General features: G+C 39.4%; 1 protein-coding gene and 1 long non-coding RNA gene across 2 annotated transcripts; one reads left to right on the top strand and one right to left on the bottom strand.

Annotated features, from left to right (window-relative positions):
* Positions 1 to 13274: 13274 nt before the first annotated feature.
* LOC126283936 (AP-4 complex subunit beta-1-like) lies at positions 13275 to 53243 on the bottom strand. The gene is made up of 7 exons (XM_049982324.1): positions 52726 to 53243; positions 52534 to 52649; positions 52194 to 52457; positions 39522 to 39745; positions 30431 to 30790; positions 21682 to 21999; positions 13275 to 13687 (listed from the first exon to the last, which is right to left on the bottom strand). The coding sequence occupies exons 1-7, from the start codon at positions 52810 to 52812 to the stop codon at positions 13404 to 13406; spliced, it is 1653 nt and encodes a 550-aa protein (XP_049838281.1). The 5' UTR covers positions 52813 to 53243; the 3' UTR covers positions 13275 to 13403.
* A 19-nt stretch (positions 53244 to 53262) lies between these two features.
* LOC126283937 (uncharacterized) lies at positions 53263 to 58617 on the top strand. Its single transcript, XR_007551382.1, has 2 exons — positions 53263 to 53375; positions 57905 to 58617. It is a non-coding gene; the product is annotated as an uncharacterized LOC126283937 (long non-coding RNA).
* Positions 58618 to 67831: the final 9214 nt, after the last annotated feature.

Raw genomic sequence — 67831 nt, 5'->3', positions numbered from 1 at the left:
TTGTGTATTGCCATCACAAACAGACAGTAATTAGATTGTATCAATCTTTGTTCTGTATGCAGAATTAGAATGAATTTAAAAAAGATAATTTTAATGTCTTTCATTAAGTAACAGCCATTCAGATATATGTGCCTTGGAATTCAGCATATCTCGAAGGCAGGCTGGCAATTCAGGGAAATTTTATTCCCATGTCTGAGCAGGAACTTCCTCTTGCAAACTTACTTTGATCACTGTTGCATGTTGAAGATGTAGGTCGTGTCTCGGTATAGCTCGCTACATGCAATTACAAATAACGACCTTGCACAACATATGTACTTTTCACATTCAACATCTTATTTTTATAACCTTCACTTGCAAATAGCATTTTTTGGTAAGATGATGTAGGGATTCACATCACTTTGGTTTGGCAGAAAACTAGCCACCACAGAGGTGAAGTCAAAGTCAGTTGCTAATGTGAGAATAAACTAGACTGTCCCCAGAAGTCAGATTTGTGATCTGCACAAGCCGGCTTTTGTATGCTTCTATTCTAAACAACACACCAATGATTGATGAGTATTCCCAGATAGCTATTAAAGACACTTTTATCACAGCATCACAACAAATCTGAATTCAGCATAATAAAAACTGAAATAATCAATTTTTGAAAATATAATCGCATCTTTTAAGTCTCTCGACCCGCGGTTCTGAGCACCTTTTCTGAACTCTGTTTCCTAAACTTCACTAGCCCTTTTCTTTCACATCTTTTACCTTCCTCTTCAACCCTTCTGTCAAAAGAAGAAGCTACTGGTTCTGAAAGCTTGCATATTTTGGTACCTTTATTTGTGTGTTATCCTACTGCCTCTTGATAAGTTTTTTATCTATCCCACTGCAGAACGACAACTGAGATGATCATCCTTGATCAGGTAAGAGTATCAGAATGGTCACAGTGATCAACTACACAGTCAAAGTTCCACTATAGCAATACCAGTCCAGTCTTGGAGTATCATCCATGGAGACGGGTGGAGGATGTAACTGGAGTCGTGTAGACTCAGAAAGTAATTCCCACAGATGGGTTGTAGGATGTGGCCCACTCTTGGCCTGGAGATGAGTGAAGTGCTCCCTGCTGTGGGTGAGCCGACATTTAAATACATAGCAGACGGAAGAACATTCACAGGGACTTGACAGGCACATGACCCACAGATACAAGATAGTTTCTTAAATTGCAGTGCTGTCATGCGCACTGCCTGTGAGTGACGATGGTGCCCCTGGCGGTGCCTGCTAGCATTTGGCTTGTCATCAGACTGTTTGTAATGAGTAGTGTGTCGACATCATACAATGTATTAGTGAATCCAGTTAACAGTCTCTGCAGCAGAAGCAACTGTGGGCCAAGGGTAGGCTTCCTGCATGGTGTAGATGTTGAGCTAGAAAGTGGTTGGCGATAGCAATATGCTAGACATACAACATTGTAATTTCTGTCCTCTTTTCACCGACTTGCTGTGCTGGTCACCCATTGCATAATTTGTGTGTTATATTACATCAGTATGCTAAAAATGTGTGTGGAAATAACAGTGACAATTTCAGTTTGACATCCCAGTAGTTGCATTTCTGTTCAGAAATTTTTTGTGACAAAAGGTTCTCGAATGGCTGTCCACCTTAGGACTTATGCCATCAATACTGTGTATAAACCCAACCAGATAGTGGTCACTGTCTACTGACCAGGTGCTCCCTTCAATTTGGAGGAAGTCTCATATGTACAGTGCCTACTGATGTAAAGTTATGTACTGTCATCATGTGGGTTTCAACACAGAATGTCTGTAACACGATGAATTGTACATTTAATAGAAGAGTGGACAGAACATTTTATTTTGAATTCTATGACTGAGTTATGTTCTGTAGCTTATCACAAGTGATACAGCAGATATTTAGCTAATCCAGTATAGCCTATTTGTGAAGCCACCTTTTCAAATGGTACAAGAACTGAATAGCTCCTAACAGTGACATAAAATTTTGTACTTAAGGATAAGAAACATAAAGTCAGGAAACATTGAAATATATAAGGTAGTAATAGGATAAAAACATACTTGAAAATGCAAAGTAATAATATAGCTTAAAATGAAAGTTATTTTTTTAAAAAGAAAGAATTTGTACCTGCCTGAGATACTGTGAAGTAATAAAAATTTGATTCATTTCTGACATTGAAACAAACTGTGTACATGCCAGCTTGTGTTGTTATATTTCAGGCCTGTTCTGAAAATTTGCAAACATGGCATGGAAAGGAGACTTAAAATATCCTAATTCAATATTCAATACCAATCAAATTGTGTATTCACAAAAAACTGAAGACTATGATTTCTGTTGCAGAAAAAAGTACTCTTTAAGTACTCGTAAGAACTGTGTAATTCCAAAGTACTTGAACACTATTTTCACTTTCAGATCTATTAAAGAGAAATTTTGCTGATCTGTTCATTCCTGGGTCATTTATTGCACATGACTGCTTCTATTGAACACTGAATCAGGATTACGAGACGAGTTGGAAATTGTTACTAAATTCCATTTTAGTCATTTACAGATTGATCATAATCAAATAAAAAGAAAATGTAAACTTTTTCTGCAGGGAGATTTTAAACAGATTTCAAAATCACAATTTGCTTCAAGACAGCTTTGTTACTTTCTCATTGCCATAATAAGTTATCTAGATCCAATAAATTAAGTTAGCAACTTGGTATAATTTGTATCCTTCCAGTGCAAGCCACTTTGAAGTGCACAACAGACAGTACTTCTAACTGTACCACATATTAGGGTTTTAATATTCATGTTTGAAATGTGGAAGAATGATTACTACAATGCATCTGTGTGCTGTAATGGGTCTAGTCTTGGCGTCACAGTCCCAAAATGAGCGCAATATGTAGAGAGCTGTATTATATTCCTAGTTTCCCACTTAATACTGCTTTATGGAAGTTTAGGTATAATTTCACAGTATGGTTGGCATTTTTCTTCAGTCATCTGCCAGTTCAAGATTTCCATGACGCCTCCCCAACAAACATCTACAGTTTGTCTTTGTTCAATACCTAACATCGGTACTACACACTTGAGCAATATTCTAGGATAACTGGCAAATTCTTACATGTAGATAGCTGTTTGAGTTGAATAGCTTCATTTGTAACTCTGTGATTGTAGTCACAGGATCAGGGCATAGCTAGGCTGGGACAATATACACCCAAAGGAAGTAACAGCAGAAATAAGGAGATATGAAACGGAAAATTCAACATGTAACACCAATCTGTGTCTGTTCTTCAGGTATGAATATCAACAATGTAGGCAAAGATAGATTGCTGCTTACCATAAAGAAGACATGTCATGTTGCAGACAGGCATGATTAAAAGACTCATTTCTAGCTTTTGGCCATGGCATTTACTGATGAAGGCTGTGGCTGAAAGCTATAAGTGAGTGTGTCTTAATCGTACCTGTATGCAGCTTGATGTGTCTTCTTTACAGTAAATAGCAATCTCTCTTTTCCTACATAGTCTCTCTCTCTCTCTCTCTCTCTCTCTCTCTCTCTGTGTGTGTGTGTGTGTGTGTGTGTGTGTGTGTGTGTGTGTGTGACAATGGCAGTGGAATGTGCTTGGCCAGCTGGTACATTCTGGAAGTACATCTTTTAATGCAAGACAAGTGCATTTCAGTCCATCTAGAGTGTATCGATAGCTTACAGACAGCTGATAGGTGCCTGATGGGCTCTCCACTTCATGGAAGGAAAAGGGCAGATCTACATGGATCACCTGACCCAGAAGAAAGAATGACATGACACCACAAGGAATTTCTTGTAAATATATAGGAAAGGCCGAGAAGAATGGTGTGGAAGGATGGAAAAAGTGAAAGGTAAAGTTTCTAGCCAGTTGCAGTCTGTGAGGGAGACTTGAAATAAGTCATTTCATGTGTACAATTAGCTCTTGTCCATGTTATCCAGGATAGGTAATTTGCCTTTTGTTGTTATTCTGCCTCTGATGATTGGTTTGTGGGGCCCTCAACTGTGTGGTTATCAGCATCCGTACAAATTCCCGACCTTTGCTCAGTCCAAACTCGCCACTTTCATGAATGATCATGATGAAATGATGATGACAACACTAACACCGAGTCATCTCTTATTCCGCCTCTGCTGACCACACCCACTCTCCTTTCATCATCAAGATGCATTTGCTTACACGGTACAAGAGCTCCTTTTTGCAGAGCTTTTAAAAATTTGTAAGGTGTGCTACATTTTATACAGCTATGTTAGATTATAAGGAAGTTTCCCATGGTTAAAATTTACTTCAGCCAGTCATTATAACTACATACCATTCTTAAGTACGAAGAAAAACAAAGTGGTTCAAACAAGAATAAATGCAGATCCAGTGACAAGTTCTTCTCCATTATTAACATACTGCAATAAATAAAAAGGAAAGACTCAAGGAGTGATATAATTGCACTTATAGATATGAATTATTTTTAACCCTGTGCTGTTACAAATGTGCATTAAATAGAGAAGAAAACAGCAAAGGACTTCTATCGTATTTAACGGAGTTTATAGATTTCATTTAACTCCCCGTACTATAAGGAGTTACACTAACCCTCAGTAAAAATGTAACTAGAATTGGAAGTTCCTTGTGGTACTTCTTAAATCTGTATTCTGACTTCATATACTGCGTAGATGCATGCTTAGCAATGGTTCTGTGTACTATAGTAGATGTTACACTGTGTTCCAATTCTCTTATTAGGAATTTAATTTCCAATCCCTGTATTAAATTCCAAATATAGCAGAATTATGCAAACAATGACAAATTTAAAAATGGCATTGGAAATGAACAAAAATGTACTCAGCAAGGTCATTGTTTCCAATCTCTCAATTCTCAGAAAAAAACTCTGCATAATAAACTGTCATCCTGCCCACCAGACGAATCAGTTCATTTTCAAGTAAAATAACTACACCACACACTGAAAATTTTTTGTTTTATTATAACAAATCAGAAACTTTTAGCACCTTGGTGTGGTTATTTTTTAGCTGTGCCACACAATTTTAAAAATATTTTTTAGTATGAAATCTAAATCAGTTAGAGAAAAAAACTGAGCAGTAGCAAGTTTTTGTCATGCAGTATCAGTTATTTAATCATTCACCATGAAACTAAATTGTCAGTATGAAATCCAATGTACAATATTACTCGATTCATTTAGATCTCGGCACAAGGATGTAAAGGAACTATGGACCAAGTTTAGATTAGTAGAACATGTCAAACAGATGGGACCCACCAAGAAAATATTAAGAAACAACCACCACTGCCCAACAGGTGTGAAACAAAGCATGGGATCATAGCGGTAACCACAGAGCATGCTGTTTTCAATTTGTAATAAAGTCAGGTGATGAAAGTCATGGGATAACAATATGCACGTATGCAGATAGTGGTAGTATTGTGTACCCAAGGTATTAAAGGGCAGTGCTCTGGCAGAGCTGTCATTTGTTCTCAGGTGATTCATGTGAAGAGGTTTCACCTGTGATTATGACCACACAGTGAGAATCAGCAGATTTCGAGCATGGAATGGTAGTTAGAACTAGGCATATGGGACATTCCATTTCGGAAATCGATAGGAGATTCAATATTCCGTTATCCATGGTGTCAAGAGTGTGCCGAGAATACTAAATTTCAGGTATTCTCTCTTACCACTGACAACGCAGTGGTTGATGACCTTCACTTAATGACCGAAAGTAGCAGTGCTTGCGTAGAGCTGTCAGTGCCAACAGACAAGCAACACTGCGTGAAATAAATGTAAAAATCAATGTGGGCCATGGCACATGACAAACTTATCCATTAGGACAGTGTGGTAAAATTTGGCATTAATGGGCTATGGCGGCATACGACTGACACGAGTACCTTTGCTAAGAGCATGACATCACCTGCTGCACCTCTCCTATGCTCATGACCATATTGACTGGACCATAGATGACTGGAAAACCCTGCACTTATCAGATGAATCGTAAATTCAGTTGGGAAGAGCTGATGGTAGGGTTTGAGTGTGGTGCACACCCCATGGACCCATGTTGTCAACAAGGCACTGTGCAAGCCAGTGGTGTCTCCATGATGGTGTGAGCTGTGTTTACATAGAATGGACTGGGTCCTCTGGTCCAACTGAACTGATTATTGACCGAAAGTTGTATTCAGCTACTTGGAGACCATTTGCAGCCATTTATGGACTTTATGTTCCCAAACAATGAAGGAATTTTTATGGAGAACGGGTGTCACCTGACCATAATTGTTCGTAACAGGTTTTAAGAACATTCTGGACAATTTGAGCAAATTGTTTGGTCACTCAGATTGCTTGAAATGAATCCCATCAAACATTTGAGATGCAATCAAGAGATCAGCCTTTGCACAAAATCATGCACCATCAACACTTTTGAAATTATGTAAGGCTATAGATGCAACATGGCTCAGTATTTCTGCAGGGGACTTCCAACTACGTGTTGGGTCCGTGCCACGTTGAGTTGCTGCACTATGTTGAAAGAGGTCTGATGTGATATTAGGTGTCCCATGACTTTTGTCACATAAATATGTTTAAGAAGGATCCAGCCCTTTACTAGAAGATTGTTTATTTTAACACCTCTTTGTCCCATTAATGCAGTGGAGAATTGTCAGCATAGTAGGACATGTTTGACAACAATGATTGTCCTCTTCACTCTGGATGTAATAATTAAGCATCCATTTCATTTCCTATTTTATTGTCTTTTTGATGGAAAAATTTTGCGCAATTGTCACTCAAAATGTGACCTTGAGTAAGTAACTACAATATATTGAACCCAGCAGAGTTGATACACACACAAGCTACAAATACTCACATCCCCTGTACCTAACTTAGAGCTAACATGTTCGTCTTCTTTATGTTTAAATTTGTCTGGAGAGTTACTGTATTGTGTTACTTTTATTTGAGTTGCACATGTCCAGAGCAAACTTCGGTCATAAGAGCTTAAGAAAATTTGCTCATATTTGTTTATATTATCTCATAGGAGTATTTAAAAATCCTTGCTTTAGGAATACTGAACTAGATAAAAAAAAAGGCCCGGGATTGGTTCGTTCACTTTGTGGTAAGAAGTGTGAAATACCTTTGTGATTTGTGTCACTGTTGTAATTAACATAAACTTCCATTTTAAGCTAGCCATGATGAATATGTAATGCACAGATGTTATAGTAAACTGCTATCACGATGGTTATGCACTTTAATGCTCCTTAAGTTGTGTGCTGCTTGAGCTGTTGTCTCTTGGCTAACTTTTCCACCCTTTTGTTTGTTTTGTGACACAGGCATTTGCAGCCATAAGTTTCTACTCTTGTTTCACACTAGGTAGCTTGAAAAGTAGGCAGTTCTTAAAATACACTCCTGGAAATGGAAAAAAGAACACATTGACACCGGTGTGTTAGACCCACCATACTTGCTCCGGACACTGCGAGAGGGCTGTACAAGCAATGATCACACGCACGGCACAGCGGACACACCAGGAACCGCGGTGTTGGCCGTCGAATGGCGCTAGCTGTGCAGCATTTGTGCACCGCCGCCGTCAGTGTCAGCCAGTTTGCCATGGCATACAGAGCTCCATCGCAGTCTTTAACACTGGCAGCATGCTGCGATAGCGTGGACGTGAACCGTATGTGCAGTTGACGGACTTTGAGCGAGGGCGTATAGTGGGCATGTGGGAGGTCGGGTGGACGTACCGCCGAATTGCTCAACACGTGGGGCGTGAGGTCTCCACAGTACATCGATGTTGTCGCCAGTGATCGGCGGAAGGTGCACGTGCCCGTCGACCTGGGACCGGACCGCAGCGACGCACGGATGCACGTCAAGACCGTAGGATCCTACGCAGTGCCGTAGGGGACCACACCGCCACTTCCCAGCAAATTAGGGACACTGTTCCTCCTCGGGTATCAGCGAGGACCATTCGTAACTGTCTCCATGAAGCTGGGCTACAGTCCCGCACACCGTTAGGCCGTCTTCCGCTCACGCCCCAACATCGTGCAGCCCGCCTCCAGTGGTGTCACGACAGGCGTGAATGGAGGGACGAATGGAGACGTTTCGTCTTCAGCGATGAGAGTCGCTTCTGCCTTGGTGCCAATGATGGTCGTATGCGTGTTTGGCGCCGTGCACGTGAGCGCCACAATCAGGACTGCATACGACCGAGGCACACAGGGCCAACACCCGGCATCATGGTGTGGGGAGCGATCTCCTACACTGGTCGTACACCTCTGGTGATCGTCGAGGGGACACTGAATAGTGCACGGTACACCCAAACCGTCATCGAACCCATCGTTCTACCATTCCTAGACCGGCAAGGGAACTTGCTGTTCCAACAGGACAATGCACGTCCGCATATATCCCGTGCCACCCAATGTACTCTAGAAGGTGTAAGTCAACTACCCTGGCCAGCAAGATCTCCGGATCTGTCCCCCATTAAGCATGTTTGGGACTGGATGAAGCGTCGTCTCACGCAGTCTGCACGTCCAGCACGAACGCTGGTCCAACTGAGGCGCCAGGTGGAAATGGCATGGCAAGCTGTTCCACAGGACTACATCCAGCATCTCTAACGATCGTCTCCATGGGAGAATAGGAGCCTGCATTGCTGCTGCGAAAGGTGGATGTACACTGTACTAGTGCCGACATTGTGCATGCTCTGTTGCCTGTGTCTATGTGCCTGTGGTTCTGTCAGTGTGATCATGTGATGTATCTGACCCCAGGAATGTGTCAATAAAGTTTCCCCTTCCTGGGACAATGAATTCACGGTGTTCTTATTTCAATTTCCAGGAGTGTATGAAGTTGAATTTTTATAATATCACTCTTAATCAGCTCCAAGACTCCATCCAAGGATGCCAAAATTTGATACTGTCTGTCTTTCCATTGAATGTTCTCTGCATAGTATGCCAGTGACAGGAGCATTAGTCAGACCAATTTCATTACCATTTGTGATCTTTATTGCATACAGAGACTTTGATTTTCACATTTTTTCCTGTAACAGCTTGTGACGTGATTCTTTGCTTTTACTGGAGAAACTTACAAGAACCAGGTCTCATATGGTGAAATATGAGACACAAAATGGCTGGCATATACATTTTTTGTGCACACAATTATCCTGAAAACCAGGGTATTTGTTTATGGAGGGAAGACAAAGGAAGTGCTGAATTTTGGAAATAGTAAGCAGTGCCAAAGAGATAATGGCTAGAAATTATCAGTGGGAATGATATTGTACTATCAGAATTTTCTAACAGTGAATAAGAGAGTATTTTACCAATGTGATCCCAGAAGAGCCCTACTGCATCAATTTGAAAATTGCCAGAAAACTACTGATGGTACTCAGCAGTGGGGCAGACCGCGAAAAGTGCGAGACAGTATTTTTGATAAAAAGGATAAATACGTGTGCATCATATCACCTAAACAGCAATACTGATGCCATCATGGGGTAGGTGCATAGTTTGCAAGATGTCGGATGGAGCTCACCATTGAAGTCATTAATCACTAGTACCCACAATAATCACAGCCTAAAGGATTGGAAGAAAAGGATGGACTGCCAATTTGACATTTATCATATGAGGTACTGAGCCATGTAAAAAGCAGAGGGAAAGAAAGAAAACTTCAAGAAGTAAGGAACTGCAATGAGGTAGGTGAGATGTGATCATCCGAAGAAGCCGAAGACCACTTCTGGGTCTAGTCGACAGAGAGAGAGAGAGAGAGAGAGAGAGAGAGAGAGAGAGAGAGAGAGAGAGAGAGAGAGAGAGAGAGAGAGAGAGAGAGTACACACGCTTCAAAATCACTTTGTGAGGTTACAAGGTAATCCCAACTTACATTGCAGCAAGTTCCAGTCTTATAGTAAAGTTTGCGAAGTTGATACCACCCTCTGAACTTGTCCAGATCATTCATTCCATCCAGATTCGCAACTCTGCTACTAGTCACTATCCATCCTGGGAATAAACTAGGCAGATCATGGGCATTAGAAGTTTCAACAGCATCCGGGATCCCCAGCAATGTCGGGGACACCTTAGACTTTGTCCAAGATGCTCCACAATACTTCAGCTGTGCAAAACCTGTGAACTATAACCAACACACCTTCTAGATTTTTTTCTAGACAGTGGCCAATTTTCCTTGCATCCATTCAAAACAAGCACAGCCACTAGTCACTGTCTTACGTACAGCTACAAGATAATATGAAAGAAGGTACAAACATTACCAGAAACTTGCTCAAGAACACAGTGAGATCGGTATAAGACTAACTGCATGTGGTGTTAGACTATATGTGCTGCTAGTCTCCGCTTTACCTATTACCAACATACACAAAACGTTTCTTGAATGGCTGTAAAGCATTCAATACAACACATTTCACATACTTACCAATACCTTCTTCTGTTTGTGATAAATTTATTATGCAATCATTAGGTTAATATAAAAAGTATTTACTGAGAAATTTTATCAAGAGTATAGATTACTCCAGCCAAATTATGTTTTAGTTTACCATGTGCATCTTTACTTGAAATTCAATGAAAAATTAATTTGAAGTTTTAAAAAGAGAAGGGAGACTAGTCAACAGTGATGTCATTAGAGATGGAACACGAACTATGATCAGTCAAGGATAGGGCAGGAAGTAGGCTCTTTTTTTAATATCAAAGCAACCATCCAGACACATCTTAAACAGTTTAAGGACACCACAAAGAATTAAAATCTGGATGGCTGAACAACGATTTGAGACCCTCTCATCAAAAATGCATATCAAACTCTTAACAATTGCATTGCCTCATTAGACATTTAGTAGGAATAATGAAAATATGTTTTTATCCACCATCTATCAATTCCTGCATGCCCTAAACTAATCCAAACTCATGACATAAAAGCTAAGTTTCCTTGAAAAATGCGATCCGATTCCCATAACTTTACATGAGAACTCTCTAGGATCCAGGAAGTTTACGATTTAAAAAATCGGGCGTTCGGGATATTCAGTATACTTGCAGAAAAGCGTTTCACATTCGATTAAATCTGCTTTTTTATTTATATTGAAATACATGAAATGGCTATCAAGTCTGTATTTAATATGTTAAAACATTATCATTCAAAGTTCACTGTCTGCATAACAGATATACACTCAAAAAGCAGCCAGAATTTTAGTAAGTCCGACCTGACTAATTTTCACGTTCTACCAGTCACAGACCCACAATTATTTGAGTTAAACATTCAGTTGTTTCAGTGGTCTTTGTACAGAGCATGAAACACGCCACGCGAAGTCGTTGCTACGACCAGGAAGTTTACACGCTCACGTCTCTCAAACTATTTAATTGAGACAAACCAAACTTTTTAAAATTTTCGTAACTCCAGTCGCTTCAATCATGATATGTTCCAACCAAAATTAGGTCACTATTTCCTCGTCTTACAGAGTATTTTCAAGGAGCGATCTGATATCATGTTATCCGTAGACCGGCTAGTAAACGACTCCTCGAGGTACTCTTCTATCTGCCCACGTCCCTATTCGAGTGGGAACATCTTAATTCTGACTGGCTGTTAATCTAAACGACCAATCAATGTTCCTTCCAGATAATTCTTATGGCAAATCTTGCCTTATCTAGTCACTAATTTGATAGTAATTAATGTCAAACTTCAATTTCTTGTATGCTGTTTAATCAAAATAGACGAAGTGTGAAATATTCTTCAAAGTGATAAATAAACTTCTTCCATTCTGGCTGCTTTTATACAAAAGCAAGCGCACACTGATACACGCCACCTGAATCGCAGTTACAACATAACTTTCCCATGGTTTGTTTCTACAAGGTTCTACGAAAAATTAAATTTTAACATATGTCCCACATACACTCTCTCAATCATTCTCATACACTAACATGGCAAAATATAATCAAATAATAATTTTCACCAATTTTTTATTATGCAACGCACAGAGACTAAAGTTTAAAAACAAAATTCTAATTAATTGATTTTTATGCACTGTTAACTTTGGAATGGCTTCAAATGATAATGAAAGTCAATCTGTTATTGTTCCTAACTTGATTTCAAAAAACCAAGCATAGGTTTTAGGAGTTGTAGGTAATTCTCTTTATCTCCAGAACTATAACAAATAAAAATCTGAAATTCTGATAGCGTCATTCCATTAACAACAAAAGGCTGTGTACAAATTTGAACAAAATCACATAATAACTAATATGGATTTTTTAGATTCGTAGAGTATGAATCTTTGTATCGACTGAATGTTACGCAATGCAGTTTTCATGGCAGGCAGTGCTGTGAGCAAAGCAAAAAACATAGCCATCCTGTAGCCACCATACTAGACAGCTGCATGGCTTGCTGCAATGAGTGCCATCTCGTAATAAGTTGCTGTGTTACACAGGGTGAGTGCACCAAAGTGGACTACAATACATTGGATGGGTCTGAACACCTGCAAACTGCTGTAATCTAATAATTGCACTGGCAAGGACTATAGAAGACTACTTCTTCCATAAGAGAAGAAAGCAGATATTGCCTGATGCACTGCACTTAGCAGCTAGCAAACAGCCTGGACATCTTGCAATGGTGTCAGTTGAATATCCTTGATATTTTCACTTAAGAAAACACACTATAAGAATGTGACTCAGTATAAATAACTGATGTATAATTTAATACAAACTTTGACTTATTATTTTATACTCCCCAAATCCTCTGTGTCAACCTTATAAACATGGCTGGAAGAGAACCCCTTAGCACTGAAAGTAGTTGCTGTTTCCTGATGACATGATTGTACACAGCAACTATACAGCTTCGTCGCAGAGCCAAACAGGGTTAGGTGACACATACAGCAGAATGATGGCAACACAGGCTGGCAACAACTTACAATAATTTAATTTAGTATGAAGATCATGTGACCCATTGTTCAAGCAACACAGTTTTCCTCTGCCTGCAGAAATCTCTGTTGTTCCAAAGGTGCTGTTGACTTTGATCTGTAAGTGTATCTGCATTTTATTTTTGGCTCACACTGGTACAATTTCACAAGCTGCATTACATTAATCAATTTCTATTTTCAATTTGATCAGGATTAAATAAATCAATCCATACAATTAAAGTTTCAAATATTATGACACATAGTTTTATTTTTGAAAGCACTGGCAAATACCATGCTTTTTTATAATTTGGATCCACTGAAATGAAGTAAAGTTTCATTTCTGAGGAAAAAACGAGGAATAAATGTGCAAAAGAGATGTATGAGTTTCCAGAGTAACTGAACCCAAGAAGAAAAAGAGAACAAAATAAGACAAAACACATTTTCACTGCTTTCATAAAACATTAAGTTTATTTACATATCACAGCTTACAAAAAAAGAAACAAATCACAACCACTTATCTTAGCAATGGTGAGAGTTAATTTTTACATATTTCTCTTATGCAACAACATCAAGAAATTGCCTCTCTTTTGTCCAGGCCAAGTAGTGTCCTCACAAGCTGTGGATCAGCCTTCAGCATGTTGTAAAATTTAAGTGCTCTCCATCTGAGCTCTGAGAACTCATCCCTATCCAAGATACAAGCCTCCATGAGCTCTCCTAAGATATGCTGCACCCTTGCTGGCATTTTCATAAAAAGTTTGAGTGTAGCACTCAGGAGGAGGTGACATATCCCCTCATCCGTGTAACAGGTGAATCTATCAACAAGAGACTCTAGCACATGTACTGCTTGGTCACCTGTGAATAGATATTAGAAAATTAGTATGTACTGCTGCCTTTTTTTCAGTCTGAAAGATCATCAATGTTAAAGAAATTTATAATGTAGTTCTGAAGTAAGTATAAGAACTAAGACAATCCTTTAACAGCTACTTTCAGCAAACTTCATCTTCAACTGAAATAGCCCACTCTAATGCATGTGCACAATTATACAATCAAGTCCATGCAATACTGCAGAATTAATATTATATCTTGCCTCTCTTTGGCATTGCTCATTGACTGTAAAGTTGAGGAAACCAATGCATATAATACCTTGTAGATGCAAACAGTATCAAATGAAAGAGCTTAACATTAACTTTTCAATATTCAGTACCAAATGTGACATTCTCTTGTTTGTTGTGAGTCATAAAACAATCAGTCCACAGGGTACTCAAACAACAATTATGCGGGCAGAATTAAGTAGGAGAAAACAATATGAAATCTCATGTTGTACTACGAAGTGTATCCGTGTGTAGCCGGATATCAGCGAAAGTGTCAGAATCCCGGGAGAGAAATTGGTGAAACCATAAGGTGGAAGGGCCACCTGTAGGACAGAATGCGATAAGAAGTGGTAGTCAAGCTAAACATGGCTGACCGGCAGTGGACAAGATGCAGACAAGGAAAAGATCAAAGCAGCGACCGGCTGAGACAGATGCAGTAACAGGGAAGTAATGGATTTTGTGACTTTTACGAGTTTCTAACCAAGAGTGAATTATATAATTTCATCTGTGTGCTTTGAGTTTAGTTTCTTGAGTTTGTGTTAATTTAATATGTTATAGCCACTGTTCTCATGTTTTCATTTGTGCTGGGATGTGAACCGATTTTGTAACATATTACAAAATCCTAATTGGGGCAAATTATTTAGTCTCACCCAAGTGTTTCGACAGCTCGGTTTTTGAATCTCTGTGTATATATCTAATTAATTAGACACAGTTCCTGCCGCAGCGTGTGCTGGTGGTCTGTTTATCTCGGTACTCTGGTTTTCCATGGTCTTTAGTATAGATAGGGACTGCGATTGTTGCGTGTGGATGTGTGCCGAGTTCGTGACACTTCGCTCTCAGCTCCAGGCTGTGATGACTTTGGTTACACAATTTGAAGCTACAGTGGATGGGCACCATTGTTGTGGCCAGCTGTGGGGGTCCAAAAGATGTCCAACACATCAGAGTCCTCCGATCGGTCCTCACTGGTGGCCTGCCCAGTTATTGATTGCACTGACATTGATCATTCACCTGCGGTCAAGTGGGAGGTCACACCGGGGCATGGCAGGTCGTGAAAGACTTTGCAGGGGACCACATGTAAGGCCTCCCCAGTTGGTCTGACAAACAGGTTTCACGTGCTGTCTGTGGCTGGCACTGTCGCTCAGCCAGATGCAGTTGCCTGTCCTGTTTTAAAGGAAATCAGCCTGCAAGATCTGGGCAATTGCACAGGGTGGGATTATTGATAGTTGGGAGCTCCAGCATTAGGCACATTATGGGGCCCCTTAGGTTGGTTGGTTGGTTGGTTGGTTGGTTGGTTGGTTGTTGGTACCAATCATGTGTGTCACTTTGGATCAGACGAGATTCTCTCTGGTTTCAAGCAGCTAACAAAAGTGGTAAAGGCTGCCAATCTTGCGAGATGAACGCAGAGCTGACCATTTGCAGCATAGTCGACAGGACTGATTGCAGACCTCTGGTACAGAACTGAGTGAAGGGTCTGAATCAGAAGCTAAGATGGTTCTACAACTGTGTAGGCTGCAGATTCCAGGAGTCCACTATGTGCAGGAGGTGGCTACACAGGTAGCAGGGGCTGTGTGGCATGGACTGGGCGGTTTTTTAGGTTAGAGGGTCTCAGGAAAACATAAAAAGGGCTTCAGTCACAAAGGGTGCATGCCGAACACAGGAAGAACGTAGATACAGGAATCATCAGTATAACAGTTGTAAACTGTTGTACCTGTGTTGGGAAAGTACCAGAGCTCCAAGTGCTAATAGAAAGCACTGATGCTTAAATTGTTATAGGCACTGAAAGCTGGCTAAAGCCGAATGTAAGTTCAGCCAAAATTTTTGTCAAGAACCTAACAGTGTTCAGAAAAGATAGGCTAAACATACTTGGTGGTGGTGTTTTTGTTGCTGTTAGTAGTTGTTTATCTTGTTGTGAAATTGAAGTAGATAGTTCTTGTGAGTTAGTATGAGCAGAGGTCATTCTTGGCAACCAGAATATGATGATAACTGGATCCTTTTACCAACCTCCCAATTCAGATGATACAAATGCTGAAAAGCTCAAAGAAAACTTGAGTTTGAGTTCAAATACGTACCCGACTCACAATTATAATTGGTGGTGACTTTAATTTACCCTTGATATGTGGGTGAAAATACATGTTTAATTCCGGAGGTACACATAAAACATCATCTGAAATTGTGAAGAATGCATTCTCTGAAAATTATTTTGAGCAGTTAGTTCATGGGCCCATGCGAATAGTAAATGGTTGTGAAAACACACTTTACCTCTTTTCAACAAATAATCCTGAGTTAATAATAAGCATAAAAATGGATATGGGAATTAGTAACACAGGGTGGATGTAGTAAGACTGAATATTGTAAACCCCGAACCCTCCAAAAATAAACGAAGAATATACCTCTACAAAAAAAGCAGATAATTACTTGATGCTTTCCTGAGAGAGAATCTCCATTCCTTCCAAATTAACAATGTAAGTGTAGACCAGATGTGGCATGAATTGAAAGAAATAGTATTGACAGCAACTGAGATATTTATATCCAATAAATTAACGAACGACAGAGCTGATTCCCATGGTACACAAACGGGTCAAAACACTGATGCAGAAACAATAAAAAAAACATGCCAGATTTAAACAGATGCAAAATCTCCAAGATTGATAATTTTTACAGAAGCCAGAAACTTAGTAAGGAGTGCAATGTAAGATGTTTACAGTTTCCACAATGAAACTTTGTCTCGAAACCTGGCAGAAAATCCAAAGAGATTCTGGTTTTATGTGAAATATGCTAGTGGCAAGACACAATCAATGCCTTTTCTGCATGGCAGCAAGGGAGGTACTATTGAAGACAATGCTGCCAAAGCAGAGTTACTAAACAAAGCCTACCAAAATTCCTCCATCAAAGAAGATGAAGTAAATATTCCAGAATTCGAATCAAGAACAGCTGCCAACATGAGTAACATAGAAGTAGATATCCTTGGAGAAGTGAAACAACTTAAATCACTTTGTAAAAGTAAGTCTCCTGGTCCAATTAGGTCCCTTTCAGAGTATGCTGGTGCTATAGCTCCATACTTAATCACATGCAACCGTTCAGTCGATGAAAGATCTGTACTCAAAGACTCTAAAGTTTTACAGGTCACACCAACACTCAAGAAAGGTAGTCAGAGTAATCCTTTAAATTAGAGACCCATATCATTAATGTCAATATGCAGCAGGATTTTGGAACATATACTGTGTTCAAACATTATGAATTACCTCGAATAGAATGGTCTATTGACTCACAACATGGATTTAGAAAGCATCATTCTTGTGAAACGCAACTAGCTCTTTATTTGCATGAAGTATTGAGTGCTATTGATAAGGGATTTCAAAGCGATTCCATGTTTCTGGATTTCTGGAAGGCTTCTGACACTGTACCACACAAGCAGCTTGTAGTGAAGTTGCATGCTTATTGAATATCATCACAGTTATGTGACTGGATTCAAGATTTCCAGTCAGAAGGGTCACAGTTCGTAGTAATTCATGCAAAGTCATTGAGTAAAACGGAAGTGCTTTCTGGCATTCCCAAGGTAGTGATGTAGACCCTATGCTGTTCCTTACTTATATAATCTGAGTAGCCGTCTTAGGCTGTCTGCACACGATGCTATCATTTATCGACTAGTAAATCCATCAGAAGATCAAAACAAATCGCAAAACAATTTAGAAAAGATATGTGTACGGCGCAAAAATTGGCAGTTGACCCAAAATGATGAAAAGTGTGAGGTGATCCACACGAGTGCTAAAAAGAATCCATTAAACTTGGGTTACACAATAAATAAGTCAAATCTAAAGGCCATAAATTCAACTAAATACTTAAGAATTACAATTAAGAACAATTTAAATTGGAAGGAACACACACAAAATGTTGTGCGGGAGGCAAACTAAGGACTATGTTTTATTGGCAGGACACTTAGAAAATGCAACACACCTACTAAAGAGACAGCCTACACAACACTTGTCCGTCCCCTTGTAGAATACTGCTGCACTGTGTGGTATCCCTACCAGGTAGGATTGTCAGAGTACAACGATAAAGCTCAACTCAAAGAAGGGCAGCACATTTTGTATTATTGTGAAATAGGGGAGAGAGTCACTGAAATGATACAGGCTTTGGGATGGATGTCATTAAAACAAAGGCATTTTTCGTTGCAGAGGAATCTTCTCAAGAAATTCCAATCACCAAATTTCTCCTACAAGTGTGAAAATATTTAGTTGATGCTGACCTATATAGGGAGAAACAATGAAGATAAAATAAGAAAAATTAGAGCGAATCCGGAAAGACATAGGTGTTCGTTCTTTCTGTGCGCTATGAAACTGGAATAATATGGAATTGTGAAGGTGTTTCAATGAACTCTCTGCCAGGTACTTAAATGCGATTTGCACAGTATCGATGCAGATGTAGAACCTATGCAACAATGAGGGGGCAAGGCAAGAACCTTTGTCAAAACAATGTCAACAGGCCAAGAACACAGAGAGAGACAATCCAAAACATGATCAGACAGAACAATCAAGTGCCAAGCAAGGTTGTTATCAAACAGTATGTAGTACAGTGATGATAGTAACTGATAATATCAGATATGAGCACAGAACTGACTAACTGTTCGCTGGGTGTCCATATTTATACTGGCTGTGAGGAACACTAGTGGCTGGCATATTCACTTAGTGAGACAACTGGTGCACTTGTTACTTAAGTGCAGTGCTGTGGCAGTACTATGCACTATAATGACCATTTCCTCCAGTAGGCATTCAACTTCCACAGAGATGAATACCAGATCCTCCCCACCAAAACCGGCATGTAAGAGTATAAACACTCCAGATGATGCTGTGGGGGATGGAATGGAGGTGCAGGTGAAGACCCAAGCTCTTCACCTGCATGCTGCGGTAAGTTAGGGTGTCTGCCGGCATCCGTCGGGACATCACTAGTGATGGGAGTGCCAGGTATTTTCACTGATCCGCATGTACACAGAAGGTGTCGCCTCATCAGTGCAACAGTGGGGAGTTGTATGTAGTCATTATGGGTGACAACCATGGTGCTACACAGTCACCAAAATGCAGTGGCTAGACGAGGCGAGGGGGGGGGGGGGGGGGAGGGCATGGATGCACCATCTTTTGAGACCAAAGCTGGTTGTGATGGCGGCACTCTGATCCTGCACGAGTGGACACACAGAGTCATGCTAGGTTCTTCACACTGAGCAGAGGTGCCTTGCTTTACCACAGTGCACACAGAACAGGAAGTTCTGGATAAAAATTGGGAGTGGGCCTCAGAGACCCCACTCGTGTAAGATGGCAAGGGTGTGGTGTCGTCATGTAGTGTCATAAGCCTTCTGCAGTTCGAAGAAGATGGCTATAAGGTGGTGACATTGAGCAAAAGATGTTTGGATGGCAGACTCCAGGTAAACCAAATTATCAGTAATGGAATGGCCTTGGCAAAAACCAGCCAGGGACAAAGCCAGAAGACTCCAAGATTCAAGGAGCCAACACAGCCACCGCCTGACCATGCATTCAGGCAACTTACAGAGAACATTGGTGAGACTAATTGGGCAATAACTGTGCATCTCCAGAGGATGCTTACCCAGTTTCAGTACTGGGATGATAATGCTTCCTTACCACTGGGATGGGAACTGATTCTCACTCCACATGTAGTGAAAGACAGCAACGATATGATGTTGACAATCCATTGATAGGTGTTTGATCATTTGGTTGTGGACGCGCTCCGACCCTGGAGCTATATCAGTGCAGTGGGCTAGAACACTGAATGGAGCATTTATGAATAGTTGGTGAAGTAGAAGATAACTGCTTTCACTCCACCTGCTGTTTTGGGATGCGAGAGGCATGTTCATAATTCTTAGTCACAGAGGCTCGAGCACAATGCACAACAAAATGTTTGGCGACAGCGTCTGAGTCAGTGTCGACAGCGCCATTCAAGATACAACCAGGTAAACCTGCAGGTGCCTGGTATCCATAGAGATGTATGATCTTTGCCCAAACTTGCAAAGGGAAGGTATGTGGTCCGACGCTTGAAACATACCGTTCACAGCATTCTTGTCTCCCTCATTTTATTAGATGGTGGACCCGAGCACAGTACCTTTTAAAGGCAATGAGATGCTCCATCGATGGTTTCCGCTTATGGCACTGGAAAGCCCGCATATGATATTTAATAGCCTCTGCAATTTCTGATGACCACCAAGGTACAGTCTTTCATCATGGCGGGCCCAAGGAACAGGGGATTGCCAAAGCAGTTGCCGAATGAATCACTGTAGTTGGTTGTATTTTGGACTGCCTCATTGGTATCTCCATACAGTGGGAAGCCAAGGACAACAAGAGAGGTGAAATCACCCCAGTCAACACTGTCGAGAGCCTGTCTGGGCAGGAATGCATGGAAGTAACACTGATGTAGGAAGAGGAAGATTGGAAAGTCGTCACCACCACACAAGTCACCATGGATTCTCCACTGTATGGATGGGAGAAGACAAGGCTGCAAACCATATGGTTTCACATCGCATTGGTATACTATCTTTTTGAACTTTTCAGGCAATAAATCACCCTCAAAGTCCAAGATGAAGGCGCCGGTAGTAACCCCATTGTTCTTTTGCCCTCTATGTACATGACAGACAAAGTGTACAACCGTTGCTCCAAGTTGGTGCATAGCTCATCATCAGATCGCTAGATCAGGTCTCAGTGAAAAATGATGCTCTGAACCATATTTAAACTATTATGGAGAGTGACAGTCACCAGTATGTCAACCAGCTTGTTACAAGGGAGCAGTGTCTGTGACTGGTCAGGGAATGCTGTTTTGATCAAAACTAACCCACTTTTCATTCTAGGATGGTTGGCACTCCCTAAAACTTGTCTTTTGAGTTCTCCACAAAGAATAAGGGCTTTGTGGCCAAGAAGGAATCCCATTAGTCCTTGTGCAAATTAGGTACTGGGTGGAGTATTTTTCTGCTTGCTGCTTAGACCTATGTTCCTCCCACTGTGTAGCCACATAAGTGAACATTTTAGGGTCTGCATTGAAAGTGAACTTTTCTTCCATAGAGATTTGTGGGGATGTATGGCCACCAGTGGGACATTATGCTATGTTTTGCTGCTGTTGGCATTACACTGTATTTTTCTGACCAATAATATTTATCTTCTGTTCATTTCACTTCACTGACTGCTACTGCACCTATTTTTAGCCTTTGCGTTTCCCTTTTACATTTTCTAATTTCCCTAGCACAAGAACGTTACCCTATCGGTTTATCAATATTTCTTTCATGGTCACATCACCTTTGGCACTTCTCTCATACATATGCAAATAGGGGACTAACCTGGAATATTTTTCCAGTGGAGAGATCATTATGATACTTACTCAGTTACAGGCCACGTTTCCCATGTCTACACATTACATGTCTTTAATGCACTGGTTTCTATTACCTTCCACATTCTCAAGCCATTGATCATTTCTGATTCTTCTGCAGTCTCCCACCAAAAGTGCAAGGACATGTCCCTCTATCTACTCCTCCAACCTCTTCTGATAAGTCCATTAGCAGAATTAAGGTGATTATGTATACATGAACTGTTTGAACATAATAGCTGATGACTTTTCTCGAAATAAAATTAATGGCTTGGATCAAACCCAGGATCCAGGACCTTTTGTTTTAAAGGCAATGTTGCAACCCTTACACAACAGTAATTATGTAGATTTTATCTACACCAGTCAATTACAAGTAGTAGTATTTTACTTCATACTCACCAAGAAGTTCTCCATGCGCCCCTAACAAGACAGGCAGAATGGGTGGAGGAGACTCTTTTATTGTATTGGTAACATCTATGACCTTGCAGAGGAGGTCACTTATATCTTCTTGTGGGAAGTTATCTAAGCTGACATCCTGTAGACCATCCAGAACTGCGGCGATAACATCGTGGTGCACTGTGTTGCGCACCAACAGTGAAGTGGATGCCGTGAGGAAGGTAGGCGCAGAGGAGCGAGCTGCACACGCACACAGACATCGGGCTGCAGCCGTTGCCACTGGTCCTCCTGCTGTGCACTGCTCTCGTAGAACTGCTGCTACTGAAGAACCACACAACAGTGGCACAAATATTAGTTTTGTATACAATGCAAAATCTATACTCAACATGTACATAAAAAATCCTTATAACATAAATGCAACAAAAAGGCATTGCAAGAATGAGTATTATCTTTATGGAGGAGTGGAAAACCTACTACGAAAATCTCCTAATGGAGAAAAGGGCAGAATTCACAGTTGACTGTGGAACAAATCCTGCTAACTCAATACAAAGCGAACAACAAACACTAGTGGACTCAGCAGATGTAAGAATCTCTGTAACAAATGAGACATGAGAAACCTTCATGCTTGGGAAATGTGCCTATAGAATCATCAATGTTTAAATAGTGAGTAACTGCCAAATTAATTTTTAAAAAAGCAATTATTTCACCCATATTTAAAACTAGAAGCCAACAACTGTGTGAGCTATAGGCCAATCAGCTTTATTTGTGCAATGCTCAGTTGTATGGTAAAGTAGTAAAGAATAAAATAGAAGACAAATAACAGAGTTAGAGGAGCAAAATGTGTTTAAAGTGGTATGTTCATATAAAGATGGCACAGTAACTGACAACACCCCTTGAGACTAAGACACCACTGGTAGACAACACATTAAGCAATTACCTTACTGCAGTAGTTGTTTGTAGCACACACCAGCAGTGCTACTTTCAAAGGGAAAAGTGCACAGACTGGAAAAAAATGGACACAAAGCTGAAGTGTTTAGAGTGTCCTTCAACATGAATGTCAACTGTGCCCAAATAGATTCCAGGGGTTCTGATTCAGTGTCCATGGTTCTAACGTGTTCTACATCAAGGCTACCCCTATCTCAAATAGCTTATAACATTGGAAATGGTTATCAACACCATCACAGTTGTTCCTCTAATTGATAATGGAATTTCAACAACTACGGTCAATTGTGACATATATCACCCTGCCTTATGAACTTTTTATAAGCAGTGAAAATGCTGTATGAATGATACCATCAAGGTGATGGTCATTCCAGCACTCAGGTTTAGTGCCAAGCAACCTACCTGACAGCCTATGTCGTCTTGGTCAATATAAAGGAAACTACAAATATTTTGAGGTTGGAGCTCATCAGTGCCCTTGATTTTGAAGTCCATGATTTAATGAATAGCATCTAACTCTTCATCTCCAGTTGTCTACAGGTAGAAAGAATTCTGAACTATCCCTACAGTGTCATTGAGAAACTGAATGAGTCATTAAGGATTTGTGGAGGTTTTAAGGCAACTATCAATGCCCAGTCTGTCATTGGTGCAAACCCTATTCCAAAAGTAGAGGATATAATGACTTGCCTTGCAGGAGCCAAAGTTTCTGCAAAAAATGACTATGGAACACTTACTTGCAGCTTACACTGGATGAAACCTTTAGAAACAACCTGGTCATCAACATGTCATTTGGTCACTTTTGACATACTCGTCTGCCCTTCGGCATCGCCAGTGCACCAGCCATATTCCAATACCATTTGGAACACCTCACACAGTACATTCTGAGTTGTTGTTGTTGTGGTCTTCAGTCCTGAGACTGGTTTGATGGAGCTCTCCATGCTACTCTATCCTGTGCAAGCTTCTTCCTCTCCCAGTACTTGCTGCAACCTACATCCTTCTGAATCTGCTTAGTGTATTCATCTCTTGGTCTCCCTCTACGATTTTTACCCTCCACGCTGCCCTCCAATGCTAAATTGGCGATCCCTTGATGCCTCAAAACATGTTGTACCAACCGGTCCCTTCTTTTTGTCAAGTTGTGCCACAAACTCCTCTTCTCCCCAATTCTAATCAATACCTCATCATTAGTTATGTGATCTACCCATCTAATCTTCAGCATTCTTCTGTAGCACCACATTTCGAAAGCTTCTATTCTCTTCTTGTCGAAACTAGTTATTGTCCATGTTTCACTTCCATACATGGCTACACTCCATACAAATACTTTCAGAAACGACTTCCTGACCATTAAATCTATACTCGATGTTAACAAATTTCTCTTCTTCAGAAACGCTTTCCTTGCCATTGCCAGTCTACATTTTATATCCTCTCTACTTCGACCATCATCAGTTATTTTACTCTCTAAATAGCAAAACTCCTTTACTACTTTAAGTGTTTCATTTCCTAATCTAATTCCCTCAGCATCACCCGATTTAATTTGACTACATTCCATTATCCTCATTTTGCTTTTGTTGATGTTCATCTTATATCCTCCTTTTAAGACACTGTCCATTCTGTTCAACTGCTCTTCCAAGTCCATTGCTGTCTCTGACAGAACCACAATGCCATCGGCCAACCTCAAAGTTTTTATTTCTTCTCCGTGAATTTTAATACCTACTCCAAATTTTTCTTTTGTTTCCTTTACTGCTTGCTCAATATACAAATTGAATAACATCGAGGAGAGACTACAACCCTGTCTCACTCCCTTCCCAACCACTGCTTCCCTTTCATGTCCCTCGACTCTTCTAACTGCCATCTGGTTTCTGTACAAATTGTAAATAGCCTTTCGCTCCCTGTATTTTACCCCTGCCACCTTCAGAATTTGAAAGAGAGTATTCCAGTCAACATTGTCAAAAGCTTTCTCTAAGTCTACAAATGCTAGAAACGTAGGTTTGCATTTTCTTAATCTTTCTTCTAAGGTAAGTCTTAAGGTTAGTATTGCCTCACGTGTTCTAACATTTCTGCGGAATCCAAACTGATCTTCCGCAAGATCCGCTTCTACCAGTTTTTCCATTCGTCTGTAAAGAATTCGTGTTAGTATTTTGCAGCTGTGACTTATTAAACTGATAGTTCGGTAATTTTCACATCTGTCAGCACCTGCTTTCTTTGGGATTGGAATTATTATATTCTTCTTGAAGTCTGAGGGTATTTCGCCTGTCTCATAAATCTTGCTCACCAGATGGTAGAGTTTTGTCATGACTGGCTCTCCCAAGGCCATCAGTAGTTCTAATGGAATGTTGTCTACTCCCGGGGCCTTGTTTCGACTCAGGTCTTTCAGTGCTCTGTCAAACTCTTCCCGCAGTATTGTATCTCCCATTTCATCTTCATCTGCATCCTCTTCCATTTCCAGTACATCGCCCTTGTATAAACCTCCTATATACTCCTTCCACCTTTCCGCCTTCCCTTCTTTGCTTAGAACTGGGTTTTCATCTGAGCTCTTGATATTCATACAAGTGGCTCTCTTTTCTCCAAAGGTCTCTTTAATTTTCCTGTAGGCAGTATCTATCTTACCCCTAGTGAGATAAGCCTCTACATCCTTACATTTGTACTCTAGCCATCCCTGCTTAGCCATTTTGCACTTCCTGTCGATCTCATTTTTGAGACGTTTGTATTCCTTTTTGCCTGCTTCATTTACTGCATTTTTATATTTTCTCCTTTCATCAATTAAATTCAATATTTCTTCTGTTGCCCACGGATTTCTATTAGCCCTCATCTTTTTACCTACTTTATCTTCTGCTGCCTTCACTACTTCATCCCTCAGAGCTACCCATTCTCCTTCTACTGTATTTCTTTCCTCAATTCCTGTCAATTGTTCCCTTATACTCTCCCTGAAACTCTCTACAACCTCTGGTTCTTTCAGTTTATCCAGGTCCCATCTCCTTAAATTAGCACCTTTTTGTAGTTTCTTCAGTTTTAATCTACAGTTCATAACCAATAGATTGTGGTCAGAGTCCACATCTGCCCCTGGAAATGTCCTACAATTTAAAACCTGATTCCTAAATCTCTGTCTTACCATTATATAATCTATCTGATACCTTTTAGTATCTCCAGGATTCTTCCATGTATACAACCTTCTTTTATGATTCTTGAACCAAGTATTAGCTATGATTAAGTTATGCTCTGTGCAAAATTCTACCAGACGGCTTCCTCTTTCATTTCGTAGCCCCAATCCATATTCACCTACTATGTTTCCTTCTCTCCCTTTTCCTACTGACGAATTCCAGTCACCCATGACTATTAAATTTTCGTCTCCCTTCACTACCTGAATAATTTCTTTTATCTCATCATAGATTTCCTCACTTTCTTCATCATTTGCAGAGCTAGTTGGCATATAAACTTGTACTACTGTAGTAGGTGTGGGCTTCATATCTATCTTGGCCACAATAATGCGTTCACTATGCTGTTTGTAGTAGCTTACCCACATTCCAATATATTATTAAACCTACCCCTGTATTACCACTATTTGATTTTGTGTTTATAACCCTGTATTCACCTGACCAGAAGTCTTGTTCCTTCTGCCACCGAACTTCACTAATTCCCACTATATCTAACTTTAACCTATCCATTTCCCTTTTTAAATTTTCTAACCTAGCTGCCCGATTAAGAGATCTGACATTCCACACTCCGATCCGTAGAACGCCAGCTTTCTTTCTCCTGATAACGGCGTCCTCTTGAGTAGTCCCCGCCTGGAGATCCAAATGGGGGACTATTTTACCTCCGGAATATTTTACCCAAGAGGACGACATCATCATTTAATCATACAGTAAAGCTGCATGCCCTCGGGAAAGATTACGGCTGTAGTTTCCCCTTGCTTTCAGCCGTTCACAGTACCAGCACAGCAGGCCGTTTTAGTTAATGTTACAAGGCCAGATCAGTCAATCATCCAGACTGTTGCCCCTGCAACTACTGAAAAGGCTGCTGCCCCTCTTCAGGAACCACACGTTTGTCTGGCCTCTCAACAGATACCCCTCTGTTGTGGTTGCACCTACGGTACGGCCATCTGTATCGCTGAGGCACGCAAGCCTCCCCACCAACGGCAAGGTCCATGGTTCATGGGGGGGACATTCTGAGTACAGTACATTATTTGGACAACATCACTGTCACTGGTAAAAAGGCACAGGATCTTGCAACCAATTTGGCCTCCTTGTTTGGGGTATGCCAAAATAGCTAATTTGGAATGCAAATAGGGAAAAATGTTTCTTCATGCTGCAAGCACAATATCTGGGCCATGTTTTCAGTGGATCAGGGATTCGCCCCAGTCCACATTATATCGAGGCTATACGAAAGCTCCATTATATTGAGGGTGTACAAAAGCTACTGGGCTCCAGACGTGCTAAACAAATCAAATCCACGTTGGGTCAACTGAACAACAGAAAATTCATTCCCTATGTGGCAGCTACTGCCAAACAACTATATCAGTTCCTTCACAAGAATGTCAAATTGCAATGGTCCTCTGCTTGCGGCAAGGCTTTTCGAGACCTCAAACTGGCTCTGCTCTGCCCAATGTGTCTCATGGCATACAAACCTTCCAAGCCTCTGATAGTGACAGCAGATACATTCAACTCTAGCTCGAGGGTGGTTCTTTCTCGTAAAGTCAACGGAGTTGAGTGTCCAGTTGAATTTGTTTCCAAAATGCTAATGCAAGTTCAGCAAAATCTTTGCACAGAGGAAATTTCACAACTATGTATACAGATGCAGATTTGACCAGTTAACATGCCTTTGTTACCACTGTTCAACCCACATGCTAATATTTTGACTAGGACTGCCTGTCATCTGCAGAGATGGTCACTGTTCCTCTCAGGATACCACTGCGACAACAGATCAGCCCACAGTGCACTTGTCAATGCAGACATCCTATCACATCTCCCACTAGGATATGACCCTGGTCAGGCTCCTAAAGAATGCTTCCATACTGATGCCAAAGCTGCGGCAACGGAGGCCAGTTTGCCCACTGATACCACAGTCATCACCATCTGGTTGCAGGATGATAAATAATGTAATCAGTGAAGAATGGTTTGTCAGTATACTGGACGACTCTTGAAAAACTGGACATTATGGCCTGGTGGTATCGGCTGACATGAGCTGTCCACTCTCAAGGGTGTCCTTTTGCTCCATAGAGATAATGGCCACAAGCACTCCAGTGACACATCTTGACATTATTTTATTAAGGCCACCAAATGTTTGGCTCACCAACATGCCTTATAGAGGGAATGACATGTCAAAGTAAACAGGCAGCACCATTGTGTCAATATTCTTCTTGGCTTGACATGACAATCCTGTGTCTCCCATTCATCTAAATTTAGCAGGGCCCTTTCTGGTCTACTTCTGGTTGAATGTCATAAATGCCAATGGCAGTTTCCCACACATTTCACAGGTGCACTTAGCATCATCAACAGAAACCATCCAGGCCTTATCTCATACCTTCTCAATTGAAGGGCTTCCTGAAACCACTGAGACATAACAGCCCTCAGTTCACATCAGCGGAATTTTGAAGTTTTTATGGGCAGAACAACATAGCTTTGGTACACACAGTGCTGTTCCAACCGGTTTACAACAGACTGGTGGTGCGGTTTGTCCACACTTGATGTGTGTGTGTAGTCTTGTAACACTGCCTGGTAAGAGTGTGTTTTATATATCCAGTTACAGCTAACTTTCAGATATTTCAGTGCTTCTGGAAGAGCAACTGTATTAGCATGTGTTGCTGTGAGTTTATCCATGTAAGATTTATGTGCTTCTATGGATGAAGTCTGCAATGTAGCCACAATAGAGGAAGAGGGCTTCTATGTATGCTGTAAGTGGTACATTTTGGTAGATGACATATGGACAGAATACTATGCTGAGAGAGTAGACTCATGAAAACTGCAATAGTATGTCAGTATACATATAACAAGGGAAAGATAGAATGGTGTGGCTTCTCTGTGTTTACTGAAGTGATAGAACTGTGGATGCATTTAAAATTCACAAAACATTGTAAAAATGTAAATTTTCACGGCCTGAATTGCCACAATTAATAAAATATTCCAGACTATTATGCCATGGTTTAAGGGATTTCACTTCAAAACTTGTCCTCCACAGATGGGGACAAAATGTCAGGTTTTGAAGTGAAAACATCCCTATAGTCCACGGCGTAATAGTCCAGAATATTTTATTAATTGTCACAAAAATATTGTCATGAAAAAAGGGGTAAAACTTCTTCTGGACACTTGAGGAATAATGTGATACAGGAAGACATGCATCACAAATACTGATGTCCTTCAGGGCAACAAATTGCAGTGAAATAAACATACTAAACCTTGACAAAGTGTATCCTCCTCTAGAAGAACAGCTTTTCAGAAACAGAAAATTATCAGTGATGAATATTGTACATACTATTGCATTTCAGAAAAAAAATTGATGGTATTGTTCAATTAGTAGATGAGTAATTGAAAGCCATCCTGAAAATAAAGGATGGAAAGATCATATTGTAACATAAGCCACACCAGAAAACATCCGAAAAGAAATGAAACTGATTTTTCTGCATAGAGGTACATTAGTCAGATCAAAGGAAAATTTTATGTTGTTGAATATGAAAAAGTGGATGAATAACTTATTTCATGAGTGATTCAAGGATACTCTCATGTCACTTCAACATACTTGACAAAGTGACTACGGCTGCCTCTAACAATTTTGTTTATTATCTGTTGCATAAAGTGGAAGAATTTTCAACACACCAACTGTAAAAAAGTTGAATTACTGAGAGAAAATACTGTAGTATGTGACTACAACTGAATTACCTTTTTTTAACAGCAAGTTATACTACCAATGGACAAGTGTCACTTTCATCACTTTGCAAATCTGTTTTCATTGTAGCCAGCACAATCTTCAGAGCTACTGACAGAAATTAATGGAATAATTTGCTGTTCCTTGTAAATTTTAACTACAAAATTGTTCCTAATACTTCCGTTATGATATCCTTGCCGTGGTTCACAACATTATGGCACCAGACTAACAATGTATTAATTTCAGCACCTTTACAGTTCCCCATATTAGTAGCAACCTCTGAAATTTATGACCATGTTCTATTAATCAATTCTTTTGCAATGAAAAGTGCAACAAAAATTTATTTTAAGCAACATGATCCAACAATTTACCACTTATATATACGTGTTGCATCGAAATCCTCTTTTGGCATAGCCAGTCAATAACATCTTGTTTTCTGGAGGTGAATGTTGGTACACTGAAAATATGGAAAGTCTACGTAATTGAAACTCATATACTGAATTATCAAACTAAGTTAATGTAAAATATTGTGCTGATTGTAATACAGTAAGGAATTTTGTCACAAAAACCTAATGTTTTCCATGAAGGCAGTATTTCTGGACTAACCATCAACATAATGTGCTATGCAACAGACATTATAGTACTCTTTCAGTACTTAAGAAAATAGTCACAGTACAGAAAGGGCACAAGTGCAAGTTAAAATACCCACATTTTTTTGAGTTAGTGTCTGTAAATAAAATTTCAACGAAAAATTAGTCCCATCACAACAAACTCTCAAAGTGAGAAAAACTCTAAAGTTGAAAAATGCAAAAATCACAAATGTCAGCAGATGGAGACTGCAGAATCTGAAAACATTCAGCAGGCACGATACTGTCCACATTTTTCAAACATATTTTCCTCAGTATCTATGTATTACTAAAAGGGGGAATTGATGTCTGCTAAAAGTAAATTAAGTGCTCACCCTTGGCAGCAGTATCTCTAGAAATGTCTTTGTTGATGATGTATGCAAGCAGATCCAGTTTCTTGACAGCTACAGTATGGTCTTCTCTAGCAACAGGATACAACAGCTCTGGCATGCCACCTAGGAGGGACATCCAGACAGGTCTATCCCTTAAGGATAGCAAGAAGTCTAGCAGACAATGAAGGCCCTCTTGACTGGTGTCTGTCGACTGCAGATAGCCACGAAGAGCTGGGGCCACACGTTCCACAAGTTGTGGCTCCAGCTGTGGCTGTGAACTCTCTGTCAAATGCAAGAAAAGTCTTGCGCAGCTCACCACCACAGGGGGACTCGTCATTACTCCCAGGTATGGATCCACCTCACCTACGAGTAAACAATGTAACAACTCTTTTTGTGAATGTAGTACAAGCAACAAATCTCTTTCATTACATAATGCATTAATTTGTTTGGTCTTACTGATTCATTAAAATTATCTTATAATTTCCAGTGGTCTAGAAATTTCACACAGCATGAATCAGTCATGGCATCCTCACATAAGGACATACTAAACAAATGCTTAGTATATTAAAATTTGTTAAATTTTACCATTTGTGATTGTTGTCCTCATACTGTCACAAGCAGAGAGTTTATTTGAGAACTGTGTCGACATCTCCTGTCAATCTGTGCTACCACAAAACAAAATTGAATGTGCACAGTCACATGGGCACTTCCCAGTAATCTTTGTACCTCCCATCACCCGGTTAATGTCTTCCGAGTTTAGATAAAAAATTTATTTGTGTGTAGAAAGGTGGATTCTTGAAGGAGAAAACTAAAGGTGTTTTTCAGAACGAAAGATAAGTGACATAACTTTATACATATCTACAATGAGAACATTGTGATTGAAAGGCTGTAATAGCATAGAAATTTAGGACTTTATTTCACTGTGTTTTTAGTCATCTCACAGTGATTTCACAATGCCCCAAGTCCAAGATAGACGAAGGCCACTTGAGCTCCTTAATTCATCTGAAATTGAGAATCTATGTGATGATCCTGGCGAATTTTGAACAAGAGGACAATGGTGGAGGTAATGTTAGGCGTTTTATGTCATACAGTATATAGTAAGCTGAGTAGCTTAGACACAAAGTCAGCTAGCAACATGATAAGTGACACTGAGATAATCACGAAACACTCGTCCCATCCAAACGACTGTGCATTGGCAGCGAGAATGTTATTGTTCCATAAGAATTTGTTACAGTGCAGTCAACCTAAAGCTGAATAGGAAAAATATCTATTCTAATTGTAAGAGACTGAAAGGTAGCTCTGAATGTCCAGATTGGTAAGTCTGATGTCTGTTCACATGCTTGGCATCCGGACGTGGCAGGACGGCAGCAACGCCTATTGGGGATTCAGTAGGTTTTGCACCCAAAGACAGCAGTTAGCTGCTTTTGAAACAAAACATGATTTTCAACAGCCATTTTCAACGATTTATAGTTGGTTCTGCAACCTGAAACAAATTCCATCACTTAGGCACTAAAAAATTCTATACGGCCGTGTGCCCATCTCAAAATCGATATAAAATGAATTTAGCACATTTTTCATTTGGGTTACTCAGATGTACTTTTTTATGAGTTTTTCTTTTTGTAATAGCATTTTTTTATTATAGGGTCTGGAGAAATATGTTGAAATTGATTGGCCAGAAGTTATTCAAGTTTACAATCAACATATACGAGGGGTTGACAAGATGGAATTTCTGGTCACAATTTATTGCACATTCATCAGATTAGGAAATAGGATGCTTCGCATGTTTGCTCATGCAGTTGATATTGCATGTGTAAAAGCATGGATTGGGTATAAGAAAAATACATCAGAATTAGATGTTCCTAAACATAAGACCCTTGATTTGCTTCACTTTAGCGCATATGTGGCCAAAGTACTGACAAAAATAGATAAGCCAGCTGCCAGGAAAAGGGAGCACCCCACTTGTGAGAGTCCAATACCACCTCCAAGAACTTCAAATTGAACCAATGCAGAAGTTCGGCCAGAAGCTGATATTTGTTTGGACAACGTTGGGCATCTTCCAGTGGTCAGTGACAAAAAATCAATTGACAGGTGTAAGAAACTGGGTTGCAAAGGCAAAACCACATGTTATTGCATAAAATGTAACATTCACTTATGCCTGGATAGAAAAAAAAAAAAATGTTTCTTTGATTATCATTCTTCACAAGTGTAAAACCATAGTTTATGTATCTAATCATTAAGTAAGCTTTGTGTAATTTATGTATTTTGGTGAAATAAAATAAAAAAAAAACACTTTGACTTTTCAATTTATACTGCACCCACTTGAACACAATGTCCTCATTTGGGGACACATTGTTTCTCCCCTTGTGGGGCACCTCTGAATATTTTATACATCTGGCGGGGGGGTGGGGGTGGGGGGGGGGGGTGGGGGTGGGGGGGGGGGGGGAAGAAAAAGATTTTTTTTTTCCAGGAAAAATATAATTCATGGCCGATAGGGTTCAGTTACCAGTAGCAACAACCACACACATCATCATATCTTTACAAAATATTTCTCTCATTTTGAGCAGGCAACGTACTCTGTCATTTTCTAATAAAAAATGTCTGCATAATCATGTTATTTTTATTGTATGTTATTGACAGAAATGACAACTAATTTGAAACATTTCAGACAATGACAGTCAGTTAATTGTTTTTGTGTCATAACTGAACTGTACTACTCAAATAAAAAAAAAAGACACCAAAATACTTCTCATGAACATACACTTCCTTCATCCTAAATTGTGTTGTGATGTTGCACAAAGTCTCACAGACATCGCTGGCTGTAAGTCAGATTCTACTAGTGACTTTTAGCGCACAGGTCAAATTATATTACATTAATGATAGCAGTGGTAACATCCTTAGAGCTGCTATACTTGTACAACACTCTTTTGGAGGTGACCTGTCTTATTTTGGTCTGTGAGATCAGGTTAATGTAGTTACCACACTTACAGCAATGATGTAAACACTGTAGCGATCTACAGATTACCCATTCACTGATCACGAAAGAGAAACTTCAGGGACGTGGAACAAATATGCCAAGGTGCATTAACACACGGCAAAGACACCACAAAAACTCTCTCTGTCTACTGTATTAACAGTAAACTATCACTATACTGCTTAATAATACAAGGTTAGAATAATGGGCTGAAAAACATACATCACTAACTGTCAATACCCCACCTTCAATGGTGTTCTCTGACTGATTTTACAATTATTTAATGGTCATCGTGTCATACAAAATTGCACTTGATACTGAACAGCTAGTCAAATGCCAGAGGCAAAATAAAGAAATAAAAGATTTTAAAATAGCCAAGGAGGAGAAGTTTATTGAATTCCTCTTTTGGAAGTGGATGTACAAAAATGCAATCAAAATTGTGCCACTGAAAATCTATTTTACAATGAGTAATCAGTCCAGCTGCCTGTCCAAGAGACTTACAATTATGGTTTAATTATGCAACAAGATATTCATCAGTGAGAAAATGGAACATGTTTCTTATTAGCATAATGCACCTAGAAGAGCACAGGTGTAACAATCATGCCGAGTAAAAATTAGCTATAAACGGTGCAGCTCTAGAAATGTGGGGGATTATTACAGTAACCTGGTGCTACTGCTTTCGAAACACCAACTTTGGCTTTTGCCACATACTAGAAACATACGTTTCTGTGGTATCCAAATCAAGATATATTTCTTTCGACATCCAATGTGAAAATCAACAGACAGTTTATGACAACATGGAACAGTCACCCTTGGTTTCACTCTTGTGCACTATAATGATTGTGGAGATACGTGTGCTTCAAGTGATCAGCAAATTGAATGTGCAGTGTTGTGCTACAGAGGCCATTCCTCTCAAAGACAAAAATAATGAATACTTGGGAGAATCAACCATGAAATGCCAGTTTACTAAACCAATATATCGGCAGGACAAGAGTGAAAAAGCGATGTTTTTTAGGAAGATAAAACCTTCCACCAGTGCAACACCAGATGCAAGTGTATGTGTTTCATATGGGCCCCAAAAAGACTTCAGTCCACACAATAATAATTTATCACTTCCGCATTATAATGTACAGCGTTTAGGAACAAAATAGATGCTTTGAAATCATTTATCACAGGACTATCCCCACATGCAGTAACAGTTACAGAACACCAGAAAACAGTGGACAACATTCAATATTGCAAATTAGAAGGCTACAACCTAGCTATGTTCTACTGCAGAACACACTGTATAAAGGTGGTGGCGATGCCATCTACTCAAGAAAATATAAGTTCATAACCACCACAGAAAAAGTGCTATGGGGGAACAATTTCTGTGTTGACAAATATTTTGAAATTGCAATTCTTAAAATCACATTTTGCACTGTTCCTTTCTATGTCATAGGTGTATATAAATCCCCCTGTGGATTTTTGATGCTTTTCTGTAATCATTTGATGGAGTTTTAAGTAAATGAGTATCAGGTTGTAGAAGTTTAAATCTTGTCATACTGGAAGATCTGAACAACACTTTACATGGTCAGGAAAACAAACATTTTACAGATTGCATCCTGTCTTACAGGACTAAAGATTTTCTTGGACTATCACCCACCAGAGTAGCTCACACTCATAGTATGAATTGATCACGTTATCCAAATTATGACCACAACATCTCAACAGACATCATAAATGGTCACCTCTTAGAGCATTTAAACCAAACTCTGGTGCTAAAATGTAATACCAAATTCAAACCAAGAGAAATGTACAAGCACATGTGAATATTATCCGCAAACAACACTGCTACACTAAAACATAGTTTAAGCCAGGAATAATGGAAATCGGTTATAACTACCACATGTTCACAGAAATTATGACTGAGCACTTAAATAGAGCCATGCAATTAAAAAAAAAAGTGAGTATCCAGAAAAATCAGCTTTCAAAATCAAAACCTATGCCATTAGATTTTAAAACAAAAGATCTGAAAGAAAAAAATGGAAAACATGTATAGCTTACACAGACCAACTAAACTCAGAGTTTCATGAAGAACTCTACAAGCAGTACAAATATAAGTACCGCAAAGAAGTCAGAATGAATCACCCAACAGATATGAGGTTCAGATAATGTTTCAGAGACTTGCTGGTCAATTGTAAATAAAATCAGAAACAATGAAACAGAAACTAAATTTAATAAGGCACAATTAACTGTGAATAATGAAGATATCTTTGAGCCTCTTCTAGCCAGCAATATTTTTAATAATTAGTTCATAGATACTGTCAAAAATGATATCTCTATGAAACAGGATACACAGCATTCATTTGAGTCCAATAACAAACAGAACTGCGGTACATTACCTGCAGAAAGCTCAGAAACATGAACTAATGAAAACACTACTTCATCTAATAAAGTGTGTCCTCGAAAACTGTGGGTTCCCTGAGAAGTTGAAACTGTCTATAGTGAAACCAATACACAAAAAGAGAAAAACAAAGTACGTACAGCACTACAGACCTATTGCCCTAATCTCAACTTTTGGCAAACTTATTAGAGAAAATAATATTTTAAAAAATCCTGGAACATTACAACAATGCTGACATAAGAGATTTCCAGAATGGTTTCAGAAGATGTCGAAGTACCACGTCAGCAGCAGTACAATTAGTCCATCATGTACTTGAAAAAGTAAATAAAAAATCCCAAGCACCAGGAATATTCCCAGACTTCTCAAGGGCTTTTCATAGAGTACATCCTGAATTGCTCTATCAAAAATTGCGAAGAGTAGTGTAACTGGAAAACTTGTGCAAGTGCTAGAAACATATTTAAAGGGAGGACAACAGTGCATGTAAAATTGTGTGTTACGAGCAATAAACTGAATTGAATAGAACTGAATCACATCATAGAGGTCAATGGGACATCATCAGTCTCTTTTGCATCAATGTATTTATCAAGGGAAAAAATTCGAAACCATGCTATAACATGTTTAAGCATTCAAATAATCTTTAATCTTAATGAATGTTTCAGAATACAACTTGGAAACTGCACATACTGCACTGCTCTGCACTACGGCAAAATTGTTCTAGCCAATGAGTTGTGCAATGTTGTAATCACTGAGGAACAACTCATTGAAAAAGTGTATCTGCTTCTAGAGAGAAACTAAGAATACCTATATGAGTTAACAACTTTAAATGGTTGTGTGTGCAAACAACTTTTGCAACAAAATGCAGTTTAGTTCTACAAACTAATCAGCAAATGTGGAATATGGACAAGGATGGAAGTGTAAGCTTCCAACAAAATTCCTAAATTCACCCAATGTTCCCAGTATGCTTTTGCAAAAAAAGCTTTTTAACAACAAGCAGAAGCATAAATATTACATGGAGAAGAAAGAGTCAAGTCAATATTCAAACCAAATTTCCACCCATTTCAATCACTCCACTGTTCACCTTTAAAAGAGTCCCAACTCTCAATGAGACTAGCTTACAGTACGACTATCAATAACACACCAGAGCAAACATTTCAATGTTATGGAGTAAATTTAAAACAGTAATGTTTCTTACATGGACATACATAGCATCCAAGATAAAAGTACAAACTTGTCAACAGAAATCCTAAATCTGCTGTATGCCCTCACAAAAAAAGCTGAAGCAGAAATGTTAATTGAAAATGAAATTCAGCATTCATACCTCAATTTCCATTTCCTCTAACTTACCATTCTCAGTTTCCAGTAAAATTAGCATACAGTATGACTACCAGTAAATCACATGACCAAACATTTCAATGCTGGGGAATGAATTTAAAAGAGCCTTGTTTTTTTTTTTTTTTTTCTTTCCCACAAGCAATCAATCATATGTAATGTCATCTCATTGAAGTAGGGTGTTCTGCCAATGGTCCACATCTTTCAACACGATATATTTTCAATGCTATAACTGAACTGAAGAAATTAAGCAGATGGGGCATGGATAAGTTGAAAGAACTGGAGGTTGCTGATAGTTTCAGAGACAGCATTGGGCAAAGGTTGACTAGGACAGGGGAAAGGAATGTGTAGCTTTAAGAGATGAAATAGTAAAGGCAGAGGATAAAATATGTAAAAAGACAAAATCTAGTACAAATCTTTGGACAACATAAGAGATATTGAATTTAATTGACAAAATGAGAAACTACAAAAATGCAGCCAGTGAATGCAAACTCTTAAAAAATAAGATTGTCAGGAAGAGCAAAATGGCTAAGCAGCAATGGATAAAGGAGAAATTTAACAATTTAGAAGTATGTTTCTTTAAGGGAAAGATAGATACCACCTACAGAGAAATTAAAGAGGCCCTTGATGAAAAGATAAGCAGCTGTATGAATATCAAGAGCTTAGATGGGACACCAGTCCTAAGCAAAGAAAGGAAAGCTGAAAAATGGAAGGAGTATTAGAAAGTCTGTACAAGGGAGATGAATTTGAAGGCAATATTATAGAAAGGGAAGTCAACATAGATGAAGATGAGATAGGAGATATAATGTGAGAAGAATTTGACAGAGCACTGAAAGAGCCAAGTCAAAATAAGGCCTTAGGAGCAGACAATATTCCATTAGAACTACTGATAACCTTGGAAGAGTCAGGCATGATAAAACTCTTCCATCTGGTGAGCAAGATGTATAAAACAGGTGAAATACCTTCAAGACTCCGAGAAGAATTCCAATTTCCAAAAAAGTAGGTGCTGACAGGTATGAAAATTACCAATCTATCAGTTTAGTATGCCGTGGTTGCAAAATACTAACACAAATTCCTTACGGAAGAATGGAAAAACTTATAGAAGCTGACCTAGGGGAAGATCAGATTGGATTTTGGGGAAATCCGACTCATCTTAGAAGATAGATTAAGGAAAGGAAAACCTACATTCACAGCATTTGTAAATTCAGAGAAAGCTTTTGAAAATGCTGACTGGAATACTCTTTTTGAAATTCTGAAGGTAGCAGGGGTAAAATACAGGGAGTAAAAGGCTTTTTACAACTTTCACAGAAACCAGATGACAGTAATAAAGAGTCAAGAGTCATGAAAGGGAAGCAGTGGTTGAGAAGGGAATGAGGCAGGGTTGTATTTTATCCCTGATGTTATTCAGTCTGTACACTGAACAAGCAGTAAAAGAAACCATAGAAAAATTTGAAGTAGGAATTAAAGTTCAGGGAAAAGAAATAAAAACTTTGAGATTTTCCAATGACATCATAGTTCTTCCAGAGACAGCAACAGCGTTGGAAGAGCAAAACAAGGATAATGGAACATAAGCAAATTAAATCAGGTGAAGTTAATGGATTTAGATTAGGTAACAATACATTTATAAGAGTAGATGAGTTTTGCTACTTGGGCAGCAAAATAACTGATGATGGTCAAAGTAGAGAGGATATAAAATATAGACTGGCAATGGAAAGCAACGTGTTTCTGAAGAAGCGAAATTTGTTAACATTGAGTATGGTTTTAAGTGTCATGAAGTCTCTTCTGAAAGTATCTGTATGGTGTGTAGCCATGTATGGAAGCGAAACATGGATGATAAACAGTTTAGACAAGAAGAGAACAGAAGCTTTTGAAATGTGGTGCTACAGAAGAATGCCAGATTAGATGGGTAGATCACGCAACCAATGAGAAGGTACTGAATAGAATTGGGGAGACAAGAAATCTGTGGCACAACTTGACCAAAAGAAGGGATCAGTTGATAGGACTAGGACACATTCTGAGACATCAAGAGATCACCAACTTAGTAGTGGAGCAAAGTGTAGGAGGTCAAAATCATAGAGGGAGACGAGGAGATAAATGCTGTAAGCTGATTTAGAATGATGTAGTAGTTACTTGGAGATATAAAAGCTCACGCAGGATAGAGTGGCATGGAGACTGCATCAAAACAGTCTTCAGACTGAAGATAACAACAACAACAACACTATGTCTTCATCAGGTGTTCCCTGAGAGATAAATGTCACGCTGGGTAGGTGCCAAATGCAGTTTATAGCAACATAGTCTGAGTAACTTTAATTCTATACAAATGAGATGATTACTGCACATTTTCCCATTTCAGGACATAGATGAAAAAAATGACCAAGCAAAGAGAGTCCTTTCTGGCTAATACCTACTAAGAATGAAGAATAGCTCATCTTCAGTGGCAGGTTTGTGTTTTGCCAGAAACTGAAGAACTGTAGCAAGCTGTGGATGAGGCAGCATTGGAAGGCGATGTAGCAAATACCTCGCCATGCTTCGGCTGACCACCACACCACCTTCTGATGCCAGCACAGTGTCCAAAACCAGCAGGCAGTTTGTGGACACAACTGGGTCCTCGTCACGAATTGTCTCATACAGCCTGGTAAATTATTAAAAATTAATATCATGAACTTAACCTGTGACTGAAGAGGTGTTTGTTATCAGAAGGCAACAATTAATTAAAAAAAAAATTATGGTTCAAATGGCTCTGAACACTATGGGACTTGACATCTGAGGTCATCAGTCCCCTAGAACTTAGAACTACTTAAAACTAACTAACCTAAGGACATCACACACATCCATGCCCGAGGCAGAATTCGAACCTGCGACCATTGACACTTTTTTTCAGACTTTCATCTATTACTCAGAAATTATGTATCCTACTGAAAATGTTTCCCCGTACCAATATGAAAGAAAATTAAATTTTGCTTAAATGTCAAAATCAGTGCAGCTATTTGGCCGCAATCAGTTGTCAAGATTAGGTCATTTTCACCAACTTCACTAAAAAGTCAGCTCCAACATCTATAACTCAAAAATGGCTGCTCCAAATGAAAAACGATAAAGTTACCAGACTTACAGATCATGAAATTTCATGTTACAAAAGTATCTAGTTTTGAGTTTTAGGCACTATTAAGCATTCATACACTTGAAAGCCAAATTATTTTTTCTTTCTTTCTTTTTTTTTCCTTTTTCTTTTTTAAATCGAAGTTATTCAGAAAAATGAAATTTCCAGTGGGAAGAAAGCTCTCTCATGAGCACATACTATGTATATATTTTTAATTTCCATCATCTGTGTGTATTTTAGTCATTTTTTTCAATGCTTTAATCAGTAAGAGTGGTTTGGTAAAATGAAAATCAATCACAGAGTAATGACCAATATGTATTTACTTTTGAGTAGTATAAAAATTTGTACAAACGAACAAATAATAGGGCATGACAATATTAAGAAACACAATTTAAATATCAGAGATTCACATTTTATCAAATTTCAATTTCGTTGAGATCACCAGGGAGACTATGGCAGGTTCTGGTCCAGCACCCGATCTTCAGGATCCCATGTGGTGGATCTTATCAGGCTTGTTTCCCATGACAATGATGAAAGATGCGGCACCACACACACTACTGAGGATTGTTTTCTTTGTTCTGTAACATATCTTTGATTTCATTCTCGTCGAACTTGAATAATGAAACTTGAATAAAGAGATACTGTTATTGGGGTAGCTGAAATGTGAGCTGATGACTGGGCTCGCGAAGTATTGAAATGTATCCCTGATAAGGATCTTTGCACTAAAGATACAATTGTGGAAACAGCTATTTCCCACGATGCTTAGTCTGAGAGTGTGGCAATCTTGAGTGAGGACTTTGATGTGCTTGTTCTCCTAATGGGTCAAAAACAACTACAACAACTTATACTTCCACAAACTGGGAAGAGGGAACAGCACAGGATGGGATACCATTACTAAACCTTACAGAGCAACGGTTGCACCTCAAAATGCAGGCAGCTGAATTCGTTAAATCCTCAGTCTCTCAAGATATAACAATACAGGCAGGGCAAAAGCTAATGTTAGCACTGTATGGGAATTCCAGCTGCTCGACTTTGGATAAGCTCCGTTAAGAGCTTTTTGTAAAGTCTGCCTCAAGACAATCTTTCAAACTTTAAAGTCTACTGCCAACATCAGATGCAGGAAGGTGGTAATCATTGTGATCCTACCATCAAACACAATCTTGGCAGGGGAAGAAAACTGATCCATGCCAGTGAAGCTGGAAGAAAATCTTATCAGGCTTGTTTCCCATGACAATGATGAAAGATGCGGCACCACACACACTACTGAGGATTGTTTTCTGCATATGGAAAGCAGAACGCACAGCAGTATGCTGATGATGTAAATTGGACTGAACTGCTCCTCGACATGCAAACACTGTTGTGGCTTATCTTGCAAGAATGCCTCAGAAATTGAGTTTCATGAGGACTAGGAAGAGATTGAAGATATGTTCCAAGACAAGGAAGTTGGTGAAAGAGCCACAATGGATCCTGGAGATCAGATGCTGGACTGGGACCTGCCGTCTCCCAAAAACCCTCGATGGAATTGAAATTTTATAAAATGAAAATCTCTGATATTTAAACTGCATTTTTTCTTTTTCTTTACTATTGTCATGCCCTTTCATTAGTTCATTTGTACAATTTTTTACATTGCTCATGCGTAAATACAAGCTCGCCATTACTATGTACTTGATTTCCACTTTTCTAGAACTTTGATAACTTGACATTTTTCATTTGGTGTAGACATTAATAAGTTACAGACATTGTAGCTGACTTTTTAGTGAAGTTGCTAAAATGAAAGAACTTTGACAGCTGACTGCTGACAAATTGCTGCACTAAATTTGACCCTGCCAGGTCAGTAGTTTTGCAAGTCGACACTTCTTCCTACAGAATCCGTGCTGTCCTTTTGGACAGAATTGGCACTGATGACAGACCTATTGATTTTGCCTCAAAGTTATTAACTCAAACTCAGTGCAATTATTGAAAAAGAAGCTCTCGCTATTGTGTATGGTGTGACAAAATACCATCACTATTTGTATGGTTGCATGTTCTATTTAGTGACAGATCAAAAGCCTCTGCAGTCCTTGTTACATCCGACAAAGCTGGTTCTTACACACACTGCTCGAAAAATTTCAACATTAGGCTTTGTTGCTTTCGCAGTATTAGTATGAAATTGTGTACAGCCCTACTGCAAAGCATGGCAATGCAGACACCCTATCTACCCTTCCGATTGGCCCAGGCTCTGATTTTGATGTATCTGCTGCATCTTGTTGCCAAATCAATGTGCAGGACTCTGAATTGCTGGAATGTTTTCCCTTGCACTGCAGAAAAATTGCAGAGGCCACGGAAGCAGATCCAGATCTGAAGATTTTGTTACATTACACTCACATGTCATGGCCTCATTCATTAAACAGTATCCAGAACTCAGTTTTGCACCAATATTTTGCACATCAGAATAGCCTTTCAGTTCCACAGGGTGTGATTCTAGTTCAAAATGACAGTGGACAATTGCGTGTGCTTATCCCAAAGTGTTGCAAAAGGGTGTCTTGTGATTGCTCCACCAAGGACATTGTGGAATTGTTCGCACTAAACAGTTAGTGCACCGGCACTGTACTTGGCAGGACATGGATGCCCACATTGAACGCATGTCGGCACAGTGTCGCGCATGCACGGATAACCAATCCGCTCCACCACAGACATTCTTGTCTTGTCTTAAGACTCAATTGCAATGGCCACGAGTGCACACTGACTTTGCACGACCATTTTGGAACACTTGTTGGTTGAAAGTGGTAGAATCTTTTAGCAAGTTTCTATTTGAGGTGCCTATGGCTTCTATCACATCACATAGCACCATTCAATCATTGTCCTCCATATTTTGCATAGAAGGTTTGCCAGAAGTACTTGTGTCAGACAACAGACCACAGATCACTTCATGTGGCTTTGATCCGTTTCACCAACAGTCCAGTGAGCAAGCAGAATGCTTTGTATGCGCTTTCAAGCAATGGCTGGCCAAGCTTCACACCACTCACACACCGGAAAAGGCGCTGAAACTCTTTCTCACCTCCTATTGCTCCCACCTACAAGATAGACCATCACCGGTGGAACTTCTGCATGGCCGTCACTGTCGGACGTTGCTACACTTGCTACACACACCACAGCATCCGGCACTGCCAATGGTCCACAAGCATAACTTTGCGTCACGTGATAGGGTTCTTTTCAGGGTTTATGGCAACTGTAGACACTGGGAAAGAGGAATGATCCAGGAACGCATCGGCTCTTACATGTACTTGAATTGCAGGTCCCGATAGTTTGCAGCACTGCCACCAGAACCAAATTCATGCATGTCATTTGCCCCACGATTCTGCTGCTTTTCTTCCCCAAGATTCACAGCTTCACGGGACTGTGCGGCCATCGCAGCTGCCCACTGGTGCCACCAGGGCACCCCAGGAGGAGTGTATGGACAATGTGCCCTCACCCTGCTGTCTCAATGGACCTGGGCCTGCCGTCACCATCACCATCATTGCCCCAGCACGCGCCCTCTCAGGTCTGGATGTGTGCCCTGGCATCAGTTTTCTGGAGGATATTACTGTTGCCTCACAAGCCAGATGGTGGGGTAATGTGGGGAGCATATTGTCCTCCACAGCTACAACTATGTCCAGCATCCTGCTTCCCTCCAAATTGTCGTTCGCAGCCTCACTACACAACAATGGTGATGCACTTCGGAGGGGAGAAATTTGCTGGCGTAAGCTGGCGCCAATACAGCAAGTGGCAAAGAGTTTGTGAGAATATCGATAGGGGCCAAAGACAGAATCGCAAGTAACTCGCCGCCAATGCCCTCTTGGCTGCCAGTATTTAGATCGCCACTGAGGACCGAAGGCCCCAGTCACTCACTCATTGAGCGAGTCGATGAGTTGAGTTGTCAGTCACAGCCCAGTGGGAGTCACAGCAGCAATAAGCTCAGCCTCTAGCTCAGAGTCAGGCAGAACATAGCAAAACGAGAGTAGTGTACATAGCAGACTTGTACTTCACCAGCAGTGAGACTAACCTGGACTATTATATAGTATCTGTACCACAAAACTTGGACTATCTTGAGTTAAGAAGCTTTCTTGTTGTTATGGTGGTGGTCTTCAGTCCTGAGACTGGTTTGATGCAGAGCTCCATGCTACTCCATCCTGGCAAGCTTCATCATCTCCCAGTACCTACTGCAGCCTACATCCTTCTGAATCTGCTAAGTGTATTCTTCTCTTGGCCTCCCTCTACGATTTTTACCCTCCACTCTGCCCTCCAATACTAAAATTAGTGATCCCTTGATGCCTCAGAACATGTCCTACCAACCAGACCCTTCATCTTGTCAAGTTGTGCCACAAACTTCTCTTCTCCCCAATTCTATTCAATACCTCCTCATTAGTTATGTGATCTACCACATTTCTAAGGCTCCTATTCTCTTCTTGTCCAAACTATTTATTGTCCATGTTTCACTTCCATACATGGCTACACTCCATACAAATACTCTCAGAACGACTTTCTGAAACTTAAATCTATACTGGATGTTAACAAATTTTTCTTCTTCAGAAACACTTTCCTTGCCATTGCCAGTCTACATTTTGTATCCTCTCTACTTCGGCCATCATCAGTTATTTTGCTCCCCAAATAGCAAAACTCCTTTACTACTTTAAGTGTCTCACTTCCTAATCTGATTGCCTCAGCATCACCCGACTTAATTTGACTACATTCCATTATCCTCGTTTTGCTTTTTTTTTATGTTCGTCTTATATCCTCCTTTCGAGACACTGTCCATTCCATTCAACTGCTCTTCCAAGTCCTTTGTTGTCTCTGACAGAATTACAATGTCATCGGTCAACCTCAAAGTTTTTATTTCTTCTCCATGGATTTTAATACCTACTCCGAATTTTTCTTTTATTTCCTCTTCTGCTTGCACAATATACAGATTGAATATCAGGGAGAGGCTACAACCCTGTCTCACTCCCTTCCCAACAACTTCTTCCCTTTCATGTCCCTCGACTCTTATAACTGCCATCCAGTTTCTGCACAAATTTTAAATAGCCTTTCGCTCCCTGTACTTTACCCCTGCCACCTTCAGAATTTGAAAGAGAGTATTCCGATCAACATTGTCAAAAGTTTTCTCTAAGTTTACAAATGCTAGAAACGTAGGTTTGCCTTTCCTTAATCTTTCTTCTAAGATACATCGTAAGGTCAGTATTGCCTCACATGTTCCAATATTTCTACAGTATCCAAACTGATCTTCCCCAATTCGCATTAGTATTTTGCAGCTGTGACTTATTAAACTGATAGTTCAGTAATTTTCACATCTGTCAACACCTGCTTTCTTTGGGATTGGAATTATTATATTCTTCCTGAAGTCTGAGGGTATTTCGCCTGTCTCATACATCTTACTCACCAGATGGTAGAGTTTTGTCATGACTGGCTCTCCCAAGACCGTCAGTAGTTCTAATGGAATGTTGTCTACTCCCGGGGCCTTGTTTCAACTCAGGCCTGTCAGTGCCCGGTCAAACTCTTCACGCAGTATCTTATCTCCCATTTCGTCTTCATCTACATCCTCTTCCATTTCCATAATATTGTCCTCAAGTACATCGCCCATGTATAGACCCTCTATATACTCCTTCCACCTTTCCGCCTTCCCTTCTTTGCTTAGAACTGGGTTTCCATCTGAGCTCTTGATATTCATACAAGTGGTTCTCTTCTCTCCAAAGGTCTCTTTAAATTTTCCTGTAGGCAGTATCTATCTTACCCCTAGTGAGTAAGCCTCTGCATCCTTACATTAGTCCTCTAGCCATCCCTGCTTAGCCATTCTGCACTTCCTGTCGATCTCATTTTTGAGACGTTTGTATTCCTTTTTGCCTGCTTCGTTTACTGCGTTTTTATATTTTCTCCTTTCATCAATTAAATTCAATATTTCTTCTGTTACCCAAGAATTTCTATTAGCCCTCGTCTTTTTACCTACTTGATCGTCTGCTGCCTTCACTACTTCATCCCTCAAAGCTACCCATTCTTCTTCTACTGTATTTCTTTCCCCCATTCCTGTCAATTGTTCCCTTATGCTCTCCCTGAAACACTCTACAACCTCTGGTTCTTTCAGTCTATCCAGGTCCCATCTTCTTAATTTAGCACCTTTTTGCAGTTTCTTCAGTTTTAATCTACAGTTCATAACCAATAGATTGTGGTCAGAGTCCACATCTGCCCCTGGAAATGTCTTACAATTTAAAACTTGATTCCTAAATCTCTGTCTTACCATTATATAATCTATCTGATACCTTTTAGTATCTCCAGGATTCTTCCATGTATACAACCTTCTTTTATGATTCTTGAACCAAGTATTAGCTATGATTAAGTTATGCTCTGTGCAAAATTCTACCAGACGGCTTCCTCTTTCATTTCTTCCCCCCAATCCATATTCACCTACTATGTTTCCTTCTCTCCCTTTTCCTACTGACGAATTACAGTCACCCATGACTATTAAATTTTCGTCTCCCTTCACTACCTGAATAACTTCTTTTATCTCATCATAGATTTCCTCAATTTCTTCATCATATGCAGAGATAGTTGCCAATAAAGTTGTACTACTGTAGTAGGTGTGGGCTTCATATCTATCTTGGCCACAATAATGCGTTCACTATGCTGTTTGTAGTAGCTTACCCACATTCCAATATATTATTAAACCTACTCCTGCATTACCACTATTTGATTTTGTGTTTATAACCCTGTATTCACCTGACCAGAAGTCTTGTTCCTCCTGCCACCGAACTTCACTAATTCCCACTATATCTAACTTTAACCTATCCATTTCCCTTTTTAAATTTTCTAACCTAGCTGCCCGATTAAGAGATCTGACATCCCACGCTCCGATCCATAGAACGCCAGCTTTCTTTCTCCCGATAACGGCGTCCTCTTGAGTAGTCCCCGCCTGGAGATCCGAATGGGGGACTATTTTACCTCCGGAATATTTTACCCAAGAGGACGCCATCATCATTTAATCATACAGTAAAGCTGCATGCCCTCGGGAAAAATTACGGCTGTAGTTTCCCCTTGAAAATTATCTTTTAGAAAGTCTTCATCACTCAAAAGTGTGCTGTTAGATTAATATTTGGAGCTTATCCACAATCATCTTATAGACGTGTGTTTAAGGAGTTGGGCATTTCGACTACCGCTTCACAATATATTTATTCGACCATTAAGTTTGCTGTACATAATCCACTGCAGTTTAAAAGGAACAATGACGTTCATAATTACTACACACTAATCTTATTCTTAGCACAAAAGGGGTGAATAATGCTCAACTAAAATTTTTGTTCACTTATCCAGGATACAAAATGTCTGAGACAGAAAAGTAAAACTTGAAACAAACTGAATAAGCTTCTCCCTGATATTTCTTTTATTTCATAGAAGAATTTCTGTTATTGTAATGTGTAAAAGGTGGTAGGCAGAAATTGCTAACTCACATCTGTACACTTAAAAAAAAAAAGTAGTTCAGCCTTTAGCCACAGCTACAAATTAAATTTTTGGTTGAATCTAAAATGACTTGTTGCACATCATGATTTATCAAGCAAATGTTTCATGGAATGTGAAACTAACTAACTAACTAAATACCTGGCTAACCAACAACAATGATTACCAGTGTGCAAAGAACGATTAAAATAAGAATAAATATATCTATGTTCAGTAAACCAGGGAAAAAAAGAAATCAGTACTGTTATATCTCAGGGAGGAACTTGAAACTCAGCACAGGGCAGGAGCATGTAGAGGAGCTGTGGCTTAAGTTTAAAAGAACAGTTGACCATGCAGTGCATAGATATGTTCCCACTAGAACAGTTCATAATGGGACAGAACCTCAGTGGTATACAGTCACTGTAAAGAAACTTCTAAAGAAACAGAGATTACTGCATCATACGTGTAAAATGAAGCGTATGGCCATAGACATGTAGATGCCGAATGAGGAATGTTTGGCTGTCAAGAGAGCAATGCATGATGCCTTCAGTGACTACCGTAGCAGAATATTGTCAAGTGATCTTTCACAAAAGCTGAAGAAATTCTGGTCATATGTGAATGCTGTTAGTGGCACCAAAGTTAGTGTTCAGTCCCTAGTGAATGAGAACGAACTGAATTGTAGGTAGCAAAGCAAAGCCGATATGTTTAACTCTGTTTTGAAATGTTTCTTTGCAAAGGAACACCCAAAAGAATTGCCCCAATTTAAATCGTTGTACCACTAAAAAGACGAGTGAAACATGTATTTGTATCAGTGGTGTTGAAAAAAAGTACTTAAATCATTAAAATTTAACAAATCTCCTGGGCCCGACAGAATCCCTGTCAGATTCTATACTGAATTTGCCACCGAGTTAGCCACTCTTCTAACTATAATCTGTCATAGATCCCTCAAACAAAAAACAGTACCCAGGTCTAGGAACAAGACAAAAGTAGTAGAAGTGATCCACAAAACTACCATCCTATATCCCTGTCAGCGATTTGTTTTAGAATTTTAGAAGATACGAGGTGCTATCCAAAATTTTTGGAACTGGTGCTGCCATCTGTTGAAAACCTTACCTTTGAACTAATGGTCACTATCACCCTCGAAATAGTTCCCATCCGCACATACACACCGGTTCCAGCACTTCTGCCACTGATCAAATGTTTTCTGGAAGTCCTGACCTTTGAGGGTGTTTATCACCACCAATGATGCTTCTTGAATCCTCTCTAGAGCGTTGAACCAATGGCCTTTCAACTTGAGTTTCACTTTAGGGAATAGTGTGAAGTTGCAAGGTGCCAAATTTGGCGAGTATGGTGGGTGGGGTACAACCGCCATGTTGTTTTTTGCCAAAAAAGGGCCTGGTGAGCAAGGACATGTGACACGGCGCATTGTCGTGATGCAGCAGCCAGTTCCCTTGATGCCAAAGTTCGGGCCGTCATTGCTGATCGTTTTCATGGAGCCATCGTAAAATGTTACAGTAGTATGCATAATTCACTGTTTCGTTGGGTGGGAAAAATTCTTTCTGCACAATTCGCTTGGTATAAAAGAAAATGATGATCATGCTCCTCACCTGTCCTCCTGTTTTGGATCTTGGAGAGCCCGGGCTCTTCCACTAGGAAGATTGTTGCTTTGTCTCTGTGTCATAACTGTAAATCCAGTTCTCGTCATAGTGATAACGCGTGACAAGAAGGTTGGACCATCAGATGCGGTGTGACGAAGGTCCGTGCACACTTCAACATGCTGTGCCTTCTGATTGGCAGTCAAGATCCTTGGCACAAATTTTGCGGCGACACGATGCATGCCCAATTCATTAGTCAACATTTGTTGACATGTCCCATAACCAATACCCACTTCATCCACAAGGTCTTGAATGTTCTATGTCGATCCGCATGAACTAACTGTTCAAGTTTGGCAACAATGTCTGGCATTGTGTGGCTAACGGACCTTCCAGTGTGAGCATCATCGACGTCTGTATGGCCAGCCCTGAACCGAGCATGCCACTCAAACACATGCGTATGGCTTATGCTTTGTCCCCCAAACACTTGTTGAACCATTGAACGGGTTTCCATAGCACTTTTTCTGAGATTCACACAGAATTTGATATATATGCACTGTTCTTTTCGCGGATCCGTCATAAAATCGCCACACACCAAACACAGAGTATTACAGAAATCACTGTGGACACGCAACACATCCTCCCAGCTGAATGCCACTCTACACACTGACTCATCAGATATGCAGCTCTCGCCACCTAGTGGTGCAAAGATCTACTACTCCTACTTTCCAGATGGCAGCACCAGTCGTGAAAATTTTGGATTCCACCTCATACTCTGAGCTCACACATAATGAGGTACCTTTAACAGAATGACCTCCTCAATGCCAACAAGCATTGTTTTCAAAAACATCAATCATGTGAAACCCACTCTCACTTTTCTCACATGCCATACTGAAAGCTTTGGATCATGGCAATCAGGTACATGCAGAATTTCTTGCTTGCCGAAAAGCATTTGACTCAGAATCATACCTAAGCTTCTTGTCACAAGTATGATCATATGAGGTATGAACTGAAATTTGTGAATGGATTGAGGAGTTTTTGGTAGTGAGAATGCAGCATGTTATCTTGGATGGAGAGTTATGGTTAGATGTAGAAGTAACGTTGGGTGCATCCCAGGGAAGTGTGTTGGGACCCTTGCTGTTCCTGTTGACCTTGCAGACAATATTAGTAGTAAAACTAGGCTTTTTGCAGATGATGCAGTTATCTATAATGATGAAATCTGAAAGAAGGTACATAAATATTCAGTCACATCTTTATAAGATTTCTAAGTGGTGTAGAAATGTAAAATTTTGAACTTCACAAAACGAAAATATGTAGTATCCTATAACAGAAATGAGTCAGCCAACTCAAATACCGGGGTGTAGCACTATAGGGATATGAAGTGGAATGATCATAGAGATTCAGTTGTGGGTAAAGCACGCAGTAGACTTCAGTTTAATGGTAGAATACTGTGGAAGTGTAATCAGCCTGCAAAAGACATTGCTTACAAATCACATGTGCAACCAGTCATATAACATGTACAGAGAAGGGCAGCACAATTAGTTACAGGTTTGTTTAATCCATGGGTGAGTGTCACAGAGATACTGAAGGGACTAAGCTGGAAGACTCGGTAACATAGATGTAAACTATCCCCAGAAAGTATATTAACAAAGTTTCAAGAACCAGTTTTAAATGATGACTCTAGGAACATACTACAATTCCCTATGTATTGCTCGCACAGGGATTGTGAAGATAGGATTAGAATAATTACTGTGTGCACTGAGGCATTCAAACAATCATTCTTCCTGCACACCATACATGAATGGAACAGAAAGAAACTCTATAAACGGTACAGTGGAACATGCCCTCTGGCATGCACCTCACACTGGTTTGCACAGTATAGATGTAGATATGTCTGTTTCAATTAACGAGTTTAAACACATGTTGATTTTAATATTAATATGAATAACTCATAAAACTGATCAGCAAGTGATCTGTAAACTCACTTAAAAAGTTTATTTCTTTTGTAAATCTGATGATACATTCCAATACTCAGTGGACTGTCAGTTATTCAGTTAAAGCATATGGAAAATGTAAAACTCAACATGTACTCAAGCATGTTGGAGTACTGTATGTGAAACACACAGGTGGTTTGATATCTTTTTTTTTTTTTTTTTTTTTTGGGTGGGGGGTGAGGGTAAGGGAAGAAGAAGAAAAAGAAACATAGAATTGAGCCCAGAAGTACAATTCAATGTGATATGATACACAGTGGGTTTTATCCATGCATACAATGACATGGATAAACTGTGGTCTGTGACATACTGACCCTTAATATGTTATGTGACTAACTTTCACACAAACCACACTCTGTGAGATGCACTTCTAATCAACGCACTGATGACATTCCTGTAACTGTAATACAGAGTACTTGTGGAGATTGCAATAGCATCTCTGTTCTTTCTAATCGAGTTTGCAGCATCACAAATCAGTCTGTGCAAACTGAATCACTGTCACAAATATGAGAATAGTATCATTTATTCAATGCCTAAAAAGATGTTTGCTGCCACAGCTGATGTAGCTGTGGCATTATGGTGAGGAGAACAGAACATCTGTCAAAACTGACAGCATTTATTCTGCTTCTATATCATCTTTCCAAATGTAGATTATGGAGATCGATTTATCTGTAACATACTCCAAGGTCTAGGGTAGACTGGGAGGTGGCAGTTTGGTCATTAGTTGGTGTGCCCTGCACTGATATGGTGAGAATACTTGTTATGGTGTGTGTTTTACACATCTTAGAAGTTGATGATTAGTTAATGCCTGCAGTTTTTATGAATTAATGGGCAACAGCAGAAGGTTAGTATCAACAGGTTCAATATTTCTGCTAACTTAGAATTTAATGTGCATAAGAAATATACCTTAACTAAGTTATTGCCATTCTTCATGAATTTATCAATATGAGTAGTAATTACCTGTCTATCATTCCAATATCCTGAAGCAAATTGGGCATTTCTTTGAAGATTTTACTACAACCCAACACAGCAGCATTGCGTACTTTGGGATGCCTGTCCTTCAGAGCTGCATCAACAACAGGTCCCACATATTCTTGTAAAAGTGGTGGCAAGCTGCACAATGTAGATACAGCTACACGCTTCACTTCTGGATTGGGATCACGGCAGTCATTCAGGACTGTATTTACAACTAAAACAGCAGCATCAGGTTGTGCTTTACATATTCTGAAAATACCAGAAATATCATAGCACTCACATAACAAACTGAAAAAGAATTTGTTTCCTAATATCATTCGGTTACCTCGGTAAAATTCCGTAGATTGTAAACTTGACGCTAGTGTTGTGAGATGGCAGAAGCTTGACAACCGGACCAATAAGACAATTTATGTCGCCAGGTGTATTTGCCACTTCTGCGAGCTGCAATTATAATACGTTTACCAAATCGATATCATATAGAATTATGCGCATCTTAAAAAAGTGTTAATGACCGCACCTGAAGCAACAATATTTTCAGCTCTTGACTATCTGGCTGTTGACTCTCTTTCAGTATTTTCGCTGCTAAATTTTCTAAGTTGCTCATTTTGCGAACAGCGCATTACACAATGTCCGCCTTATGAAGTCGATGGTTATATGACATCTCCGCGAAAGGTATTCTTTTTTATGTCGAAGTTTTTGATTTATATCTTGCTTCTATTTGTACCAGTATCAACATCACTGCGTGTTGAACTTGAAATTCCAGATAACTAAAGTATACGATACTGCATAATGCTCGGTTTCCACATACACTGTAAACTGTTGCTTGCAGAGCCTCCCACACTATGCCCTCTTTCACTCGTGCCGGCAAACAAGCACGTGCAGTCACCCTGCTGGGTGCTGGCACATTTGCTTAACAAAAATGCTTTACACATTTTAACCGGCAGTGAATACGTGAAAATCCGTATTCCCTTCAAAACTCGTGCCAGCTATCTTGCCCGTGGAAATGCCCCTGCTGGCACGCCAGTTATATTTGCCGCACGAATATCTTTGCTTTGGCATTAGTTACAATGTACATGTTCACGATCTTTGAATATGGTAGAAACTAGAAATGTTTGATAACAGCACTGAAAAAGCGTGAGACAGAGGAGGGCAGCTTGGTTGAATCAGGTAACATCTGTATTTACAGGTGTCATTTATTTGACGAAAATGTGTGTCGTTGCATTATGTTAGACTTGAGCTTGAGCTATTTAAATATTGAGAACTGTTAGCAGCCCTTGTGTATTATCTTGAGCTTTATGTTTGCCGCTTGGTGTCAGTGCTTCGTTATAGTTTACTTATAAAGTTATGTGCAATATTTCTATCAAACCATACAAAAATGATTATTTGTACCGTTTGAGCATTTTTTGCGAAATAGCCAAGATGATTAATTTCGGTCTAAAATTTGCATGTGCAACATGTTCTCTACTAATATTTATCCTAGTATGATAGTGTTAATTGCAAATATGTTTTGCGTAGGAACTGCCCGTCATGATGATATGTTAGACATTTCAGGATTTAAGCTAGCTTCCTACTTCTGCAGAGTAGATGTGGAGTGAGGAGGAGTTGCCACATTTATTAAAAACTGCCATAAATTCAAGAACATTGACATTAATAAATTCTGTTTTGAGCAGCATCTAGAAGCATGTGCAACAGAAGTAGAGTTCCATAACAGATCCTATATAATAGTAACTATTTACAGAGCACCTGCAGGAAATTATAATCTATTCATAAATCATCTAGAAGCTCTTTTGGGTTATTTAACAGTAAGAAACAAAGAAACTTTGATTGCTGGTGACTTTAATACAGATTTTCTAATTCAATCTTCCAGTAAACATTTACTGCAGTTAGTAATGTTGTCTTTCAATCTAACTCACACTGTAAACTTTCCAACTACGATCACTAAATCCTCAAGGACAGCCATTGATAACATTTTTATAGACAAATCAAAGGAACAAAATCATATCATAAAATCTGTAATAAATGGACTATAATATCATGACAAGTAGCTCCTTGTTTTAGATGTAAATTCTAAGCAGATTATCAAGACTGCTAAATCTGAGTATCAACCAAAAATTGAGTGTTTTAGAAAGCCGCTATTTAACAAGTACTTTATATCCATTACTGATAGAATTGGATTGTCAGGATCAGTAAATAATGCCCTTGAATATCTGAATCTAGCCTTTACAAATAGCTTTAGGAACATGAATATGTCACTCACATCACCAAAAGAAATAACTTCCATAATAAAATCTTTAAAAACAAAGCATTCTTGTGGTTACAATGAAATATCAACAAAGTTAATTAAGGTATGTTCTTGTGAGTTTAGTACAATTCTAAGTTACTTGTGTAACCAGTCAATTATAACTGGGACATTTCCTGACTGGCTGAAATATGCAGATGTGCAGCCTCTATTCAAGAAAGGGGATAGAGAGATGCCATCAAACTAGAGACAGATTTCACTTTTGCCAGCATTCTCAAAAATTTTAGAAAAAGTAATCTACAGGCAGCTTCTAAACCATCTGACCACAAATAACATATTATCAAGAACACAGTTTGGATTTCTGAAGGGTTCTGATATCGAAAAAGCTATTTACACCAACAGTGAAAATGTACTTAATTCATTAAATAACAAGTTACAAGCAGCAGGTATTTTCTGTGATTTGTCAAAGGCATTAGATTGTGTAAACCACAACATCCTTTTAAATAATTTAGAATTCTATGGTGTCACGGGCACTGCTGCAAAATGGTTAAAGTCATACCTCGCTAACAGGAAACAAAGGGTGCCAGTGCAAGGGACTAGTGAATTAAGTCATCATCAGAATGGGAAGAAATTACATGTGGTGTCCCACAAGGATCCATCTTAGGGCCATTGCTTTTTCTTGTGTACATTAATGATCTCTCATCAGTTACACTGCCAGAAACAGAGTTCGTTTTGTTTGCAGATGACACAAGTATTGCAATAAATAGTATGTTGAGTGTAGTTCTAGAAAGATCTGCTAATGATATTTTCATGAATATTAATAAATGGTTTAAAGCCAACTCACTGACATTAAACTTCGTAAAGACTCACTAAATGCAATTCAGAACCTGTAAGAGCTTTCCACCCAGCATATGCATAAAGTACGAAGAAGAGCAGATAGAAGAGGTTGACAGTCTTAAATTCCGGGGATTACAACTTGATAATAAATTGAGTTGGGAGGAGCACACCACAGAACTGCAGAAACGCCTTAACAAATCTGTATTTGCAATTCGAGTGTTAGCAGACATAGGCGACATAAAAGTGAAAAAAGCTTGCATACTTTGTCTACTTTCATTCCACAATGTCATATGGTATAATATTTTGGGGTAACTCTTAAAGTCAAACAAAAGTTTTCAGAGTCCAAAAGCGTGTAATACATATTATTTGTGGAGTAAACTCACGGACGTCTTGTAGAAACCTCTTCAAAGAACTGGGTATATTAACTACTGCCTCTCAGTATATTTACTGCTTAATGAAATTTGTCCTAAATAATATATCTCTTTTTCCAACAAACAGCTCAGTTCATATATACAATACCAAGAACAAAAATGATCTCCACAAGGACTTAAAAGCACTTACTTTAGTTCAAAAAAGGGTCCACTACTCAAGAACACTCATCTTCAATAATTTGCCAGCAAACATAAAAAATTTAGTTACAAATAGAGATGAGTTTAAAAGGAGCCTGAAAGACTTACTAGTAGCCAACTCCTACTCCATTGATGAATTTTTTAATAGAAACAAATGATGTGTTGTACATATTTATACTATTAGTATTGTTATTTCAGCTTAAAAAAAAAAAAAAAAAAAAAAAAAAAAAAAAAAAAAAAAAAAAAAAAAAAAGCATGACATGTTCCACATCCACGCGGATCTATGGAATGAAAACTAATCTAAGCTAGAGGATACTACATGCCCTGTGTACACACTTTTTGGTTTCTTAATGCAGTGGTTTCCATTGTCTTCTGAGCCCTCATCTCATTGATCACTGCCGATTGTTCTATATTTTTGCATCTTGGGCGTCTGTTTGATTTTCTGCCCTCATTTGACAAGATGGTTGGAGGAATGAAGATGTCACACGCCATATAAAAAGCTTTTGAAACCTTAGTCAGATTTTTTATCCACATTGTTAGCTTTCATTTTGATTGAAACTAGAAACTTTGGACTAGCTATGAGTGATGTTGTATGAATTTCTTTTTTATAAAGTCCATAGGGATGCAACTGTACATTTATTATTTAATTTCTTCTTGTAGGCTAACCTGTGTTCTACACTCCAGTTCTTAAAACAAAAAAAGTGTTTGTTTTATTCTCCTATAGTACTGAAAGACATAGTTACCTGTACATACACCACTGTTAGTGTAGCCTAAAGTGGTAGAAAACATGGCACTTTTTTTTCTCTCCTTAGTTGGATTCCCTGTTGATATATGTTTGGAGACAAAATAGATGCCCATATGCATAGAATCATATACCAAAGTTTCATCATAAAACATGGAAGTAGGAATAAATGTTATTTTTACTGAAACTGTTTCCAGAAAACTTAAGAATGTTAAAAACATAGAAAGTTAAAAGTTTTGTTTCTGAATGACAAGCTGTCAGTTACTAGAGATGAAAGTAGCAAAAGTGATAGGTTAATTATGTAAGAATTTCTGTTGGTGTGAGTGAAAATATGAAGCATCTGAATAGAGAATATGTCATACGATCTGATCAGTGAAGCTTTCATATGAAGTTTCGAATTCCACCCATCTGCTTTGACCCGTGATTTAAGGGCGTTGTAGTGTGTGACATCATTATGGAAGTTTTTTCTGTGAGTTATCAATATTTATTTATTTTTGTTGTTTATGTTTTGGACATTTTCATTAGGTGTTATTGGTTTGCTGTTTGTGTTGTGGTAAGACACTTAATTTATTGTGTGGCTTCTGTTGCTAGGCATGAATATGACAATTAAATATAATGTTTTGTGTATTTATGGAGCACTAATGTGTTTTAATTATGTAGGGATGTTTGATTTTTAGATTTTTGAGGTGTTGTGGTTTTGGTTTTATTTTTCATAGTTGTAGGTGTTGGCTTCTTGGTATAAATGGTTGTGGTTGATCTATATAAGTCAAGGGAAATGTCCAATTGCAATTTTTGTAGTTTTAGGTGTTGGTGTTTCGGTATTGGCAGCTGTGGTTGACCAATACAGGTAAAGAGAAATGTCCTAATCCAATTTCTGTCATGTTAGTTGTAAGTGTTGGTGTTTTGGTATCATCTTCTACAGTTGACATATACAGGTCAGGAGAAGGGTCCGATTCCTGTAGGTTTTGTTGGTGTAGCGGAATGCTGTAATTTTGTTCTTTTTTGTCATTTTGCATTCTGAGTTGTTTTTTACCCATTATGTTTAGCTTGTCCCAACCCTAAAACCACCAGTTTCCCAAGGTTGTCCCATTAGTTTGATTGTATTTTTGGAGGAAGATGTTACTGTCTTATTTATATATATTTTTGTGTTTGTTTCCATGTGTATGTAGTGGTGTCATAGATGTGATATTGGAGATGCTTAGAATAGCCATTTCCGCCGTATTGATGATGTTATGAGTCAAAGCAGACAGGTGGAATCAAACATTTCTGTAATCCCGTATAATTAATGTGGTGAATTTAATCTTTTCAGTGTTCCTTCAACGGCACTACAATGGCAGAAAACACAATTGATTTTGGAGAGTTATCGACTGATGAAAGCTTAAAGAAATCTGTGACTGAGTTGCATGACAGTGTGAAGAAATTTGGTGATTTCCTACAGTTGGCGTGTGAGAAAGACGTTTACAGTAATCTAAGTACAGAGGACCGTGTGAAATATGATTTATTTCTTTCTTACTCACTCAGTACACTTTTTTGGACCTATCTGCGAACCCAGGGTCTTGATCCTACCAAGCATGCTATTAAAGGAGAAATTGAAAGAGTTCGTGGATATAATATACGAGCACGACAGATACATGAAAGGCGTACCATAATGCCACGTATTGACAAGGCGGCAGCAGGTCGCTTCGTCAGAAGTGGCTTGTGGCAGCCAAGGTCTGCTGAAGAACGACAGCAAGAGGAACAACCGCCTGATGAATCAGTAGACTCTGTTATGTAACAAATTGTCCACTTATGTATATACTTCAGTTGAGTCTTTAAAGTTATTATTTATGTATTGTTGATATTTTATTAGACTAAAGAGTAGTTAGTCTAATTTCTTTTGTACACTGAAAACTACTGTTGACAATTCCATCATCAATACTGTCACCTCATAATGTAAATTGTTCATACTTGCCTGTTTTTCTGTAAACATGAAACTGTAGGAACTGCTGAGGTGTAAGTAAAAAGGAAACAACCTACTCTAAATTATGTTGATTCTTCAGTAAGTATAGATAATAATAATCATAAATATAAACAAGAAAATATTATCAATACAACATATAGAGTCCTCTTTTGTTCAATGATTACTGAAATTCAGAAGTCTTATTTAGCAATATGTTAAGACGGAGATTTTTGTGATAATGAATGGAAAAAAAGGTTGGGAGTAAGGTAGCACGTAAGAGATTCATAGCCAACCCTATTAGGTTAATTTTCCATTTTATAATTCAACCTGATAACTTTACAGTCTGTGAAATTAGAGATTCCATTAGTTTTGAGAACTTTTGAAGAGAGGAAACGGTGGCAGTGAACAGCAGTTGTGCTGTGCAGTAGTTTAATGAGCAGCTCTATGCCGGCAAATCTTCTTACACCTAGTGCAAGGCACACAAATATTTATAATAAATAAGGGTTTCAGTTAGTTATTTGTATGTTCTATGGGTCATACTAGTGAGCTTTCACTATATGGACCCCTTCAGTTTTACAGTTATAGTTAATTGTCTCAGCACAAACTTATGACAGCATGTAGACCACTTACATGTAAACTCAAGCATTCTGTAGTGCAGTAGTTGCTCATTCGTTTTGTTTTGATGACAGGTATCAGTTAGTGTAGTATGCCAGTCAGGCCCTCAACTGTCACATCCGAGATGTGTAGGGTGCAGTCGTCTGCAAGTTGTGGCTCACGTTGCCACCGATGATAGGCTCTGAGGCCATCGTCAGTTAACACAAGTGGGTGGTGGAGATGATGGAAGGCTGCTGGCTTCGCACATGAGGTGCAAGCAGAGCTCTCAATTTGCGGTGTTGTTCCAAGAGTTGATCAGGGTCCTTTGCTTTGGAGCCAAGTGGAGGGTCTCAACCAGAGGCTCTGTTGACTCTGTAACAGTCTTGGCTGTAGATTTCTGGACCTGCGTTATAGGGTGGTGAATTGTAGGACTGCTTGTGGGTTTGTCAGGGGTGTTGACACAAAGGGAGCTCTCTGTTAGCCCTTTGAGTTTGTTTTCAGCTCTTGCTCTGACAGCTTAACTTCATACTCCTTGCAACTTTCTCGGTGGGTGTGTACCCTTCAACACCATATCTTCAAGTGGCCTTCATTCACTTCCTGAGGACACTGCTCTAGCCTCGCTCTATCACCTTCAGTTCACGACCTTCAAATGGTACTTTGCAATAGTACCTATTTATACAAAGGTGGCTCTCAGACTGATCGTTGTGTAGGGAGTGCCTTCGTCATTGGTGCAGATGTATTTTGGTATTGGTTTCTGGATCACTGGTCAGCATTTACAGCAGAGCTCTTCGCCCTGTATCAGGCCACACAGTAAATTTGGTGACACAAGCTTTTCAATTGGGTTATCTTCTCAGACACACTCACTGCTCTTCAAAATATCTGTGTGCTGCACACTGTCCATCCCTTACTGTATTGTGTCCAGGAAAGTTGCCATTTGCTCACTCTTGATGCAGCCACTGTGATGTTTATGTGGATTCCTGGTCACGTTGGTCTGGCAGGAAAAGAGATATCTACATCTACGTTTATACTCCGCAAGCCACCCAACGGTGTGTGGCGGAGGGCACTTTACGTGCCACTGTCATTACCTCCCTTTCCTGTTCTGGCCACGTATGGTTCGCGGAAAGAATGGCTGTCTGAAAGCCTCCGTGCAAGCTCTAATCTCTATAATTTTACATTCGTGATCTCCTCTGGAGGTATAAGTAGGGGGAAGCAATATATTCGATACCTCATCCAGAAACGCACCCTCTCGAAACCTGGCGAGCGAGTTACACCGCGATGCAGAGCGCCTGTCTTGCAGAGTCTGCCACTTGAGTTTGCTAAACATCGTAACGCTATCACGGTTACCAAATAATCCTGTGGCGAAATGCGCTGCTCTTCTTTGGATCTTCTCTACCTCCTCCGTCAACCCGATCTGGTACGGATTCCACACTGATGAGCAATACTCAAGTGTAGGTCAAATGAGTGTTTTGTAAGCCACCTCCTTTTTTGATGGACTACATTTTCTAAGGACTCTCCCAACGAATCTCAACCTGGTACCCGCCTTACCAACAATTTATTTTATATGATCATTCCACTTCAAATCGTTCCACACGCATACTCCCAGATATTTTACAGAAGTAACTGCTACCAGTATTTGTTTCACTATCATATAATCATACAATAAAGGATCCTTCTTTCTATGTATTCGCAATACATTATGTTTGTCTATGTTAAGGGTCAGTTGCCACTCCCTGCACCAAGTGCCTATCCGCTGCAGATCTTCCTGCATTTTGCTGCAATTTTCTAATGCTGCAACTTCTATGTATACTACACCATCATCCATGAAAAGCCGCATGGAACTTCCGACACTACCTACTAGGTCATCTATATATATTGTGAAAAGCAATGGTCCCATAACACTCCCCTGTGGCATGCCAGAGGTTACCTTAATGTCTGTAGACGTCTCTCTATTGATAACAATATGCTGTGTTCTGTTTGCTAAAAACTCTTCAATCCAGCCACACAGCTGGTCTGATATTCCGTAGGCTCTTACTTTGTTTATCAGGCGACAGTGCGGAAGTGCATCGAACGCCTTCCGGAAGTCAAGGAAAATAGCATCTACCTGGGAGCCTGTATCTAATATTTTCTGGGTCTCATGAACAAATGAAGCGAATTGGGTCTCACACAATCACTGTTTCCGGAATCCCTGCTGATTCCTACAGAGTAGATTCTGGGTTTCCATAAACGAGATGATACTCGAGCAAAAAACATGTTCAAAAATTCTACAACAGATCGACGTCAGAGATATAGGTCTATAGTTTTGCGCATCTGCTCAACGACCCTTCTTGAAGACTGGGGCTACCTGTGCTCTTTTTCAATCATTTGGAACCTTCCGTTCCTCTAGAGACTTGGGTACACGGCTGTTAAAAGGGGGGCAAGTTGTTTCGCGTACTCTGTGTAGAATCAAATTGGTATCCCGTCAGGTCCAGTGGACTTTCCTATGTTGAGTGATTCCAGTTGCTTTTCTATTCCTTGGACACTTATTTCGATGTCGGCCATTTTTTCGTTTCTGCGAGGATTTAGAGAAGGAACTGCAGTGCAGTCTTCCTCTGTGAAACAGCTTTGGAAAAAGGTGTATAGTATTTCAGCTTTATGCGTGTCATCCTCTGTTTCCATGCCATCATCATCCCGGAGTGTCTGGATATGCTGTTTCGAGTCACTTACTGATTTAACGCAAGACCAGAACTTCCTAGGATTTTTCTGTCAAGCCGGGTACATAGAATTTTACTTTCAAATTCGCTGAATTCTTCACACATAGCCCTCCTTACTTTAACTTTGACATCGTTTAGCTTCTGTTTGTCTGAGAGGTTTTGGCTGTTTTAAACTTGGAGCAAAGCTCTCTTTGCTTTCGCAGTAGTTTCCTAACTTTGTTGTTGTACCTCGGTGGGTTTTTCGCGTCCCTCACAGTTTTACTCAGCACATACCTGTCTAAAACGCATTTTACGATTGCCTTGAACTTTTTCCATAAACACTCAACATTGTCAGTGTCGTAACAGAAACTTTCGTTTTGATCTGTTAGGTAGTCTGAAATCTGCCTTCTATTACTCTTGCTAAACAGATAAACCTTCCTCCCTTTTTTTATATTCCTATTAACTTCCATATTCAGGGATGCTGCAACGGCCTTAAGATCACTGATTTCCTGTTCTGCACATACAGAGTCGAAAAGTTCGGGTCTGTTTATTATCAGTAGGTCCAAGATGTTATCTCCACGAGTCAGTTCTCTGTTTAATTGCTCGAGGTAATTTTCGGATAGTACACTCAATATAATGTCACTCGATGCTCTGTCCCTACTACCCGTCCTAAACATCTGAGTGTCCCAGTCTATATCTGGTAAATTGAAATCTCCTCCTAAGACTATAACATTCTGAGAAAATTTATGTGAAATGTATTCCAAATTTTCTCTCAGTTGTACTGCAACTAATGCTGCTGAGTCGGGAGATCGGTAAAAGGAGCCAATTGTTAACCTAGCTTGGTTGTTGAGTGTAACCTCCACCCATAATAATTCACAGGACGCTTCTGCCAAGGCTGCAGTCCTCGTTCCTCTGCCAGCTGGTACTTACATTCCCTCTGGTGATCTCTGTGTTGCTGTCTGTCAGCAGGTAGTGTCACTTTTGCATCACCACTAGTCCTCCCTTCTTGGGAACAAACTCCTGGCTATTGAGCCTCTCCCAGCGGCTTGGACGACCACCTCTCGCTGTGAGGAGTCCATTTTAACTAGGTTGTGTATGGACACTGTCTCTTTAGCAAATCATCATTCATTAAGTGGTGCTCCCCCACCACTTTGTGCACATTCACCAACTTTTAACTGTTCGCCATTTCCTGACGCAGTGCCCTTTCTTTAACATCTGACATTCCCGTTTGTGTGTGAAGGCTGAGTTATTGACTGTTCTAGCGAACAACGCATAAGCTGTTGGCTGCAGTTTACTTTTTATCTGTCATAGCGATATGGGAAACACTGTTTAATTTTTAGTTCTGGGTCTCTGTTTCTCTATGGTGTAGTTTATAGATCTTTCTCCATGTCCCTGTTTTCAGCAATTTTCTCTTCCATTGATTCAGATTGACGTGTAGTTGTTTTTGATTCCTCACTTTGTCTTCATGTTTTACAGTTTTGACAGGGGCACATATGTCCCTAGCTTTTTTTTTTTTTTTTTTTTTTTTTTTTTTTTTTTTTTTTTTTTTTTGCACTCTAAAACAAAAACAAAAACAATACACAAAGGGAGCAACTACTCAAGTTGCAGTGTCCTTGTGGAATGCACATGGGGTTCCGTAGGCTATGTGGTAGGTTGAGATTCTCTGAAGAACACTTGCAAAATGACTTGCGGAAAGCAAAATCAGACTGCGTTAAGAGTAAAGAGACTTTGACAGCCAAGATTTTATCAGTAAATTGTCTACATATTCGTAACAAGAGTTTCTGAATTTACTGCCCTTCAGGAAAATTCTTGCACTCAAATTATTCTTGGGACCAAGAGCTGGCTGAAACCCAGAGTAGAAAGCTCTGAGATAATGGATTACTAACCATTGTAGAGGGGGTGTTCATTTGCAGTTGACAGAAACATTGTCTCTATTGAGGTTCAAATTGAGTGTGACAGTGAAGTTATCTGGTTGCGTATAACAGGTCTAGATGAAACCGAGTTCATTGTTGGATGCTTTTACCAGCCACCTGTGTGTGTGTGTGTGTGTGTGTGTGTGTGTGTGTGTGTGTGTGTTTTTAGCAGCCCATACACAATGGAAACAGGCTGAACCTTTTTAACGGTGTCGGCATAGAGATGGGGTTTAGTTATGATGTCATCATAGCAATTATGGTAGCAAAAGTTAGTAAGTCAGTCAAGAAGGCTAGGAAAATGCTAGAAAGAGCAGCTCGTAGCATAGCCAAAGAATTGCTATGGACATAGACAAAATATGGGCAAAGTTTAAACAGATTGTAAATTGTGCTCTGTGCAAGCATGTGCTTAGCAAGTTTATTAAGGGTAGAAAAGATTCACCATGCCTTAACAATGAAATTCTGGAAATGTTGAGGAAGCAAAGGCAGTTGCACTCAAAGTTCAAAAGAGAATGCACAATTGATGACAGACAAAGGTTAGTAGTGATTTGTGCATCTGTGAAAAGATCAATGCATGAAGCACTCAGTAACTACAATCGTCATACCTTAGCAAAAGATGTGGCTGAGAATTCAAGAAAATCCTGGCTGTACTTAAAATTGCTAATCAGCTCCAAGGCTTTCATCCAGTCACTCACTGACCAGTCTGGTGTGGCAGAGGCAGATACCAAAAGAAAGCTGAAGTTTTAAATTTCATGTCCATGAAATCATTCACTTAGGAGAATCCTACAGACATACCTTTGTTTGACCATCACACACAGTACCATATGGATGACACAATAATAAGCATCCCTGGCTTAGAGAAACAACTGAAAGAGTTGAAGACAAATAAGTTGTGAGGTCTGCTTGGAATTACAAGTTGGTTATGCAAAGTGTACTGTACGGCCTTGGCTCCTTACTTCACTTGTGTTTAACATGAATCTACTTAAGAAGGGGAGGGGGGGGGGGGAGGAATCACAGATCAGCATTCTTAACATTGGTTTCCTGTGGAATTCTAGAACATATTCTAAGTTCGAATATAATAAATTTCCTAGAGATCTAAAAAGCAGGATGTATGAGACAGGCTGGCAAGTTAATGAACAGAAATCGATTTGAACAGGTTTGGATATCATGACATTTCAATGACAATTTCTTACAGATTGGTCAGAAAACAGACTCTGCAAAATTGAACCTATGTCAAAGTACCTCCTAGAGATGAATTTCAGATTGTATACAAACGTGAACAGAAGCCTTTCCTTGGTGAAGCAATGATACCATCGAGAGGGTGGCTTCGTTCTCAGACATATAATTCTGGAAAACTTGTCAGATATTGTTTGCTTGTTGGTATGTGAAAGTGTAAGAGGATGTATCTCCAATCTAGAAATATACACTGGAGAAGGAAAAAAGCTTCAAGACACTATTCTCTATGTACTTTCTCCTCAACTTAGCATCGGGCACCACGATTAGCAAGACAATTATGACAACAGTGAAGCTATTACGAAATCACTTCTAGAAAGCAAAACAAGAGTTTATGGTACAATAATAATCAATAGAGATCTCCCTTAGTGTCTGCAAACAGAAGTCAAATCTCTAAAGAAAGGTGACTTTGAAGACAGGGTCACATTTTGCAGGTACGGAAAGATTAAAGGGAGGTGATAATGATACCAACAATTTACAATGCATCCATGGTTGTGACCAAAAATCATATAGAAACCAAAATGTATTGTGATGTACAATAAGTTTATGAAAGACTTGGACAGAGCTGATAAATATCTTTTGTATTGTGGGATAATGGGCAAAACCAATAAATGGACACCTTTCTTTAGAGATTTGACTTCTCTTTGCAGACACTAAGGGAGATCTCTATTGATTTTTATTGTGCCATAAACTTGTGATTTGTTAATGCATACAAAGTGTGTATAAAAGAAGTTACAAGAGCCAGGACAGGTGATCAACAAGTTGACATGGCAACTGTCGAGGAAACTGGTGAGGCAATCTGACCTACAAAATGAGCACCTGCCAAGGATCCACCTGGTCAATTGTCAGGGAACATGAAAGAACATAGTATTCGAACTTCTGTGAGAAATGAAAAAAATACTACTGTCAGTTTTGTGAAGTACTGTTACATAAAGAGAGATGTTTCTGGAAGTATTGAGCCCTTCAAGAATATTAAGAGTATCATACAAACATTCCTGCCAAGTTTCTACATCATCAGACACCGATTAAGTGCTGCCTTGAGATGACTGGGTGTTTGTGTTGCCATCATCATTTCATTATCATTTATGGAAGTGGCAAGATTGGACTGAGCAAAGGTTGGGAATTTGTACGGGCGCTGATAACCACGCAGTTGAGTGCCTCACAAACCAAACATCATCATCACTGATAAGTGCAACTACATTCAAATAAGGAAGACGCATGCATGTTGCATGTGTCTTATGAAAATCGCAGGGATCTGCAACAATAACCATGGCAGCCAGTATGCAATGTGTTAATGAAGATATGAGCATATGGAATAGCTTCCCAAACGTGAAAGTAGCTCGAAGACTTGTTAAGTAATAGAACCCTGTATGTTGTCCTTGACAGTGAGTGTTCATCAGAGGTCAGGCTATTTTCAGGAATGCCATAGGGAAGTGTCATAAGATCACTATTATTTTCGGTTCACATAAATGATCTGGTAGACAGGGAGGGCAACAATCTGCATTTATTTGCTGATGATGGCATGTTACACCAGTAGGTATCGAAGTTAAATCACTGTAGGATGATACGAAACATCATAGACAAAATTTCTAGTTATTGTGATGAATGGCAGCTAGCTCTAAATGTAGAAAAATGTAAGTAAATTCAGATGAGTAGAAAAAGCAAACCTGTAATGTTTGGATACATCATTAGCAGTGTCCTATTTGACACAGTCACATCTTTTAAAAATGTTGGTGTAGCCTTGCAAAGTGATGTGGAAGTAATAAGTATGTGGTAGGGAAGGCAAATGATTGACTTCGGTTTATTGGAAGGATTTTAGGAAAGAGTGTTATCTGTAAAGGAGATTGCAAATAGGATGGTAGTGTGACTTATTCTTGAGTACTGCTCGAGTGTTTGGTATCCACACCATGTTGGATTGAAGGAAGGCATTGAAGCATTTCAAAGGTGGGCTGTTAGATTTGTTACCAATAGGTTCGAACAACTTGTAAGTATTACGGAGATGCTTTGGGAATTCAGATAGAAATCCCTGTAGAGAAGACAATGTTATTTTTGAGGAATGCTATTGAGAAAGGTTAGAGAACCAACACTTGAAGCAGATTGTAGAATGATTCTACTGCCGCCAACATACATTTTGCTTAACGACCACAAAGATACAAGAAATTATGGCTCATATGAAGGCGTGTAGACAGTCATTTTTTCCTCGCTCTATATGCGTGTTGAACAGGAAAGGAAATGACGTAGTGGTATTAGGTTCCCTCTGCCAAGCACTGTATAGTGGCTTGTGGATTATGTATGTAGATGCTGATATGACCTTAATCTCTCATCAAACAATAATTCTGCTTGTGAGATGACGCCTCTGGCATAGTGACAAAATAATTCCTGAACTGGAGAGGAAATTACCATTACTGTTAGAATAATTGAGAATCATAAGTACCAGTTTTTCATTCATCATCAGGAATTAAGATTCTCTGTGAGTCCCGTATGAAATTATTATGAAAGTATGCTAACATCAGATGGTAAAAAATAAAATATTTGAAAGAAAAAACGGAGGTGTATGGAATTACGTATAAGGAGTAGTTCCAAATGATATTTGTGCTTCAGCTAAAGTAGTGGTTGCAGCTTATGCAGTCAACATCAGATGAAGACTCATCTGCTTCATTTTGCCAACAGATTTTGAAATACAGAGTGACCAAAGCAAGAGGATGATTCAGGCTATATTATTTACAAGAAGTCGATAGAATCAGACATTTTATGTGACATGCTCATCAGTTTAGTTAGCGTATGTTATCTGTGGATGTTGGTATTTGCATGTTCTTTGAGAGATTCTTTAAATTTGATTATATGGTATGGTATCTACCGTCTGCATACATTACTGACATCAGAACTCCTTG

This window comes from Schistocerca gregaria, chromosome 8 (assembly GCF_023897955.1).
Source record: "Schistocerca gregaria isolate iqSchGreg1 chromosome 8, iqSchGreg1.2, whole genome shotgun sequence".
Taxonomy (NCBI): Eukaryota; Metazoa; Arthropoda; class Insecta; order Orthoptera; family Acrididae; genus Schistocerca; species Schistocerca gregaria.
This window is presented reverse-complemented; position numbering and strand designations above follow the sequence as displayed.

Excerpts from the sequence above, each read along its gene's own strand:
- LOC126283936 (XM_049982324.1), bottom strand. The coding sequence starts at position 52,812 with ATGAGCAACTTAGAAAATTTAGCAGCGAAAATACTGAAAGAGAGTCAA. Across the intron at positions 52,458-52,533 it reads ATCTACGGAATTTTACCGAG|AATATGTAAAGCACAACCTG; the intron begins GTAACCGAATGA and ends TGGTATTTTCAG. Across the intron at positions 30,791-39,521 it reads TGAGCTATTCTTCATTCTTA|GTGAGGTGGATCCATACCTG; the intron begins GTAGGTATTAGC and ends GTTTACTCGTAG.